Below are 72089 nucleotides of genomic sequence, written 5' to 3' on the forward strand. Positions count from 1 at the left end.
CCGCACCCACACCCACCTCAGAAGCGTCCACCTCAACAATAAAAGGTAGAGAGACATCAGGTTGTACCAAAATGGGAGCGGAAGCAAAACTCTCTTTGATACTAGAAAAGGCTTTAAGCGCATCTACCGACCACGAAGAAAAATCTACCCCCTTTTTAGTCATATCAGTGAGTGGCTTAACAACAGAGGAATAATTCAAAATGAACTTTCTGTGATAATTGTCAAAACCCAAAAACCGCATCAGCGCCTTCGGATTCTCAGGAAGCTACCAATCAAGCACAGCGCGGACCTTCTCAGGGTCCATGCGAAAACCAGAAGCGGAGAGAAAAAAACCAAGAAATTGAATCTCCGGAGCCGCAAACACACATTTTTACAGTTTAACATACAATTTATTATCCCGCAGAATCAGCAAGACCTGACGTAGGTGGTCTCGATTAGTCTTGAAATCAGGAGAAAAAATCTAAATGTCGTCCAGATACACCAGTACAAATTTCCCCATTAAATGATGAAAAATGCTGTTCACAAAATGTTGGAAGCATTCATCAAACCAAAGGGCATAACCAAATTCTCGAAATGACCCTCAGGGGTATTGAAGGCCGTCTTCCATTCGTCCCCTTCCCTGACCCTGACTAGGTTGTATGCCCCTCTTAAATCCAACTTAGAAAAAACCTTAGCCCCAACAATCTGGTTAAACAGATCCGGGATCAGAGGAAGCGGATATGGGTCATGAACCGTGATACGGTACAGCTCCCTGAAATCCAGACAAGGTTTAAAGAATCATCTTTTTTCTTAACAAAAAAAAAAAAACAGCGGCAACAGGTGACTTCGAGGGTTGGATGTGTCCCTTTCTCAGGCTCTCAGAGATATAAGTACGCATAGCGACTCTTTCAGGTTGGGAGAGATTGTATAAACGTGATTTTGGCAGTTTGGCGCCTGGGATGAGATTAATAGGGCAGTTGTACTCCCGGTGCGAAGGCAACTCCTGGACACCACTCTCGGAAAACACATCCGAAAATTCAGAGAGAAAAGATGGCACAGTCTTGGTAGAAATCTCTGAATGAGACGCCGTGAGGCAATTCTCTGTGCAAAACTCACTCCAACCATTTATTTGCCTTGCTTGCCAATCAATGGTGGGGTTATGTTTAGTGAGCCAGGGTAGCCCCAACACTAGTGGAGTAGGTAATCCGCTTAAGACGAAACATGACATATCCTCAACATGAGCAACACCCACAATTAAACGGAAATTGTGAACTATACCCTTTAACGATCTTTGAGAAAGTGGAGCGGAATAGATAGCAAAAACAGGTATATCGTTTTCCAAAGTGCATACCTGGAAACCATGCGTTATTGCAAATTGATTATCAATGAGATTGACAGCTGCTCCACTATCTACAAAAATTTCACAAACAATGTTCTTGCTGTCTAGCGCCACCCTGGCAGGTAGGAGAAAACGGGAACTACAAGTAAATGGCAAACCTTCAATTTCCGCATCAACCTTGCCAATAGTAGCAAATGGAAAGTTTTTAGAGGGTTTTTTCTTTTTGTTTTTGTTTTTATTACCCTCAGAAAACTCCATGAATCTCCTAGAGGGATAAACAGAGCCAAATGATTTATACCACCACAACAGAAACAAACCCTCCTCTGAAAGCTGAATCCTCTGACACAGCTATGACAGCTACCAGTTACTTTAAAAAAATAAAATAATTAAGACTTCTACTGTAGGTAACTTTGATACCTAGTGTACATACACATGACAGCTGCCCCAGCACACTCTGTATGGATGTAGCAGAGCTGGGTGTGTTGGGGCAACTGTCATGTGTATGGTTGTACACTAGGTATCAAAGTTATCTACAGTAGAAGTCTCATATATATATTTTTTTAAGTAACTAGCTGTATAGCTGTCATAGCTGTGTGGTTAGGTGTTTTGCTTCTGATAGTGAAGGTCATGGGTTCGAATCCCATCTTAAACTTTTCTGAAAGACAGGCTAAATAGGAACACGAGCACCAAATCTTCAACGCTAGAGGCTGCTGGGAATACAGGAAGAGGAAGAGGCCTGCATCACATCGCTGACATGGAGGTAAGTAGAAAAGTGTTTTTTTTTTTTTTTTTTTTAAATACCGGACTGTTACTTTACTGCCACGGGGGAGGGGGAGTTATTGGCGCCATGATACTGGCACATGGAGGGGGGAGGAGAGAAGCACTTGATACTGGCACATTAGGGGGCAGGGGGAGAGGATGGCACTATGATTACTGGTACATGGAGGGGGGGGGAGAGGGGCACTTGATACTGGCACATTAGGGGCAGGGGGAGAGGATGGCACTATGATACTGGCACATGGAGGGGGAGAGGAGAGGGGCTATGTATGTAAAATGTGCAACACAGTGATATATAATGTGCCACTCAGAGCTGTGTGTGTAGCAGAACTGTGTATGTAAAATGTGCAACACAGTGATATATAATGTGCCACTCAGAGCTGTGTGTGTAGCAGAGCTGTGTATGTAAAATGTGCAACACAGTGATATATAATGTGCCACTCAGAGCTGTGTGTGTAGTAGAGCTGTGTATGTAAAATGTGCAACACAGTGATATATAATGTGCCACACAGAGCTGTGTATGTAAAATGTGTAACACAGTGATATATAATGTGCCACTCAGAGCTGTGTGTGTAGCAGAGCTGTGTATGTAAAATGTGCAACACAGTGATATACAGTTGCAAGAAAAAGTATGTGAACCCTTTGGAATGATATGGATTTCTGCACAAATTGGTCATAAAATGTGATCTGATCTTCATCTAAGTTGCAACAATAGACAATCACAGTCTGCTTAAACTAATAACACAAAGAATTAAATGTTACCATGTTTCTATTGAACACACCATATAAACATTCACAGTGCAGATGGAAAAAGTATGTGAACCCTTGGATTTAATAACTGGTTGAACCTCCTTTGACAGCAATAACTTCAACCAAACGTTTCCTGTAGTTGCAGATCAGACGCGCACAACAGTTTTCTTGAGGTCATGCCACAGCATCTCAATGAGGTCAGAACTGACTGGGCCACTCCAGAAGGCGTATTTTCTTCTGTTTAAGCCATTCTGTTGTTGATTTACTTCTATTCACTTGTCCTGTTGCAACACCCATCTTCTGTTGAGCTTCAACTGGTGGACAGATGGCCTTAAGTTCTCCTGTAAAATGTCTTGATAAACTCGGGAATTCATTTTTTCTTCGATGATAGCAATCCGTCCAGGCCCTGACGTCCAGGCCCTGATGCAGCAAAGCAGACCCAGACCATGATGCCCCCACCACCATACTTCACAGTTGGGATGAGGTTTTGATGTTGGTGTGCTGTGCCTCTTTTTCTCCACACATAGTGTTGTGTGTTTCTTCCAAACAACTGAACTTTGGTTTCATCTGTCCACAGAATATTTTACCAGTACTGCTGTGGAACATCCAGGTGCTCTTGTGCCAACTGTAAACGTGCAGCAATGTTTTTTTTGGACAGCAGTGGCTTCTTCTGTGGTATCCTCCCATGAAATCCGTTCTTGTTTAGTGTTTTACGTATCGTAGATTCGCTAACAGGGATGTTAGCATATGCCAGAGACTTTTGTAAGTCTTTAGCTGACACTCTAGGATTCTTCTTCACCTCATTGAGCAGTCTGCGCTGTGCTCTTGCAGTCATCTCTACAGGATGGCCCCTCCTAGGGAGAGTAGCAGCAGAGCTGAACTTTCTCCATTTATAGACAATTTGTCTTACCGTGGACTGATGAACAGCAAGGCTTTTGGAGATACTTTTATAACCCTTTCCAGCTTTATGCAAGTCAACAATTCTTAATCGTAGGTCTTCTGAGAACTCTTTTGTGCAAGGCATCATTCACATCAGGCAATGTGACCGCACTGCTCATATTTAATACTGGGGAGGGAGGGAGGGGGAGACCGCACTGCTCATATTTAATACTGGGGAGGGAGGGAGGGGGAGACCGCACTGCTCATATTTAATACTGGGGAGGGAGGAAGGGGGAGACCGCACTGCTTATATTTAATATCTGCACTGGCCACCGATGAATATAGAGGGAGGGGGGCCGCACTGCTTACAATTAATACTGGGGAGGGAGGGGGGGCCCCACTGGCCACCAATAAGTTAAATACAGGAGGGGGGGGGGTCTGCCCCCTGCTGCCTGGCAGCACCTGCCAGGCAGCAGGGGGCAGTCATGTACACAGTTCTCATTATATTCTAACTTGAAGCGTCCCCATCACCATGGGAACGCCTCTGTGTTAGAATATACTGTCGGATTTGAGTTTCACGATGTAACTCAAATCCGATGGTATATTCTAACATAGAGGCGTTCCCATGGTGATGGGGACGCTTCAAGTTAAAATATACCATCGGATTGGAGAAAACTCCGATCTGATGGTATAATCCTGACTTTACATTGAAAGTCAATGGGGGACGGATCCGTTTGAAATTGCACCATATTGTGTCAATGTCAATATTGTGGATCCGTCCCCATTGACTTGCATTGTAAGTCTGGACGGATCCGTTTGGCTCCGCACGGCCAGGCGGACACGAAAACGCTGCAAGCTGCGTTCGGGTGTCCGCCTGCTGAGCGGAGCGGAGGCCAAACGGTGCCAGACTGATGCATTCTGAGCGGATCCGCATCCACTCAGAATGCATTGGGGCAGTACGGATCCGTTCGGGGCCGCTTGTGAGAGCCTTCAAACGGAACTCACAAGCGGAGCCCCGAACGCTAGTGTGAAAGTAGCCTTAAATGTCGCCACTTAATTTACCATGTCTTGTATCAGAAAGCAGGAAAAAAAAAAATTCTTTGTGGGTTAAAAAAATAAAACAAAAAACACACACAATTCCGCCAAGGTTTATGAGGTTTTGACATCATGGCGTTCACTAAAAATGACGTCTTTATTCTGCGGCTCAATACGATACAAAACTTGTATCGTTTTTATTTGGTTTATTTACTTTAAAAAATTACTTTTCTATATTTTGGTCTATGTGAGGGCTTGTTTTTCTGTGGGGCCCAGTCACTTATAGTTACGCCCCTGAGACAGCCCCACTGTCCTTGGACTGAATATGACAGGAAGGAGTAGTCTTCTCTCTCTCTCTAAGACGCCTGTCAATGCGAACAGCTAGACATGGCTGACTCTAATGAGGCTGGTCTCTCATGAAAAGCAAATGCATCTTTCAATCTTTCCGAAAGATCATGGCAACATTGACTTCGGAGTGCAGCATCATTCCAACCAGTATCAGCTGCCCATCTCCGAAATTCTGAACAATATATCTCTGTGGACTGTTTACCCTGGCATAAAAGACGCAGTTTAGATTCAGCCAGAGCAATACGATCTGTGTCACCATATATCTGTCCCAGGGCTACAAAAAATTCATCCACCGATCGGAGGGGCCGTGCCCCGACCGGCATCGAAAAGGCCCAAGGCTGAGCGTTATCCCTGAGCAGCGAGATCATGATCCCCACCCTCTGCTCCTCATCACCAGAGGAATGGGGAAGTAGGCGAAAATGGAGTTTGCAAGCCTCTCTAAAGCGAACAAAATTCTCACTACCCCCGGAGAACGTATCCGGAAGCGAGATCTTAGGCTCGGAACAAACTCCATGAAGGCAAGCAGAACCGGTCACCTGAAACTGAGACACAGTTTTACAGACATCTGCTACCTCCAGTGAAAGTCCTTGCATGCGGTCAATTAAGGCTGAAACTGGATCCATGCTTAAGATGGTTATGGCGGTTTATAATGTCACGGATGGTGTTGCAGAAAGCTAGAACTTATAAATAAACATCCGACTGGCTTGATCCCAAACTAAGGAGCATATGGGTGAGCCCTATAAAACCCCTAGAGCTCTCCCTGACTGCTATGCCCATGCAAACATCTTTATGGTAGACGATTGCATGCCCTCGTACCTTATACTATGTGACACCTGAAAACCCTATAATAGTGAGGGGACACGACCACCGGCTCCCTGCACTTAATACGGATGGAGTGAGGGTCACCTACAATCAAGCCAGCAAGAAACACAAATAAAGGAAACAGACTTATCCAAGGAATCAGGAGAAGCAGCCTACAGCAGTGATCACAATCCAGGAAGAAGTATTAACCGCAAAGTGAGGCAGTATGGGAGGGAATATAAAGGGAGACAATCAGTGCAAATAGGTGACAGCTGGGAGAAGGAAAGGAGATGAGAAAGTGAAACCAAAACAAAGAACATCATACAACAGGTAGAGAAGAACATCTGCCAGATCTTCTCACAGAGCTGGCGGTGACAGGTACTGATTGACCTCCAATGCCATTTGTGGTAGTAGGGGACGAGGCTTTCCAAATGTACGAGACCTCATCAATCCATACTCTAGCCGTGACTTGAACACTGCTAAGTGCGTGTTTAACTACAGACTGACATGAGCTAGACGACTGGTGGAGTGCGCCTTTGGCATTTTAGTTGCCAAATGGCGTATTCTCACCAAAGCCATAAATCTTAAGGTTGAAACCATAGATGATATAGTCAAAGCTTGTGTAGTTCTACAAAACTATCGTTTATCAGAGGAACCACTGCGCCTGGACCCGCAAGAGGTTGATTGCACACTCACCAAGCTGGAACATCTGGGATATCGTTTAACCCTTGCCGTGGCCTGAATGAGGGACAGTTTTGCCGATTACTTTGTTTCTAAAGCGGGCACAGTGAGTTGGAAGGATACTGTTGTTTAATATTGTAGGTAAGAAATACAATAGTAACACCCACACTGGTTTGAGAGATAGAATGAGAATCTTGGTAAGAGTACTGTGTATATCGGTTCAAAAATGCTGTTGTTAAATGTAATGTTTATAAGAACATGATTTCTACCTGTCCAAAAGATGAGGGGTAAGGTAGTGTTCTTGCTACAGTCTTCTCCAGTGAAGCGATGCAATTCTTACCGAAGCGCTTCTGGCTCAACTTCTTGTGCGCGCGTGCCGCTCCAGCCGGTAGCTGACGCGCGCGTGGAGGAGGCGGCAGGTAGAAGGTTTGGAAACATGTTTGTGTGATGTCACAACACTGCTACAGATGCTACCAGGGGACAAAATTTACCAACGCGTTTCAGAACCACCAGGTTCCTTCGTCAGGGATGGAATAAGTTAGTTATCCTATGGGTAAAATAGGCGTCCAGTTTCCATAGCAACACCTGCACATTCCACCGGAGTTTTCGTACATATTACTTCCACTTTGGTGGGCAGTCATGCTCCTGTCACCAAATTTCAATCAATATATATATATATATAAAACGCCCACTAATGTATGGAATATAATATGGTCTGTCACTAAAAGGCAAACAGTTCAATCTCCTGGTTCAGACCTCTTGGCGCTAGGCTATTCAGTCTGAATATCCACTTACTTTCGCTGCGAGACTTTTGTTTAATGCAATCTCCCCCCCATCTTATATTTGCTTTAACCCTATCAATGCCCCCAAATTAAGTATCAGCAAAATTACCTGCATGATATTCTGCATAGTGTCGTGACAGTGGATGTCCGTTGAATTTTTTATGTATATTGTTCCCCAATTCTGTTTTTCATCATCCTTTTGGTTCTACCTATATACATTTTCTGACAGGGGCATTTAATATAGAAAATCACTCCATTTGTGTTGCAGGTAATGTTGTGGTCATTTTTATACACATACTAGACATTAGGCCCATTACAATAACGGGCGCTAGAACAGTAGTGCTGGCACTGTGATGGGGGATCTGTGGATCACACTGTTATGGGGGTATCTGTGAATGGTACTGTTATGGGAGGATCTGTGGATGGCACCTTTATGGGGGATCTGTGGATGGCACTGTTATGGGGGATCTGTGGATGACACTGTTATGGGGGATCTGTGGATGGCACACTGTTATGGGGGTATCTGTGAATGGTACTGTTATGGGGGATCTGTGGATGGCACTGTTATGGGGGGGATCTGTGGATGGCACTGTTATGGGGGGATCTTTGGATGACACTGTTATGGGGGATCTGTGAATGGTACTGTTATGGGGGGATCTGTGGATTGCACTGTTATGGGGGATCTGTGGATGGCACTGTTATGGGGTGATCTGTGGATGGCACTGTTATGGGGCGATCTGTGGATGGCACTGTTATGGGGGATCTGTGGATGACACTGTTATGAGGGTATCTGTGAATGGTACTGTTATGGGGGATCTGTGGATGGCACTGTTATGGGGGGAACTGTGGATGACCGTGTTATAGGGGATCTGTGGATGACACTGTTATGGGGGTATATGTGAATGGTACTGTTATGGGGGGATCTGTGGATGGCACTGTTATGGGGGGATCTGTGGATGGCACTGTTATGGGGGATCTGTGGATGACACTGTTATGGGGGATCTGTGAATGTTACTGTTATGGGGGGATCTGTGGATGGCACTGTTATGGGGGGAACTGTGGATGACAGTGTTATAGGGGATCTGTGGATGACACTGTTATGGGGGATCTGTGGATGACACTGTTATGGGGGATCTGTGGATGGCACTGGTATGGGAGGATCTGTGGATTGCACTGTTATGGGGGATCTGTGGATGACACTGTGATGGGGGATCTGTGGATGACACTGTTAGGGGGATCTGTGGAATGCACTCTTATGGGGGCGCTGTGGCTGACACTGTTATGGGGCTGGTCTGTGGCTGACACTTATTGGGGTCTGTGGCTGACACTTATTGGGGTCTGTGGCTGACACTGTTATGGGGGATCTGTGGATGGCACTGTTATGGGGGATCTGTGGATGACACTGTTATGGGGGATCTGTGGATGGCACTGGTATGGGGGGATCTGTGGATGGCACTGTTATGGGGGATCTGTGGATGACACTGTTATGGGGGATCTGTGGATGGCACTGTTATGGGGGATCTGTGGATGGCACTGTTATGGGGTGATCTGTTTGATGGCACTGTTATGGGGGGATCTGTGGATGGCACTGTTATGGGGGATCTGTGGATGACACTGTTATGGGGGATCTGTGAATGGTACTGTTATGGGGGATCTGTGGATGGCACTGTTATGGGGGGATCTGTGGATGGCACTGTTATGGGGGGAACTGTGGATGACAGTGTTATAGGGGATCTGTGGATGACACTGTTATGGGGATCTGTGGATGACACTGTTATGGGGGATCTGTGGATGACACTGTTATGGGGGATCTGTGGATGACAGTGTTATAGGGGATCTGTGGATTGCACTGGTATGGGGGGATCTGTGGATGACACTGTTATGGGGGATCTGTGGATGGCACTCTTATGGGGGCGCTGTGGCTGACACTGTTATGAGGCTGGTCTGTGGCTGACACTTATGGGGGTCTGTGGCTGACACTTATGGGGGTCTGTGGCTGACACTTATTGGGGTCTGTGGCTGGCACTGTTATGGGGGTATCTGTGGATGACACTGTTATGGGGCTGGTCTGTGGCTGACACTTATTGCGGTCTGTGGCTGACACTTATTGGGGTCTGTGGCTGACACTGTTATGGGGCTGGTCTGTGGCTGACACTTATTAGGGTCTGTGGGTGACACTTATTGGGGTCTGTGGCTGACACTGTTAAGGGGGTATCTGTGGATGACACATAGCATCTTATGCTATGTATCATCCACAGATCTTCCCATAACAGTGTCGCTGTTTAGTGTGAATGTAATGGCATCGGGGCCCGGTGCAGTCACTGTATTGCACCGGCCCCGCTCAGAGTAGTAATACTTTGAATAACTGTAATAATAATAATGATCTTCACTTCTTCACTTACTACATGGTGAGGCAGGAGGCCAGGCACTGGCAGCGTAACTCACTACCGTACATCATGCGCCTGCGCCGCCTGCTTCATTCATGCAGTGGGCCGAGCAGGGGCGTCACTTAGTGAGTTACGCTACCAGTGCCTGGCCGCCCGCCCGGCCTCCTGCCTCACCATGTAGTAAGTGAGGGGGGCCGGTGCAATACAGTGACTGCCCCCCGCTGCCATTACAATAGGATGCTGCACATGTAGTGTCCGTGGAGTGTGTGCCGATGGAGCGGCGTCTGGCCGCACTGCGCGTGTGGGGAAGCAGGCGCATGCGCAGTGCGGCATAATGAGTAAGATAGCCGGCTCTCAGTGTGGATGGCTCCCCGGGATCTGTGACGGCTGCGCTGTCCCATGTGCTCCGGGCAGAGTATAACTCTGAAAGCCGCTGTGCCAGGCTACCGGTGTCCTCCTCCCTGAGCGCTGCTGTCCCGCCGCTGTCCCGCCGCTGTGCCCCCGAGCCCAGCTCTGCAACCTGGATTGGCCTGTGTGTGTGTCCGTCCGCTGCGCATGCGCACTTCTATAATCTGCACACACGCACGGACACCAGCCCAGAGCACGTACACAGGGCTTTTAGTAGTATAGATGGATCATCCCTTATTTCAAGGATAGGTTTTTTAGTCTGTTTATTGACAAGTCTACAATTCCGACATATTTTACAGGAAAAAAAAACTTTTCTGCAACTATTCATGTTAGTGGATCTTCCTTTCTGGATAGATGTTATAGAAGGAGCTACTAAGTGGGCGAAATTTTCCTAAACGTAAAAATTGGACGTGCAGGGATCTTATCTCCTATCACCTTATCCTGTCTCAGAATGTCCGAGTGACGTCCCACAATCTTTTTAAGGGCTCGTTGTCCTTCACTATATCTTGTTATTATGGGGACCTTTATGTAGTTTGTTTTGTTACTACCTTCATCATTTGTTTCCTTTATGGGTTTCTCTTGTAAAAGTTCATTCCGGTCAAAGTCTCTCACTTGCTTTATAATTGGTTCTAGTTTGTCTATTTTATATTCCTTTTCTGTAAACTTTCTATTTAATTCATTGGTTTCTTCTTCAAAATGCACAATACTGCTGCAATTCCTGTGAGTCCTAATATACTGGCTGTAGGGAATATTGGTCAGGCAGGCATGTAAATGGTAGCTATCAAAAGGTATAAAACTGTTACTATCAGTAGGTTTATGGTAAGTCTTGCTCTGTACTTGACCATTTTCAATAAAAATCGTAAGGTCCAGGAAGTTGATGTGTTGTCTACTCCACTGAGGTGTAAAGTGCAAGTAAAAATCATTTTTATTGAGATTGTTTAAAAATTGATTCAATAAAAGTTCTCCTTCTCTCCAGATAAAAACAATGTCATCAATAATCCGTTTCCAGAGGACCAGATTCACACCAAGCAGGCCACGTGTGTAGATGGTGAGGTCCTCCCATCTACCCATACAGGTTAGCGAAACTCTGTGCCAATCTGGTCCCCATCGCTGTCTCCCGGGGTCTGCAAATAAATTTCATGCTCGTATTATTAAATAAAATTATTATGGGTAAGTATAAAAGTGATGCATTCCCCTACAAAGTCTATCTGTTCTTCAGGCATGCATCCGTCCTTTCTTAAAAAGTATTCCGTTGCTTCTCTTCCCTTTGTATTTTCAATAATAGTGTACAAAGAGGTGACATCTAGGGTACCTAAAATATAGCCATCTTGCCATTCTTTCTCTTTTAATAATTGTAACATATGCTTTGTATGCTGGCAGTTTCTGTACATACTTCTGTAGTAAGACATCAACATATTTGGATAAATTTGAGGTTAAGCCCTCAATCCCTGAAATTATGGGTCCACCCAGGGGGTCAATTTGGCATTTGTGGACTTTTGGCAAATAATAGAACATTGGAATCCTGGGATTTTGATTATTTATAAAAATTGCTTCATCTATGGACAAGATTCCTCTTGATTTCCCTTTCTTTACTAATGAGTTAAGTTTCTTTTTATACACTTCAGTAGGATTAATACATAGTTTCTTATGTTTTCTCATCCATAAGTCCCGTAGTACTAGTGTTTGAAAGGTTCTAAAAGCATCTGACTATTCTCCTAAGGGGTTAAGGTGGGATTTAGGTTTCAATTCAGTATGGGTAAAATTGCCTCCCTCTTTATTTATAGTTATATCTTTATTAGGGTTTGTTCTCTTTGTTTCAGCTAGTCTACTATTTTTCATTATTATTGCATCCTTCTTCATAAAATGTTTCTTGAGGGCCAGATTACATGAGAATTTTTTTTATTCCTATAAGGGTCCATTCACACGTCCGTGTGTGTGGATCTGCAAAACACGGACATCGCCGGCACTTAATAGAAAATGCCTATTCTTGTCCACAATTGAAGACAGGAATATGACATGTTCTATATTTTTCGGGATTGGAATTGCGGACCCGGAAGTGCGGAGCCTCAATTCCGGATACGGGCAGCATGTCGTGCTGCCCCATAGAAATGAGTGGGTCCGCAATTCCGTTCCGCAAAATGCGGAAGAAATTGCGGATGTGTGAATGGACCCTAAAGGCGTCAAAAGGGCAAAATTTAGACGTGGGGGCAAATTTGAGACCTTGACTGGAATGTACTTTTAAAGGAGAAACCCATAAATGAAACAAATGATGAAGGTAGTAACAAAGCAAACTACATAAAGGTCCCCATAACAATAAGATATAGTGAAGGACAACGAGCCGTTAAAAAGATTGTGGGACGTCACTGGGACATTCTGAGACAGGATAAGGTGATAGGAGATAAGATCCCTGTACGTCCAATTTTTTTGTTCTAGGAAAGCGCCAAATTTGGCCCACTTAGTAGCTCCTTCTATAACATCTGTCCAGAATGGAAAATCCACTAACATGAATAGTTGCAGAAAAGGTTTTTTTCCCTGTAAAATATGTAGGAATTGTAGACTTGTCAATAAAAAGACAAAAAATCCTATCCTTGAAATAAGGGATGATCTATATGTGTATAAAATCGACCACCACATTACCTGCAAGTGATTTACTATATTAGATGCCCCTGTCAGAAAATGTATATAGTTAGAACCAAAAGGATGATGAAAAACAGTATTGGGGAACATATTAAAAATATACATAAAAAATTCAACAGACATCCACTGTCACGACACTATGCAGGTAATTTTACAGATTCTTCATTTGGGGGCATTGATAGGGTTAAAGCAAATATAAGGGGGGGGGGGAGATTTCATTAAACAAAAATCTCGCAGTGAAAGTAAGTGAATATTAAGACTGAATAGCCTAGCGCCAAGAGGTCTGAACCAGGAGATTGAACTGTTTGCCTTTTAGTGACAGACCATATTATATACCATACATTAGTTGGCGTTTTATATATAAATGTTGATTGAAATTTGGTGACAGGAGCATGACTGCCCACCAAAGTGGAAGTAATATGTACGAAAACTCCGGTGGAATGTGCAGGTGTTGCTATGGAAAGTGGATGCCTATTTTACCCATAGGATAAGTAACTTACACCATCCCTGACGAAGGAACCTGGTGGTTCTGAAATGCTTTGGATGAATGTTGTCCCCTGGAAGCCTCCGTAGCAGTGTTGTGACGTCACACAACACGTTTCCAAACCTTTTACCTGCCGCCTCCTCCACGTGCGCGTCAGCTACCGGCCTGAGCGTCACGCGCATAGGAAGTTGAGCCAGAAGCTCTCCGGTAAGAATTGCATTGCTTCACTGGAGGCAACTGTAGCAAGAACACTACCTTACCCCTCATCTTCTGGACAGGTAGAAATCATGTTCTTATAAACATTACATTTAACAACAGCATTTTTGAACCGATATACACAGTACTCTTACCAACATTCTCATTCTCTCTCTCAAACCAGTGTGGGTGTTACTATTGTATTTCTTACCTACAATATTAAACAACAGTATCCTTCCAACTCACTCTGTCCGCTTCAGAAACAAAGTAATCGGCAAAACTGTCCCTCATTCGGGCCACAGCAAGGGTTAAACGATATCCCAGATGTTACAGCCTGGTGAGTGTGCAATCAACCTCTTGTGGGTCCAGGCGCAGTGGTTCCTCTGATAAACGATAGTTATGTAGAACTACACAAGCTTTGACTATATCATCTATGGTTTCAACCTTAAGATTTATGGCTTTGGTGAGAATACGCCTATATAATCAGTACTCTTACCAACATTCTCATTCTATCTCTCAAACCAGCGCGGGTATTACTATTGTATTTCTTACCTACATATATGTTTTAACAGAATCAGGACCCCGGACTCTAGTTTACTTACCCAGCAGCGGTCCGCAGTTCCTACATCTGGGGAATGAGGGATTGATACAGCGGTAGCGCTCATGTCACTTTGTGTCTATTTAGCCATAATTAACCCGTTTAATATTGTTTAACCCCTTAAAGGTACTTTCACACTAGCGTTATTCTTTTCCGGCATAGAGTTCCGTCAAAAGGGCTCTATGCTGGTAAAGAACTGATTAGGCATATCCCAATGCATTCTGAATAGATAGAAATCTGTTCAGTTTGCATCACTATGCCTTCTGTTCAGTCACTGTCAGTCGTTTTGGCCGGACATAATACTACATGATGCTGCGGTATTATGTCCGTCCAAAATGCCTGATCAGTCGCCGGAATGCCGTATCTAGCATTAATTCCCATTGACTTGCATTAGTGCCGGATCCGGCATTGCAAAACAACTGAAGGACGGATCCGTCCTTCCGGTCTGCAGGAAAACTGGGAAAAAGACTGCAAGACAGATCCATCCATCCGCAAGTGGAGAGACGGATCCGCTCTTGCAATGCATTTGTAGACGGATCCGTCTACAAATGCTGTGGGTTGTCATACTGATCTGCGAATCCGGCAGGCAGCTCTGACGACGGAACTGCCTGCCGGATCACACTAACGCTAGTGTGAAAGTACCCTAAGGGCCCTACCATGTTTTCTCGTCATATATTGTACTTCATGACAGTGGTAAAATTGAGTAAAAATATTCATTTTATTTATCAAAAAATGCAAAATTTACCAAAAATTTGGAAAAATTTGCAAATTTCTATTTCTCTACTTTTAGAATAGATAGTAATAACTCTGAATATAGTTATTACTTTACATTTCCAATATGTCTACTTCATGTTTGGATCATTTTGTGAATGGCATTTTAATTTCTGGGGACGTTAGAAGGCTTTTCAAGGACCAGTTCAAGTCTGAAGTCACTTTGTGAGGCTTACATAATAGAAACCACCCAAAAATGACCCCATTTTAGAAACCACACCCCTCAAGGTATTCAAAACTGATTTTACAAACTTTGTTAACCCTTTAGGTGTTCCACAAGAATTAATGGACATGGAGATTAAATTTCAGAATTTGACTTTTTTGGCAGATATTCCATTTTAATCATGTTTTTTCCTCTAACAAAGCAAGGGTTAACAGCCAAACAAAACTCAATATTTATTGCCATGATTCTGTTGTTTACAGAAACACCCATATGTCATCGTAAACTGCTGTATGGGCACACGGCAGGGCGCAGAAGGAAAGGAATGCAGATTTCACTGGGATAATTTTAAGCTGCCATGTCACATTTGAAGACCCCCTGATGCGCCCCTAGAGTAGAAACTCCAAAAAAGTGACCCCGTTTTGGAAAATACACCCTCCAAGGTATTCAAAACAGATTTTTCAAACTTTGTTAACCTTTTAGGTGTATTTCAGAATTTCACATTTTTGGCAGATTTTCCATTTTAACCACTTCAGCCCCCTTAGCTTAAACACCCTTAATGACCAGGCCACTTTTTACACTTCTGCACTACACTACTTTCACCGTTTATTGCTCGGTCATGCAACTTACCACCCAAATGAATTTTACCTCCTTTTCTTCTCATTAATAGAGCTTTCATTTGGTGGTATTTCATTGCAGCTGACATTTTTACTTTTTTTGTTATTAATCGAAATTTAATGATTTTTTTGCAAAAAAATTACATTTTTCACTTTCAGTTGTAAAATTTTGCAAAAAAAACGACATCCATATATACATTTTTCTCTAAATTTATTGTTCTACATGTCTTTGATTAAAAAAAATGTTTGGGTAAAAAAAAAAAAAATGGTTTGGGTAAAAGTTATAGCGTTTACAAACTATGGTACAAAAATGTGAATTTCCGCTTTTTGAAGCAGCTCTGACTTTCTGAGCACCTGTCATGTTTCCTGAGGTTCTACAATGGCCAGACAGTACAAACACCCCACAAATGACCCCATTTCGGAAAGTAGACACCCTAAGGTATTCGCTGATGGGCATAGTGAGTTCATAGAACTTTTTATTTTTTGTCACAAGTTAGCGGAAAATGATGATTTTTTTTTTCTTACAAAGTCTCATATTCCACTAACTTGTGACAAAAAATAAAAACTTCCATGAACTCACTATGCCCATCACGAAATACCTTGGGGTGTCTTCTTTCCAAAATGGGGTCACTTGTGGGGTAGTTATACTGCCCTGGCATTTTAGGGGCCCAAATGCGTGCAAAGTAGTTTGAAATCAAAATCTGTAAAAAATGGCCGGTGAAATCCTAAAGGTGCTCTTTGGAATGTGGGCCCCTTTGCCCACCTAGGCTGCAAAAAAGTGTCACACATGTGGTATTGCCGTACTCAGGAAAAGTTGGGCAATGTGTTTTGGGGTGTCATTTTACATATACCCATGCTGGGTGAGAGAAATATTTTGGCAAAAGACAACTTTTCCCATTTTTTTTATACAAAGTTGGCATTTGACCAAGATATTTATCTCACCCAGCATGGGTATATGTAAAATGACACCCCAAAACACATTGCCCAACTTCTCCTGAGTACGGCAATACCACATGTGTGACACTTTTTTGCAGCCTAGGTGGGCAAAGGGGCCCACATTCCAAAGAGCACCTTTAGGATTTCACAGGTCATTTTTTACACATTTTGATTTCAAACTACTTACCACACATTAGGGCCCCTAGAATGCCAGGGCAGTATAACTACCCCACAAATGACCCCATTTTGGAAAGAAGACACCCCAGGGTATTCCGTGAGGGGCATGGCGAGTTCCTAGAATTTTTTATTTTTTGTCACAAGTTAGCGGAAAATGATGATTTTTTTTTTTCTTACTAGGTCTCATATTCCACTAACTTGTGACAAAAAATAAAAACTTCCATGAACTCACTATGCCCGTCACGAAATACCTTGGGGTGTCTTCTTTCCAAAATGGGGTCACTTGTGGGGTAGTTATACTGCCCTGGCATTTTAGGGGCCCAAATGCGTGCGAAGTAGTTTGAAATCAAAATCTGTAAAAAATGGCCGGTGAAAACGTAAGGTGTTCTTTGGAATGTGGGCCCCTTTGCCCACCTAGGCTGCAAAAAAGTGTCACACATGTGGTATTGCCATACTCAGGAGAAGTTGGGCAATGTGTTTTGGGGTGTCATTTTACATATACCCATGCTGGGTGAGAGAAATATCTTGGCAAAAGACAACTTTTCCCATTTTTTTATACAAAGTTGGCATTTGACCAAGATATTTATCTCACCCAGCATGGGTATATGTAAAATGACACCCCAAAACACATTGCCCAACTTCTCCTGAGTACGGCAATACCACATGTGTGACACTTTTTTTGCAGCCTAGGTGGGCAAAGGGGCCCACATTCCAAAGAGCACCTTTAGGATTTCACAGGTCATTTTTTACACATTTTGATTTCAAACTACTTACCACACATTAGGGCCCCTAGAATGCCAGGGCAGTATAACTACCCCACAAGTGACCCCATTTTGGAAAGAAGACACCCCAAGGTATTCCGTGAGGGGCATGGCGAGTTCCTAGAATTTTTTATTTTTTGTCACAAGTTAGCGGAAAATGATGATTTTTTTTTTTCTTACAAAGTCTCATATTCCACTAACTTGTGACAAAAAATAAAAACTTCCATGAACTCACTATGCCCATCACGAAATACCTTGGGGTGTCTTCTTTCCAAAATGGGGTCACTTGTGGGGTAGTTATACTGCCCTGGCAATTTAGGGGCCCAAATGCGTGGGAAAAGACAACTTTTCCCATTTTATTATACAAAGTTGGCATTTGACCAAGATATTTCTCTCACCCAGCATGGGTATATGTAAAATAACACCTCAAAACACATTTCCCAACTTCTCCTGAGTACGGCGATACCACATGTGTGACACTTTTTTGCAGCCTAGATGCGCAAAGGGGCCCACATTCCTTTTAGGAGGGCATTTTTAGACATTTGGATCCCAGAATTCTTCTCACACTTTAGGGCCCCTAAAATGCCAGGGCAGTATAAATACGCCACATGTGACCCCATTTTGTAAAGAAGACACCCCAAGGTATTCAATGAGGGGCATGGCGAGTTCATAGAAAAAAAAAAAATTTGCCACAAGTTAGCGGAAATAGATTTTTTTTTGTTTTTTCTCACAAAGTCTCCCTTTCCGCTAACTTGGGACAAAAATTTCAATCTTTCATGGACTCAATATGCCCCCTCAGTGAATACCTTGGGGTGTCTTCTTTCCAAAATGGGGTCATTTGTGGGGTGTTTGTACTGCCCTGGCATTTGAGGGACTCCGCAATCATTACATGTATGGCCAGCATTAGGAGTTTCTGCTATTCTCCTTATATTGAGCATACGGGTAATGAGATTTATTTTTTTCCGTTCAGCCTCTGGGCTGAAAGAAAAAATGAACGGCACATTTCTTCATTCGCATCGATCAATGTGGATGAAAAAATCTCTGCCAAAAAAAAAAAAGGAGGGGAAAGGCGTCTGCCAGGATATAGGAGCTCCGCCCAACATCCATACCCACTTAGCTCGTATGCCCTGGCAAACCCGATTTCTCCATTCACATCAATCGATGTGGATGAATAAATCATTGCCGGGATTTATTTATTTTTTAAATACAAAGTGTTTGCCAAAGTATATGAACACCGCCACCTCCTCAGCTCATATGCCTCGGCAAACGTATCTTTTACTGCAGAGGAGAAATCTCGTCTTGCAGCGCCGCATACACTGACTTTTGAGTAATCTGACAGCAGCGCAATGCTTCTGTCAGAATGCACATCAGTTCTGCAGCTGGTTCATCGGTTGGTCCACCTGAAAGGTAAAAAAAAAAAACTTTATAATAAAATTTGAACGGAACATATAAACTTTATTAAACTTTTTGAACTGAACGTTAACTTTTTTGCTTAGCGGTGTTTTTTTTTTTGTGTTTTTTTTACCTTTATAGGACAAACCTCTACTTCCCCATGGGACAATGTGCAAAGCGCAAATTGCCCAAAGATGTGGCGAAGTACATTATGCACTTTATCCCAGGTGAAAGGATAAGTTTGCAGCAGCTGTGAGTAAAAGGGCCCTAATAGCCCTCTGTGCCTGTCCTGTGAGATGCAATCCCTATGCTAAGTGTACCTGTGTGTGGTACTTCCGGAAACACTCTCCAAAGCATAGGGCAGGGTGGTCAGGGCAGTAAGGACAGAAATAGCGGGTGTCACGCCTTATTCCACTCCTGCTACAGACACGACATCTTTTTCGGGGTGACGGTTGGGTTGAGGTACCAGCAACGACACTGGGGAAATGTCGCTCGTGTAGACGGCTCACTACACTGGTGGATGGGGCCACGGAACCTCCTGGATACAGGAGGTTCGCGATGATCTCTTCCTTAAATTTGAGGAAGGATCGTGTTCTCCCAGCCTTACTGTAGAGAACAAAACTATTGTACATCGCCAATTGAATCAAATATACAGACACCTTCTTATACCAGCGTCTGGTGCGTCGGGAAACTAAATAGGGAGCCAACATCTGGTCATTGAAGTCCACCCCTCCCATGAGCGCATTATAGTCGTGGACTGAGAGGGGCTTTTCAATGACACGGGTTGCCCGTTCAATTTATATTGTCGTGTCTGCGTGAATGGAGGAGAGCATGTAAACGTCACGCTTGTCTCTCCATTTCACCGCGAGCAGTTCTTCGTTACACAAGGCAGCCCTCTCCCTCCTTGCAAGACGGGTGGTAACAAGCCGTTGGGGGAAGCCCCGGCGACTAGGTCGCACGGTGCCACAGCAGCCAATCTGTTCTAGGAACAAATGCCTAAAGAGGGGCACACTTGTGTAAAAATTGTATAAGGGACTCGTCTATGCAGATGTTTTGCTCAGGGGTATACACATCTGCAAATTTCTGGTTGAAGTGGTCTATGAGGGGCCAAATTTTGTGGAGCTGGTCAAAAGCTGGGTGGCATCTGGGATGAGAGGTGCAGTTGTTGCTAAAGTGCAGGAAACGAAGGATGGTCTCAAAACGTACCCTGGACATAGTAGCAGAGAACATGGGCATGTGATGAATCGGGAAATGTGGACCAATATGACCGCATTTCATGCTTTTTGGTTAGACCCATGTTCAGGAGAAGGCCCAGAAAAGTTTTTAATTCGGAAACTTGACTGGTTTCCACCGGAAAGGCTGGGCATAATAGCTTCCTGGGTTGGCGGCTATAAATTGAGTGGCAGCTCAAAAAATCCCAGTGCCAAACCGATCTGAGCTGTCTCAACCCGAACTCCAGACTGGGCGGTGAAAGGGGGAACTACAGGTGCGGCTGAAGTTGGGGACTGCCAATCAGGGTTTGCCAGCACCTCAGGGACTCTAGGGGCTCTACGGGCCTGTCTGTGCGGTGGCTGCGACGGGGTAACTACTGCACGTGCCACCGTACCAGCTTCAACTGCCCTTCTGGTGCTCGCCACTTCACCATGTTGTACGGCAGTGCTGGTAATAGGTCCAGGGAGGGCTGCGCTGCTGGTGTATGCCTCACCACGTAATCCGACAGCGCCAGCCCCACTCTGCTGCTCTTGAAGCGGATCCTGCGCAACCTGTGGTCTAGCGACACAGGGCCGGTACGCCTGGTGCTATCAGGGACCTCAACCTCCTCGTCCGAACTTTGGGTCAGACTGCCACTGCTTTCTACAGGTTCATATTCTGACTCGCTAGATTCGTCAGATGAGGGTTCCCATTCCTCATCCGACTGGGTCAGAAGCCTGTAGGCCTCTTCAGAAGAATACCCCCTGTTTGACATTTGGACTACTAAATTTAGGGGTATTCCCTGAGACTACCCAAGAAAAAAAGCAAGCCTGTCTTACAAATGGGAGGCTAGCGAAGTACCGGAGGCCGCTGCGATTGCTAAAAAATATCAAAACTGATTTTTTTTATCGTCGCAGCGCTTGTAAAGTGATTGTGCAGTGATAAAAAAAAAAAAAATTTTTTGTCACTGCGGCGGGGCGGGCGTGGGTGAACGCACGTGTGGGCGACCGATCAGGCCTGATCGGGTAAACACTGCGTTTTGGGTGGAGGGTGAACTAAGGTGACACTAATACAATTATAGATCTGACTGTGATCAGTTTTGATCACTTACAGATACTATAAAAGTACAAATGCTGATTAGCGATACGCTAATCAGCGAATCAGTGACTGCGGTGCGTTGGGCTGGGCGCTAACTGACACTAAACTACCTAACCAAGGGACCTAAACTATCCTAAACCTAACCGTCAATACTAGTGAAAAAAAAAGTGACAGTTTACACTGATCACTTTTTTCTCTTTCACTAGTGATTGACAGGGGCGATCAAGGGGTGATTAAGGGGTTAATTGGGGTGATGGGGGGTGATCTGGGGGCTAAGTGTGGTGTTGGGTGTACTCACTGTGATGTCTGCTCCTCTGCTGGAACCAACCGACCAAAAGGACCTGCAGAGGAGCAGAGAAGCCATTTAACACCTTATATTTACAAATATAAGATGTTAGATGGCTTCTGATTCAATTTTTTAAAAATCAGCAACCTGCCAGCAACGATCATTGGCTGGCAGGTTGCTGACTAAATACTTCTTAAACTTTTGCCGGCCCGCAATGCGCATGCGCGGGCTGGCTTTGAGCGAAATCTCGCGTCTCGCGAGATGACGCGTATATGCGTGACTCTGCGCAGAGCTGCCGCCTCCGGAACGCGATCCGCGATAGGCGGTCCGGAGGCGGTTAATCCATTTTTTCCAGGAACAAAGCAAGGGTTAACAGCCAAACAAAACTCAATATTTATTGCCATGATTCTGTAGGTTACAGAAACACCCCATATGTGGTCGTAAACTGCTGTACGGGCACACGGCAGGGGGCAGAAGGAAAGGAACGCCATATGGTTTTTGGAAGGCAGATTTCACTGGGATCATTTTAAGTTGCCATGTCACATTTGAAGACCCCCTGATGCACCCCTAGAGTAGAAACTCAAAAAAAATACCCCATTTTGGAAACTACGGGATAAGGTGGCAGTTTTGTTGGTACTATTTTAAGGTACATATGATTTTTGGTTGCTCTATATTACACTTTTTGTGAGGCAAGGTAACAAAAAATAGCCGTTTTGGCACCGTTTTTATTTTGTTATTTACAATGTTCATCTGAATGGTTAGATCATGTGGTATTTTATAGAGCAGGTTGTTACGGACGGGACAATACCAAAAATGACAAAAAAAATTGTTGTTTATTTCAGTTTTACATAATAAAGCATTTTTTTAAATAATAATTTTTTTGTGTCTCCATATTCTGAAAGCCATATTTTATTTTATTTTTTGGGCAACTGTCTTATGTAGGGGCTAATTTTTTTCGGTATGAGAAGGCGGTTTTATTTGTACAATTTTGGGGTGTGTATGACTTTTTGATCGCTTGGTTTTACACTTTTTGTGATGTAAGGTGACAAAAAATTGCTTTTTTGACACACTCTTTTTTTTTTACGGTGTTCGAATGAGGGGTTAGGTCATGTGATACTTTTATACAGCAGGTTCTTATGGATGCGACGATACCTAATATGTATACTTTTTTGAATTTATTAAAGTTTTTCAGAATGATATTTTTGAAACAAAAAAAATCATGTTTTAGTGACTCTGAAAGCCATAGTTTTTTTTTTTTGGGGGGCGATTGTCTAAGGTAGGTGTCACGAGTGGGAGGTCCCAGGAAAGACCTCTGCGTCATCAAGAAAAGACATACAGCAATACGGTACAGTCACAACAGAGTTTATTGCACAAACAGAATCCAAGAAGGGAAACACAGGGAAATTGAGAGCTCTATGTACCGTCCACACAGTGGGAGGAAAACCCCCACTGCGCCACTGTCTAGTAATACTCCAGAGGGGCGTGACTAAGCAACTCCTGGTATTCACTAGGGCCCCCGATGGTAGGGTTAGGCTTTGCCGCAGGGAGTTGCAGTTGGGTCCACTCTGGAGTGTGAACTAGACAGTGACAACAGGAGCAAATGGACAACAGGTACCAGAAGGTACCGACGGTACATAGGCAAACATAAACAAACAGGCAACTAAAAATACAAGCAGGAGTTCACGCAAGGGAACAGGAGTGGCAATGAGCAGAGAAGGACTAGCTCCACCAGTGGTATACTGCGTGGCCTTGCCCATAGCACTCTGCAGCAAGGCACGCTGCAGCAAGGGCTTGCTGAACAGAGACATATAACATAACAAACAGGCAAATACAAGCAGGCAACTAAAAACACAAGCAGGAGTTCACGCAAGGGAACAGGAGTGGCAATGAGCAGAGAAGGAATAGCTCCACCAGTGGTATACTGCGTGGCCTTGCCCATAGCACTCTGCAGCTAGGCGTGCTGCAGCAAGGGCTTGCTGAACAGAGACATACGAATACACACAAGGTAACTAAAACATAACTGGCAGAACAGATAACAGAAAGACAGGAAAGAGGACGGGAATGAACAAGTAGGAAACCCACAGAGCACATACAGACAGACAGACACGGATCCCATGGGTCAACAGCATGGGAGAGTGAGTACCAACAAGGAGCAGGACAAGACAACACACACCAGGAGAGCTGACCCAGAACTGAGGAAACCTCAGCCTAAGGCCTCATGCACACGACCGTTGTTGTGTTCCGTTCCGTAAAATGGGGTTCCGTTGTTCCGTGATCTGTTTCCGTTTTTGTTTCCGTGTGTCTAACTTTATTTTTGAAAGATCACCAGACATGAAGGAAAGTAAAAAAAAGTCTAAGTCAAGTTTGCCATGCAAATGATAGGAAAAAAACGCGCGGATGCGGATGACAAACTTGTGTGCCTCCGCGTTTTTTCACGGTCCCATTGACTTGAATGGGTCCGTGATCCGTTTTCCATGAAAAAAATAGGACAGGTTATATTTTATTGACGTATCCACGGCACTCTCCAAATTATGCTCAAGAATATATGTATTTTATTTTGTTAATATTTGCCAATATTTGCCAATACCAACTTTGATCATCACATAGAAAAATCAGGGCCAACGTTTCGGTCCACCCGGGACCTTGATCACGGCCTATAGAAATACAAGTAAATATATGGTATAAGTAAAATATTGGGTCACAATAAACAATAAATAACATAATGATAATAATAATATGTCTCATAGAAATCAATGTAGATAGTACCAATATTGTATACTTCATAGGGTACGTCTAGAATAAGTACTGGCTTTAGGTAATAAGTCCCAAATCAATGAGTGCACAGTTTAGTCAAAAAATAAAGGGTTAATACCAAACTTAATGGATTATATATGAAGGATATCCATAGAATTCTCAAAGCACTGCACATAATATACTGATATAACAGAATAACCTAGTGGAAATCTCCATATGAATAACAAGACAATTAGAGAACCTTTGAAAAATCGAATGCAGAGCCATGAAAAAATAATGATATCCGCCATTACACCCAAACAAACAATATCTTCTTCTTAAAACAAGCTCATGATAATAATACATAAACATACCTTATCCTGAGTAAGTAGTGTACGCTCGTTGGTGGCATAGAGGAAACTGACTGCAAGACGCCAGTTATATCGCGTCTGCCTCGTGTCTTCCGGCGTCTGACGTCATTGACATGCGCCTGGTTAACTGTGGAACGCAAACTGTTCCATTGAGAGAAATGCGCCTGCGCACCGAATTTCTGTCGTCATTGCCTCTAAATACTTAGAATAAGAGCAGCGTTTATTAGGGATGTCCCGATACCATTTTTTTAAGACTGAGTACGAGTACCGATACTTTTATTTAAGTACTCACCGATACCAATTACCGATACTAATTTTAACAATAAAATACACACACATGTATTTTCTGACCACTGACCAACCAAAAGGCCCAAAAACAGAACTATAACATTCCAAGGAGACGTTACACTGTATGGGGGGCAGCCACAAGGAGACGTTATACTGTATGGGGGGCAGCCACAAGGAGACGTTACACTGTATGGGGGCAGCCACAAGGAGACGTTATACTGTATGGGGACAGCCACAAGGAGACGTTATACTGTATGGGGGCAGCCACAAGGAGACGTTATACTGTATGGGGGCAGCCACAAGGAGACGTTACACTGTATGGGGGGCAGCCACAAGGAGACGTTACACTGTATGGGGGGCAGCCACAAGGAGACGTTACACTGTATGGGGGGCAGCCACGAGGAGACGTTATACTGTATGGGGGCAGCCACAAGGAGACATTACACTGTATGGGGGGCAGCCACAAGGAGACGTTATACTGTATGGGGGCAGCCACAAGGAGACATTACACTGTATGGGGGGCAGCCACAAGGAGACGTTACACTGTATGGGGGAAGCCACAAGGAGACGTTATACTGTATGGGGCAGCCACAAGGAGACGTTATACTGTATGGGACGGCCACAAGGAGACGTTACACTGTATGGGGGCAGCTACAAGGAGACGTTATACTGTATGGGGCGGCCACAAGGAGACGTTACACTGTATGGGGGCAGCTACAAGGAGACATTATACTGTATGGGGGCAGCCACAAGGAGAGGTTATACTGTATGGGACGGCCACAAGGAGACGTTATACTGTATGGGGGCAGCCACAAGGAGACCTTATACTGTATGGGGGCAGCCACAAGGAGAGGTTATACTGTATGGGACGGCCACAAGGAGATGTTATACTGTGTGGGGGCAGCCACAAGGAGACGTTATACTGTATGGGGGCAGCCACAAGGAGACGTTATACTGTATGGGACGGCCACAAGGAGACGCTACTGTAAGGAGTCAGGACAACAATTTTTGAAGCCCCTCCTCAGTATAATAGTCTTGTGGCCATCATACAGTAATGTATATTTCTTCTTGCCCTTATGCCTGCTTTTAGAGATCAATGTGCAGCTTGCAGGCAGGAAGGGAAGGACCAGGGCCATAGAAGACAGACACATCACCTTTAGAGGGACTCGCTCCTGGCAAACACAGTACTGCTGCAGTGAATGCAGTGGAGCAGACTGTGATGTAATTACAATGTATAGTTATCGCAGGGACTCAGAGAATCGTCTGAGAGTTTATTAGTTAAAAGAATCGAATGAGTCAGAGACTGTGTCATCGAGTCCCTGCCAGACTTCCTGCTCTGCTACATGCACCCTGTACACACCCAGCTTCACTACATGCTATACTAATAATGCCCCCCCTTCCCCCCGGACGGACTTACAGGAGCCGCAGAGCAGGAAGCCTGGCAGGGACTCGGTGACAGTCTGTGACTCATTCCATTCTTTTAACTAATAAACTGTCAGACGATTCTCTGAGTCCCTGCACTACGCTCCCTGTGCTGTGAGTCAGTGCTGGTTGCCTCTGGTTGGAGGGCGGGGAGGGGCGGGGCGGAGCTAGCTTCCACTGTAGGCTCCTATTACGCTGCCTCTGAAGCTGTTAGCTGTGCGAGATGCAGGGGCAGGCTGCGGACGGACACCGACAAATAGAAGCGGCGCACAGGTATCGGCAGTGGTATCGGGGACATTTGCACGAGTACATGTACTCGTGCAAATGCCCGGTATCGGTCCCGATACCGATACTGGTATCGGTATCGGGACATCCCTAGCGTTTATCTCTATGCCCACATGGAGCTTTAGTAGTCACCATCCCAATAAAATAAAGAAAATATATATCGATAAGGTATGAAACTGAGGGGTCTGGCTCAAATATATATCTATGGAATATATTAACAAATAGCCCAAAGGGCATCGCCACATAGTCCATAGAATTATTTTATATGTCATAGTGTATAAATAATAGCTGGCCCTCTATATATTAGTATATTAATTACAAAATTGAAAAAATCCAATTAGTAAGGTTATAATGTTAATAGTAAAAAAAATATTATTGAATCATACCTATACCAGTAAATCAGCGTGTCTAGATAAGAGAAAAATAGAGATAAAGAGTCAGAAAAGGTAAGATTCAAATATAACAGTTATCTGATGTGACATCTGATTTCGCAGAGAAAATATATGAACAATACAACATAAATATATAGGTGACCAATTAATATAGTCTGACTATAGTGACAATTCCAATCACAATAATAATTCGAATTCGCGATTTAGTCCGTGTGGGAATAATGTTTTGAGCTCATAGATCCAGAAGGACTCCTTTTTTTGTAATAAATGTTTACGGTTGCCACCTCTCCTGGGCATAGGGACATGATCTATGACCTGAAATTGCAACTGGCTAATATTATGTTGCAACTGGAGGAAATTATATGGTATTGGAAGTTCTGCTTTTTTACATCTAATGTCGGATTTATGCTTCGAAATCCTGTCACGAATACATTGTGAGGTTTCACCTATATATGCCAGGCCACAAGGGCATTTAATCATGTAGACTACATATGATGATGCACACGTATAATAGCCCCTAATACTATAGGTTTTCCCTGAATGAGGATGTGTAAACATATTACCTTTTTTGACATGGGTACATTGGGCACAATTTAAACATGGAAATGTGCCATTTTTTTGGGGAGCTAATTTAGTCTGAATGAATCTAGGTCTATACGAACCTACATCGGCACGTACTAGGGAATCCCTCAAATTTTGAGGACGTTTGTAACACATTCTCATGGGACGTGAAAATTCAGAAATATCTGGATAAAATTTGTTCAATAAAGGCCAGTGCTTCCGGATGATTTGATGTATCCTGGGAATAAATGGATGGTAAGTAGTAATAAAAGGTACGCGAGGGGGGGAAAGAGACTTAGTGGATATTGTAGTGGTCTCTACTGTCTTCTTCAGTTCCATATTAAGAAGCGATTGAGGATATCCCTGCTCTTTAAATCTTTGAGACATTTCCTGTAGGCGAATCTTCCTGATGTCGGGGTCACTCACGATTCTGTTGACCCTGGTAAATTGTGATTTTGGTAAAGAATTTTTTGTATTATGAGGATGGTTACTAGAAAAAAGAAGAAGAGTGTTTCTATCCGTCGGTTTTGTGTAAAGATCTACTGTTAGTCTACCATCAACATTTTTGATTATTGAAGTATCCAAAAAATGAATAGTGGATTCACTGATAGTGACGGTAAAGTGTAGATCTGATATAGTATTATTCAAAATTTGGAAGAATTGGTCAAAAGAATCGCGAGTGCCCTCCCAAATCAGGAAGATATCATCAATGAATCGACGCCAAATTTTGCAGTGCTGTTGAAACAGTGGGTTGGAATATACATATAATGTCTCAAAGTTTGCCATATAGGCATTAGCATAAGGAGGGGCTACGTTAGCCCCCACTGCTGTACCTTTACGCTGGATGTAGTAATTATCTCCAAACATGAAATAATTACAATGCAGTACCAACTTGAGTAGATCAATACAAAAAGCCTGTTGTTGCCCGGACAGTGAAGAGGACTTCAGGATGTTCAATACTGCCTGGACACCTCCATCATGAGATATGGAGGTGTACAGGCTGCATACATCCAGTGTCACCAAAAAAGCATCATCCGAAACAGGATCCAACTTGGAGATGATGTCTAAACAATGACTGGTATCGAGCAGAAAGGAATCAGTTTTCTTAATTAGTGGAGTAAGAATCTTTTCAAGGTAAATAGAAAGAGGTGATAGTAAAGAATCCGTGGAGGCCACTATTGGCCGGCCCGGAGGTTTTTGCAAATTTTTATGTATTTTTGGCAGTATATACAATACAGGCATCATGGGATATTCATTATGTAAAAAATTGTATGTAGCTTTGTCAATAATGCCCTGATATAGTGCAGAGTTTAATAATGTATTAATTTCCTGTTGTATTCTATAAGTCGGATTGGATGAAATTAACTCATAAGTTTCTCTATCTGCAAGTTGGGTTTCTATTTCCTGAATATAATATTTGGTGTCCATGACAACAATTGCTCCGCCTTTGTCGGCGGGTTTAATTGTGATGCTGGTATCCTGCATAAGTGTTTTAAGGGCTGTGGTCTCTATGTTTGATAAATTGCCAGATATAGGATATTTACCATGTTTTTGACCATCTAATGTCATCCGGATTTCCTTGTCTACTAGATCAATAAACGCCTCGATGCTATGATAATGTTTTGGGGGCATGAAGTTACTTCTGGATCTAAGGCCCAAATGAGTAATAGACAATTTATCACTAGTGATTAGTCTATCAATAGTGTCAGACGATGAGAAATGGGCCTTTAGTCGTAATGAGCGGTAAAACTTATGTAGATCTTGCGTCAAGTTATAATGATGAAGAGGTGACACTGGGCAATAAGACAGTCCTTTCGAAAGAACCATAATCTCCGCTGGTGACAATGTTCTAGAAGAAATATTAATCACTAAATCCCTACCTGGGATCTGGTTTGCATAGGAATAGTCTCTTGTCCGGTTTGCATGTCGTCCCCTGCGTATCCTCTTTGTTTTCGTCTGGAGCGATTGCCTCGCCGATTGAAAAAACGTTGCGGTCTGCGATATGCTGATCTCTCGCTCCCAGATGAAGAAGACGCATAGTCCACATAAGAATACTGGCCATAAGTATTTGGTTCTTGCCATTGACACCTATATACCCTTTTAAGTTGATAGTCTTCAGTATCTCGAATATATTTGGATCTTTTTGTCTGTTCTATATATTTTCAGTGATCCTCCAGAATTTTGTCAGTTTTATTTTTAAGGTCAATCAAATCCTGGGGAGAAATAGTAGCTGTAAGTTGAGTTTCTATTGCCAATATCTTTTCCTTGGATTCAAAAATAGACTTCTGCAAAAAATCAATACTAAGGACCATAATGTCCATAGAACACTTGTTCAGTATCGTTTCAAACTTGTCGCAGTATTCTTTATTCGTAGAAAAGAGATTTGGCCGTAGATGAACTCTCAATCCACGAGGGATAAGTCCATTTTTATAGTACTCGGCTAAAGTGGCACAGTGTAGTTCTGAGCCTATCAATTTTTTAGATTCTCGCTCCAGGTCCCTGGATTTGACTTCACTGTGCGAAATATGCAAAAAATCACTGGAAGCTGTAACTTGAGAGACGATCCCGTCTGCAGTAGTGGTATCATAGGAAAAAGTCGAAATGGACATGAAGGCGGGTGCACAAATTCACCAACAGGTATAATAATCAAAATTATTGAACGGCACACCGCTTTTGAAAATAGGGGAATTTAAATCCCAAAGGGAGGTGCTCAATGGAGGGGCTGTCAGGCCAATCACTTATAGAACAAAAATATCCACGGCACTCTCCAAATTATGCTCAAGAATATATGTATTTTATTTTGTTAATATTTGCCAATATTTGCCAATACCAACTTTGATCATCACATAGAAAAATCAGGGCCAAAGTTTCGGTCCACCCGGGACCTTGATCACGGCCTATAGAAATACAAGTAAATATATGGTATAAGTGGCTGGAGGAGCCGATTTCACTTGAAGAACTGGAAGCTGCGCTTGGGGATATGGCGAATGGTAAGGCGCCTGGAGCTGATGGCCTCCCAGTAGAGGTATATAAAAAGCTGCAGGGGATATTACTTCCTGAATTACTTAAGGTGCTTGAGCACTCATTGGAGGCAGGTTCGCTACCACATTTGATGCAGGAAGCTATAATTGTGGTTATACCTAAACCTGGGAAGGATCCTAAAATACCGGATTCCTACAGACCAATTTCGCTTCTCACGGCCGATGTTAAGCTCCTGGCGAAGGTGTTGGCGAACAGGCTGTCCAAGGTGATTCTGACCATTGTGCACCCGGACCAGACGGGTTTTATGCCTGGGAAATCGACGGCTATTAATCTCCATAGGCTATATGCTAGTTTGAATATTCCAGCGGATAATCGTGGAGACAGGGCCTTGCTTGCTCTCGACGCCGCCAAGGCGTTTGATAGTGTGGAGTGGAGCTACTTGTGGGGGGTCTTGAGAACCATGGGCTTTGGAGCGCGGTTCATTCAGTGGCTAAAGGTCCTGTACTCTAGTCCGAGGCGAGAATTAGAGCTAATGGAGGGTTGTCAGATTGTTTCGCCCTTGCCAGGGGCACCAGACAGGGATGCCCATTGTCGCCCTTATTGTTTGCTCTTGCAATAGAGCCGCTTGCGGCGTATATCCGCTTATCAACAAATATAGAGGGGTTTAGATACGGTGGACTGCACAATAAAGTGGCTATGTACGCTGATGACACTCTGCTTTTTATGGGCAATACTGGTGCGTCCCTGGATGCGGCCATGGCATTGATTGACAGATAAATTGGCAAAAATCCTCTTTGATGCCAATCGATGGGCAGGCCCTGTCAGGCAGACGAGTAGATAGTCTGGTTCCCTGGGTGGATAAATTTAAATACTTGGGATTGTATATAACACCTAGATTGTCGGAATTTGAGGACCTTAATTTGTTTCCGTTGCTGGCTACTTTCAGGCTAAAGGTGAGGTCATGGTGTAGGCTCTTTCTTTCGGTGGTAGGTAGAGTGAACCTTTTAAAAATGGTTATGATGCCCCAGTTGCTCTATGTATTGAACAATGCTCCCGTATGGATCCCCCTGGATAGATTTAAGAAAATTCACTCTATATTTAGGGATCTTATTTGGAAATATGGTCAGGCTAGGATTAAACTGGAGACATTGCAGTACCCTAAGTCGGAAGGTGGCCTGGCTGTTCCTAATGCATGGATTTACTTTTTGGCTTCCCAATGTCAACATTTCAAGGGGTGGATTGGCTTCCAAGTGCCGGATATGACTGGGCAGATATTGCAGCATTGGTTGGGCAGTCGTGATCTCATGGGTATTCTGGAAGGGTCAGGTATGCATGCTGGGAGGGAAAAACTCCCTCTTATTGAACTTATGAAAAAAGTTTGGGCAAAGGTGAAGCAGCTAAGAGGTGTAGGTGGAATCAGTGAGCTTTCCCCTATTAGAAATAATCACCTATTGCCTGAATTTTTTGCCATGTCAGGACTTCGGAACTGGGAAACTCATGGAGTGATGAGAATTGGCCAATTAATTGAGGGCAAGATATGTAAGTCATTTCAGAACCTGCAGCAGGAATTTAATATCCCTAGGGGATGGTTCTATAAATATCTTCAAATAAGGCATGCCCTTGAGGTCACGCTGCTGAAAGGATGTGTGATAGCCCAAATGGAGGTGGTTCATAAGCTTGTTCTCCCGACAGGGGGGGGGGGAAAGAGGGCTGATATCACAGGTGTACGCTCTTCTACTTGATAAATTCTTAGAGGGGTTTCCGCTCTCAAGAATGAAGAAATGGGAGACTGACTTGGGGGATATGTCTAAGGATAAATGGGAGGATATATTGGAAGGAGTCCCCAAGGTGTCCTTGAGTGAACAGGGCAAACTGTCCCAACTATTTATTATACATAGAGTGTACAAAACACCGGTGTTCCTAAAAAAGGTTGGAGTAAGAATTGATGACAAGTGTCCAAAGTGTATGGAAGATGGTGCGGATTTGTTACATATGCTGTGGTCTTGTCCAGTAATTGGTAATTATTGGGAGGATGTAAGGAATATGATTAATAGTAAATTGACGTTGAAAATTCAAAAAGACCCCAAGGTGTGTGTATTGGGGTATGTGTCTGAGATTGGAGGGACTGAATCGGTTAAGGTTGCAGTGGGAAGGTTGTTGTATGTGGCCAGGAAGCTGGTGGCTATGAGGTGGATCCAGGGAAGTCCGCCTACACTGGGTGAGTTTGAACGGAAGGTGCATGACATGCTGATATTGGAAAAAGGGGTGTATGTGAAGAGAGGGTGTCCTCAGAAGTTTGATAAAATGTGGAGTGATTGGTTATCTCATACTCACGTGGTTATATAGGCTCGGGAAGGTTCATGGCTAGTTAACAGGGTGGGGAGGTGGTAGGGGAGGTGGTAGGGAAGGGTGGGGGGGGGGGAGGGGAGGGGATTTGAGATTGTTAGGACATATACAATTCTTTGTCTCAATATTTGTTTCTACATGTGTACACGTTATATATAGATACATGATATAACTGTGTGTTGGTATTTCTACGGATACTGCTGTACACTGATTGCACAAGGTGGATAAAGTAAGAAAAGACAATGTGTTGTTTTTGTAATATCCTGTATTTATTGATTCAATAAAAACGATTTGATTTAAAAAAAATATATGGTATAAGTAAAATATTGGGTCACAATAAACAATAAATAACATAATGATAATAATAATATGTCTCATAGAAATCAATGTAGATAGTACCAATATTGTATACTTCATAGGGTACGTCTAGAATAAGTACTGGCTTTAGGTAATAAGTCCCAAATCAATGAGTGCACAGTTTAGTCAAAAAATATTGTTTGTTTGGGTGTAATGGCGGATATCATAATTTTTTCATGGCTCTGCATTCGATTTTTCAAAGGTTCTCTAATTGTCTTGTTATTCATATGGAGATTTCCACTAGGTTTTTCTGTTATATCAGTATATTATGTGCAGTGCTTTGAGAATTCTATGGATATCCTTCATATATAATCCATTAAGTTTGGTATTAACCCTTTATTTTTTGACTAAACTGTGCACTTATTGATTTGGGACTTATTACCTAAAGCCAGTACTTATTCTAGACGTACCCTATGAAGTATACAATATTGGTACTATCAACATTGATTTTTATGAGACATATTATTATTATCATTATATTTATTTATTGTTTATTGTGACCCAATATTTTACTTATACCATATATTTACTTGTATTTCTATAGGCCGTGATCAAGGTCCCGGGTGGACCGAAACTTTGGCCCTGATTTTTCTATGTGATGATCAAAGTTGGTATTGGCAAATATTGGCAAATATTAACAAAATAAAATACATATATTCTTGAGCATAATTTGGAGAGTGCCACGGATATTTTTGTTCTATAAGTGATTGGCCTGACAGCCCCTCCATTGAGCACCTCCCTTTGGGATTTAAATTCCCCTATTTTCAAAAGCGGTGTGCCGTTCAATAATTTTGATTATTATACCTGTTGGTGAATTTGTGCACCCGCCTTCATGTCCATTTCGACTTTTTCCTATGATACCACTACTGCAGACGGGATCGTCTCTCAAGTTACAGCTTCCAGTGATTTTTTGCATATTTCGCACAGTGAAGTCAAATCCAGGGACCTGGAGCGAGAATCTAAAAAATTGATAGGCTCAGAACTACACTGTGCCACTTTAGCCGAGTACTATAAAAATGGACTTATCCCTCGTGGATTGAGAGTTCATCTACGGCCAAATCTCTTTTCTACGAATAAAGAATACTGCGACAAGTTTGAAACGATACTGAACAAGTGTTCTATGGACATTATGGTCCTTAGTATTGATTTTTTGCAGAAGTCTATTTTTGAATCCAAGGAAAAGATATTGGCAATAGAAACTCAACTTACAGCTACTATTTCTCCCCAGGATTTGATTGACCTTAAAAATAAAACTGACAAAATTCTGGAGGATCACCGAAAATATATAGAACAGACAAAAAGATCCAAATATATTCGAGATACTGAAGACTATCAACTTAAAAGGGTATATAGGTGTCAATGGCAAGAACCAAATACTTATGGCCAGTATTCTTATGTGGATTATGCGTCTTCTTCATCTGGGAGCGAGAGATCAGCATATCGCAGACCGCAACGTTTTTTCAATCGGCGAGGCAATCACTCCAGACGAAAACAAAGAGGATACGCAGGGGACGACATGCAAACCGGACAAGAGACTATTCCTATGCAAACCAGATCCCAGGTAGGGATTTAGTGATTAATACACTGCGTGCAGAATTATTAGGCAAATGAGTATTTTGACCACATCATCCTCTTTATGCATGTTGTCTTACACCAAGCTGTATAGGCTCGAAAGCCTACTACCAATTAAGCATATTAGGTGATGTGCATCTCTGTAATGAGAAGGGGTGTGGTCTAATGACATCAACACCCTATATTAGGTGTGCATAATTATTAGGCAACTTCCTTTCCTTTGGCAAAATGGGTCAAAAGAAGGACTTGACAGGCTCAGAAAAGTCAAAAATAGTGAGATATCTTGCAGAGGGATGCAGCACTCTTAAAATTGCAAAGCTTCTGAAGCGTGATCATCGAACAATCAAGCGTTTCATTCAAAATAGTCAACAGGGTCGCAAGAAGCGTGTGGAAAAACCAAGGCGCAAAATAACTGCCCATGAACTGAGAAAAGTCAAGCGTGCAGCTGCCAAGATGCCACTTGCCACCAGTTTGGCCATATTTCAGAACTGCAACATCACTGGAGTGCCCAAAAGCACAAGGTGTGCAATACTCAGAGACATGGCCAAAGTAAGAAAGGCTGAAAGACGACCACCACTGAACAAGACACACAAGCTGAAACGTCAAGACTGGGCCAAGAAATATCTCAAGACTGATTTTTCTAAGGTTTTATGGACTGATGAAATGAGAGTGAGTCTTGATGGGCCAGATGGATGGGCCCGTGGCTGGATTGGTAAAGGGCAGAGAGCTCCAGTCCGACTCAGACGCCAGCAAGATGGAGGTGGAGTACTGGTTTGGGCTGGTATCATCAAAGATGAGCTTGTGGGGCCTTTTCGGGTTGAGGATGGAGTCAAGCTCAACTCCCAGTCCTACTGCCAGTTTCTGGAAGACACCTTCTTCAAGCAGTGGTACAGGAAGAAGTCTGAATCCTTCAAGAAAAACATGATTTTCATGCAGGACAATGCTCCATCACTCGCGTCCAAGTACTCCACAGCGTGGCTGGCAAGAAAGGGTATAAAAGAAGAAAATCTAATGACATGGCCTCCTTGTTCACCTGATCTGAACCCCATTGAGAACCTGTGGTCCATCATCAAATGTGAGATTTACAAGGAGGGAAAACAGTACACCTCTCTGAACAGTGTCTGGGAGGCTGTGGTTGCTGCTGCACGCAATGTTGATGGTGAACAGATCAAAACACTGACAGAATCCATGGATGGCAGGCTTTTGAGTGTCCTTGCAAAGAAAGGTGGCTATATTGGTCACTGATTTGTTTTTGTTTTGTTTTTGAATGTCAGAAATGTATATTTGTGAATGTTGAGATGTTATATTGGTTTCACTGGTAAAAATAAATTATTGAAATGGGTATATATTTGTTTTTTGTTAAGTTGCCTAATAATTATGCACAGTAATAGTCACCTGCACACACAGATATCCCCCTAAAATAGCTAAAACTAAAAACAAACTAAAAACTACTTCCAAAAATATTCAGCTTTGATATTAATTAGTTTTTTGGGTTCATTGAGAACATGGTTGTTGTTCAATAATAAAATTAATCCTCAAAAATACAACTTGCCTAATAATTCTGCACTCCCTGTATTTCTTCTAGAACATTGTCACCAGCGGAGATTATGGTTCTTTCGAAAGGACTGTCTTATTGCCCAGTGTCACCTCTTCATCATTATAACTTGACGCAAGATCTACATAAGTTTTACCGCTCATTACGACTAAAGGCCCATTTCTCATCGTCTGACACTATTGATAGACTAATCACTAGTGATAAATTGTCTATTACTCATTTGGGCCTTAGATCCAGAAGTAACTTCATGCCCCCAAAACATTATCATAGCATCGAGGCGTTTATAGATCTAGTAGACAAGGAAATCCGGATGACATTAGATGGTCAAAAACATGGTAAATATCCTATATCTGGCAATTTATCAAACATAGAGACCACAGCCCTTAAAACACTTATGCAGGATACCAGCATCACAATTAAACCCGCCGACAAAGGCGGAGCAATTGTTGTCATGGACACCAAATATTATATTCAGGAAATAGAAACCCAACTTGCAGATAGAGAAACTTATGAGTTAATTTCATCCAATCCGACTTATAGAATACAACAGGAAATTAATACATTATTAGACTCTGCACTATATCAGGGGATTATTGACAAAGCTACATACAATTTTTTACATAATGAATATCCCATGATGCCTGTATTGTATATACTGCCAAAAATACATAAAAATTTGCAAAAACCTCCGGGCCGGCCAATAGTGGCCTCCACGGATTCTTTACTATCACCTCTTTCTATTTACCTTGAAAAGATTCTTACTCCACTAATTAAGAAAACTGATTCCTTTCTGCTCGATACCAGTCATTTTTTAGACATCATCTCCAAGTTGGATCCTGTTTCGGATGATGCTTTTTTGGTGACACTGGATGTATGCAGCCTGTACACCTCCATATCTCATGATGGAGGTGTCCAGGCAGTATTGAACATCCTGAAGTCCTCTTCACTGTCCGGGCAACAGCAGGCTTTTTGTATTGATCTACTTAAGTTGGTACTGCATTGTAATTATTTCATGTTTGGAGATAATTACTACATCCAGCGTAAAGGTACAGCAATGGGGGCTAATGTAGCCCCTCCTTATGCTAATGCCTATATGGCAAACTTTGAGACATTATATGTATATTCCAACCCACTGTTTCAACAGCACTGCAAAATTTGGCGTCGATTCATTGACGATATCTTCCTGATTTGGGAGGGCACTCGCGATTCTTTTGACCAATTCTTCCAAATTTTAAATAATACTATATCAGATCTACACTTTACCGTCACTATCAGTGAATCCACTATTCATTTTTTGGATACTTCAATAATCAAAAATGTTGATGGTAGACTAACAGTAGATCTTTACACAAAACTGACGGATAGAAACACTCTTCTTCTTTTTTCTAGCAACCATCCTCGTAATAAAAAAATTCTTTACCAAAATCACAATTTACCAGGGTCAACAGAATCGTGAGTGACCCCGACATCAGGAAGATTCGCCTACAGAAAATGTCTCAAAGATTTAAAGAGCGGGGATATCCTCAATCGCTTCTTAATATGGAACTGAAGAAGACAGTAGAGACCACTACAATATCCACTAAGTCTCTTTCCCCCCCTCGCGTACCTTTTATTACTACTTACCATCCATTTATTCCCAGGATACATCAAATCATCCGGAAGCACTGGCCTTTATTGAACAAATTTTATCCAGATATTTCTGAATTTTCACATCCCATGAGAATGTGTTACAAACGTCCTCGAAATTTGAGGGATTCCCTAGTACGTGCAGATGTAGGTTCGTATAGACCTAGATTCATTCAGACTAAGTTAGTTCCCCAAAAAAATGGCACATTTCCATGTTTAAATTGTGCCCAATGTACCCATGTCAAAAAAGATAATATGTTTACACATCCTCATTCAGGGAAAACCTATAGTATTAGGGGCTATTATACGTGTGCATCATCATATGTAGTCTACATGATTAAATGCCCTTGTGGCCTGGCATATATAGGTGAAACCTCACAATGTATTCGTGACAGGATTTCGAAGCATAAATCCGACATTAGATGTAAAAAAGCAGAACTTCCAATACCATATCATTTCCTCCAGTTGCAACATAATATTAGCCAGTTGCAATTTCAGGTCATAGATCATGTCCCTATGCCCAGGAGAGGTGGCAACCGTAAACATTTATTACAAAAAAAGGAGTCCTTCTGGATCTATGAGCTCAAAACATTATTCCCACACGGACTAAATCGCGAATTCGAATTATTATTGTGATTGGAATTGTCACTATAGTCAGACTATATTAACCTCCTCAGGACCGCCGTACGCAGGATTGCGTCTTTGCGGCGGCCCTGCTCTTCTGGGTGGACGCGCCGGTGCGTCCTCTCGCGAGACGCGAGATTTCCTATGAACGTGCGCACACAGGCGCGCGCGTTCACAGGCATGGAAGGTAAGCGAGTGGATCTCCAGCCTGCCAGCGGCGATCGTTCGCTGGCAGGCTGGAGATGTGATTTTTTTTTAACCCCTAACAGGTATATTAGACGCTGTTTTGATAACAGCATCTAATATACCTGCTACCTGGTCCTCTGGTGGTCCCTTTTGTTTGGATCGACCACCAGAGGACACAGATAGCTCAGCAATATGTAGCACCAAGCACCACACTACACTACACCCCCCCTGTCACTTATTAACCCCTTATTAGCCCCTGATCACCCCTGATCACCCCATATAGACTCCGTGATCACCCCCCTGTCATTGATTACCCCCCTGTCATTGATCACCCCCCTGTAAAGCTCCATTCAGACGTCCGCATAATTTTTACGGATCCACTGATAGATGGATCGGATCCGCAAAACGCATACGGACATCTGAATGGAGCCTTACAGGGGCATGATCAATGACTGTGGTGATCACCCCATATAGACTCCCTGATCACCCCCCTGTCATTGATTACCCCCCTGTCATTGATCACCTCCCTGTAAAGCTCCATTCAGACGTCCGCATGATTTTTACGGATCCACTGATAGATGGATCGGATCTGCAAAACGCATACGGACGTCTGAATGGAGCCTTACAGGGGCGTGATCAATGACTGTGGTGATCACCCCATATAGACTCCCTGATCACCCCCCATCATTGATTACCCCCCTGTCATTGATCACCTCCCTGTAAAGCTCCATTCAGATGTCCGCATGATTTTTACGGATCCACTGATAGATGGATCGGATCCGCAAAACGCATACGGACATCTGAATGGAGCCTTACAGGGGCGTGATCAATGACTGTGGTGATCACCCCATATAGACTCCCTGATCACCCCCCGTCATTGATTACCCCCTTGTCATTGATCACCTCCCTGAAAAGCTCCATTCAGACGTCCGCATGATTTTTACGGATCCACTGATAGATGGATCGGATCCGCAAAACGCATACGGACGTCTGAATGGAGCCTTACAGGGGCATGATCAATGACTGTGGTGATCACCCCATATAGACTCCCTGATCACCCCCCTGTCATTGATTACCCCCCTGTCATTGATCACCTCCCTGGAAAGCTCCATTCAGACGTCCGCATGATTTTTACGGATCCACTGATAGATGGATCGGATCTGCAAAACGCATACGGACGTCTGAATGGAGCCTTACAGGGGCGTGATCAATGACTGTGGTGATCACCCCATATAGACTCCCTGATCACCCCCCATCATTGATTACCCCCCTGTCATTGATCACCTCCCTGTAAAGCTCCATTCAGATGTCCGCATGATTTTTACGGATCCACTGATAGATGGATCGGATCCGCAAAACGCATACGGACATCTGAATGGAGCCTTACAGGGGCGTGATCAATGACTGTGGTGATCACCCCATATAGACTCCCTGATCACCCCCCGTCATTGATTACCCCCTTGTCATTGATCACCTCCCTGAAAAGCTCCATTCAGACGTCCGCATGATTTTTACGGATCCACTGATAGATGGAACGGATCCGCAAAACGCATACGGACGTCTGAATGGAGCCTTACAGGGGCGTAATCAATGACTGTGGTGATCACCCCATATAGACTCCCTGATCACCCCCCTGTCATTGATTACCCCCCTGTCATTGATCACCCCCCTGTAAAGCTCCATTCAGACGTCCGCATGATTTTTACGGATCCACTGATAGATGGATTGGATCCGCAAAACGCATACGGACGTCTCCCTGGAGCCTTCCAGGGGGGGTGATCACCCCATATAGACTCCCTGATCACCCCCCCTGTCATTGATCACCCCCCCTGTCATTGATCACCCCCCCTGTCAGGCTGCATTCAGATGTCCGTATGATTTTTACGGATCCACGGATACATGGATCGGATCCGCAAAACACATACGGACATCTGAATGGAGCCTTATAGGGGGGTGATCAATATAGACTCCCTGATCACCCCCCTGTCATTGATCACCCCCCTGTCATTGATCACCCCTCTGTAAGGCTCCATTCAGACATTTTTTTGGCCCAAGTTAGCGGAAATTATAATTTTTTTCTTACAAAGTCTCATATTCCACTAACTTGTGTCAAAAAATAAAATCTCACATGAACTCACCATACCCCTCACGGAATCCAAATGCGTAAAAATTTTTAGACATTTATATTCCAGACTTCTTCTCACGCTTTAGGGCCCCTAGAATGTCAGGGCAGTATAAATACCCCACATGTGACCCCATTTCGGAAAGAAGACACCCCCAGGTATTCCGTGAGGGGCATATTGAGTCCATGAAAGATTGAAATTTTTGTCCCAAGTTAGCGGAAAGGGAGACTTTGTGAGAAAAAAAAAATAAAATCAATTTCCGCTAACTTGTGCCAAAAATTTTTTTTTTATATGAACTCGCCATGCCCCTCATTGAATACCTTGGGGTGTCTTCTTTCCAGAATGGGGTCACATGTGGGGTATTTATACTGCCCTGGCATTTTAGGGGCCCTAAAGTTTGAGAAGAAGTCTGGGATCCAAATGTCTAAAAATGCCCTCATAAAAGGAATGTGGGCCCCTTTGCGCATCTAGGCTGCAAAAAAGTGTCACACATCTGGTATCGCCGTACTCAGGAGAAGTTGGGCAATGTGTTTTGGGGTGTCATTTTACATATACCCATGCTGGGTGAGATAAATATCTTGGTCAAATGCCAACTTTGTATAAAAAAATGGGAAAAGTTGTCTTTTGCCGAGATATTTCTCTCACCCAGCATGAGTATATGTAAAAAGACACCCCAAAACACATTGCCCAACTTCTCCTGAATACGGCGATACCACATGTGTGACACTTTTTTGCAGCCTAGGTGGGCAAAGGGGCCCACATTCCAAAGAGCACCTTTAGGATTTCACAGGTCATTTACCTACTTACCACACATTAGGGCCCCTGGAAAATGCCAGGGCAGTATAACTACCCCACAAGTGACCCCATTTTGGAAGGAAGACACCCCAAGGTATTCCGTGAGGGGCATGGCGAGTTCCTAGAATTTTATATTTTTTGTCACAAGTTAGCGGAAAATGATGATTATTATTATATATTTTTTTTCCCTCACAAAGTCTCATATTCCACTAACTTGTGACAAAAAATAAAAACTTCCATGAACTCACTATGCCCATCACGAAATACCTGGGGGTGTCTTCTTTCCAAAATGGGGTCACTTGTGGGGTAGTTATACTGCCCTGGCATTCTAGGGGCCCAAATGTGTGGTAAGGAGTTTGAAATCAAATTCTGTAAAAAATGGCCAGTGAAATGCGAAAGGTGCTCTTTGGAATGTGGGCCCCTGTGCCCACCAAAGCTGCAAAAAAGTGTCACACATGTGGTATCTCCGTATTCAGGAGAAGTTGGGGAATGTGTTTTGGGGTGTCATTTTACATATACCCATGCTGGGTGAGAGAAATATCTTGGCAAAAGACAACTTTTCCCATTTTTTTTATACAAAGTTGTCTTTTGCCAAGATATTTCTCTCACCCAGCATGGGTATATGTAAAATGACACCCCAAAACACATTCCCCAACGTCTCCTGAATACAGAGATACCAGATGTGTGACACTTTTTTGCAGCCTAGGTGGGCAAAGGGGCCCACATTCCAAAGAGCACCTTTCGGATTTCACCGGCCATTTTTTACAGAATTTGATTTCAAACTCCTTACCACACATTTGGGCCCCTAGAATGCCAGGGCAGTATAACTACCCCACAAGGGACCCCATTTTGGAAAGAAGACACCCCAAGGTATTCCGTGAGGGGCATGGCGAGTTCCTAGAATTTTTTATTTTTTGTCACAAGTTAGTGGAAAATGATGATTTTTTTTTCTTACAAAGTCTCATATTCCACTAACTTGTGACAAAAAATAAAAACTTCCATGAACTCACTATGCCCATCAGCGAATACCTTGGGGTGTCTTCTTTCCAAAATGGGGTCACTTGTGGGGTAGTTATACTGCCCTGGCATTCTAGGGGCCCAAATGTGGGGTAAGGAAAATGATGAATTTTTTATTTTTTGTCACAAGTTAGTGGAAAATGATGATTTTTTTTTCTTACAAAGTCTCATATTCCACTAACTTGTGACAAAAAATAAAAACTTCCATGAACTCACTATGCCCCTCACGGAATACCTTGGGGTGTCTTCTTTCCAAAATGGGGTCATTTGTGGGGTACTTATACTGCCCTGGCATTCTAGGGGCCCTAATGTGTGGTAAGTAGTTTGAAATCAAAATGTGTAAAAAATGACCTGTGAAATCCTAAAGGTGCTCTTTGGAATGTGGGCCCCTTTGCCCACCTAGGCTGCAAAAAAGTGTCACACATGTGGTATTGCCGTACTCAGGAGAAGTTGGGCAATGTGTTTTGGGGTGTCATTTTACATATACCCATGGGTGAGATAAATATCTTGGTGAAATGCCAACTTTGTATAAAAAAATGGGAAAAGTTGTCTTTTGCCAAGATATTTCTCTCACCCAGCATGGGTATATGTAAAATGACACCCCAAAACACATTGCCCAACTTTTCCTGAGTACGGCAATACCACATGTGTGACACTTTTTTGCAGCCTAGGTGGGCAAAGGGGCCCACATTCCAAAGAGCACCTTTAGGATTTCACCGGCCATTTTTTACAGATTTTGATTTCAAACTACTTTGCACGCATTTGGACCCCTAAAATGCCAGGGCAGTATAACTACCCCACAAGTGACCCCATTTTGGAAAGAAGACACCCCAAGGTATTTCGTGATGGGCATAGTGAGTTCATGGAAGTTTTTATTTTTTGTCACAAGTTAGTGGAATATGAGACTTTGTAAGAAAAAAAAAATCATCATTTTCCGCTAACTTGTGACAAAAAATAAAAAGTTCTATGAACTCACTATGCCCATCAGCGAATACCTTAGGGTGTCTACTTTCCGAAATGGGGTCATTTGTGGGGTATTTGTACTGTCTGGCCATTGTAGAACCTCAGGAAACATGACAGGTGCTCAGAAAGTCAGAGCTGCTTCAAAAAGCGGAAATTCATATTTTTGTACCATAGTTTGTAAACGCTATAACTTATACCCAAACCATTTTTTTTTTACCCAAACATTTTTTTTTTATCAAAGACATGTAGAACAATAAATTTAGAGCAAAATTTATATATGGATGTCGTTTTTTTTGCAAAATTTTACAACTGAAAGTGAAAAATGTCATTTTTTTGCAAAAAAATCGTTAAATTTCGATTAATAACAAAAAAAGTAAAAATGTCAGCAGCAATGAAATACCACCAAATGAAAGCTCTATTAGTGAGAAGAAAAGGAGGTAAAATTCATTTGGGTGGTAAGTTGCATGACCGAGCAATAAACCGCTAAAGTTGTGGAGTGCCGATTTGTAAAAAAGGGCCTGGTCTTTAGGGGGGTATAAACCTGTGGTCCTTAAGTGGTTAAGAAGAAGATATTGTTTGTTTGGGTGTAATGGCGGATATCATCATTTTTTCATGGCTCTGCATTCGATTTTTCAAAGGTTCTCTAATTGTCTTGTTATTCATATGGAGATTTCCACTAGGTTATTCTGTTATATCAGTATATTATGTGCAGTACTTTGAGAATTCTATGGATATCCTTCATATATAATCCATTAAGTTTAGTATTAACCCTTTATTTTTTGACTAAACTGTACACTCATTGATTTGGGACTTATTACCTAAAGCCAGTACTTATTCTAGACGTACCCTATGAAGTATACAATATTGGTACTATCTACATTGATTTCTATGAGACATATTATTATTATCATTATGTTATTTATTGTTTATTGTGACCCAATATTTTACTTATACCATATATTTACTTGTATTTCTATAGGCCGTGATCAAGGTCCCGGGTGGACCGAAACTTTGGCCCTGATTTTTCTATGTGATGATCAAAGTTGGTATTGGCAAATATTGGCAAATATTAACAAAATAAAATACATATATTCTTGAGCATAATTTGGAGAGTGCCGCGGATATTTTTGTTCTATAAGTGATTGGCCTGACAGCCCCTCCATTGAGCACCTCCCTTTGGGATTTAAATTCCCCTATTTTCAAAAGCGGTGTGCCGTTCAATAATTTTGATTATTATACCTGTTGGTGAATTTGTGCACCCGCCTTCATGTCCATTTCGACTTTTTCCTATGATACCACTACTGCAGACGGGATCGTCTCTCAAGTTACAGCTTCCAGTGATTTTTTGCATATTTCGCACAGTGAAGTCAAATCCAGGGACCTGGAGCGAGAATCTAAAAAATTGATAGGCTCAGAACTACACTGTGCCACTTTAGCCGAGTACTATAAAAATGGACTTATCCCTCGTGGATTGAGAGTTCATCTACGGCCAAATCTCTTTTCTACGAATAAAGAATACTGCGACAAGTTTGAAACGATACTGAACAAGTGTTTCTATGGACATTATGGTCCTTAGTATTGATTTTTTGCAGAAGTCTATTTTTGAATCCAAGGAAAAGATATTGGCAATAGAAACTCAACTTACAGCTACTATTTCTCCCCAGGATTTGATTGACCTTAAAAATAAAACAGACAAAATTCTGGAGGATCACCGAAAATATATAGAACAGACAAAAAGATCCAAATATATTCGAGATACTGAAGACTATCAACTTAAAAGGGTATATAGGTGTCAATGGCAAGAACCAAATACTTATGGCCAGTATTCTTATGTGGACTATGCGTCTTCTTCATCTGGGAGCGAGAGATCAGCATATCGCAGACCGCAACGTTTTTTCAATTGGCGAGGCAATCGCTCCAGACGAAAACAAAGAGGATACGCAGGGGACGACATGCAAACCGGACAAGAGACTATTCCTATGCAAACCAGATCCCAGGTAGTGATTTAGTGATTAATATTTCTTCTAGAACATTGTCACCAGCGGAGATTATGGTTCTTTCGAAAGGACTGTCTTATTGCCCAGTGTCACCTCTTCATCATTATAACTTGACGCAAGATCTACATAAGTTTTACCGCTCATTACGACTAAAGGCCCATTTCTCATCGTCTGACACTATTGATAGACTAATCACTAGTGATAAATTGTCTATTACTCATTTGGGCCTTAGATCCAGAAGTAACTTCATGCCCCCAAAACATTATCATAGCATCGAGGCGTTTATAGATCTAGTAGACAAGGAAATCCGGATGACATTAGATGGTCAAAAACATGGTAAATATCCTATATCTGGCAATTTATCAAACATAGAGACCACAGCCCTTAAAACACTTATGCAGGATACCAGCATCACAATTAAACCCGCCGACAAAGGCGGAGCAATTGTTGTCATGGACACCAAATATTATATTCAGGAAATAGAAACCCAACTTGCAGATAGAGAAACTTATGAGTTAATTTCATCCAATCCGACTTATAGAATACAACAGGAAATTATTACATTATTAGACTTTGCACTATATCAGGGGATTATTGACAAAGCTACATACAATTTTTTACATAATGAATATCCCATGATGCCTGTATTGTATATACTGCCAAAAATACATAAAAATTTGCAAAAACCTCCGGGCCGGCCAATAGTGGCCTCCACGGATTCTTTACTATCACCTCTTTCTATTTACCTTGAAAAGATTCTTACTCCACTAATTAAGAAAACTGATTCCTTTCTGCTCGATACCAGTCATTTTTTAGACATCATCTCCAAGTTGGATCCTGTTTCGGATGATGCTTTTTTGGTGACACTGGATGTATGCAGCCTGTACACCTCCATATCTCATGATGGAGGTGTCCAGGCAGTATTGAACATCCTGAAGTCCTCTTCACTGTCCGGGCAACAGCAGGCTTTTTGTATTGATCTACTTAAGTTGGTACTGCATTGTAATTATTTCATGTTTGGAGATAATTACTACATCCAGCGTAAAGGTACAGCAATGGGGGCTAACGTAGCCCCTCCTTATGCTAATGCCTATATGGCAAACTTTGAGACATTATATGTATATTCCAATCCACTGTTTCAACAGCACTGCAAAATTTGGCGTCGATTCATTGACGATATCTTCCTGATTTGGGAGGGCACTCGCGATTCTTTTGACCAATTCTTCCAAATTTTAAATAATACTATATCAGATCTACACTTTACCGTCACTATCAGTGAATCCACTATTCATTTTTTGGATACTTCAATAATCAAAAATGTTGATGGTAGACTAACAGTAGATCTTTACACAAAACTGACGGATAGAAACACTCTTCTTCTTTTTTCTAGCAACCATCCTCGTAATAAAAAAAATTCTTTACCAAAATCACAATTTACCAGGGTCAACAGAATCGTGAGTGACCCCGACATCAGGAAGATTCGCCTACAGAAAATGTCTCAAAGATTTAAAGAGCGGGGATATCCTCAATCGCTTCTTAATATGGAACTGAAGAAGACAGTAGAGACCACTACAATATCCACTAAGTCTCTTTCCCCCCCTCGCGTACCTTTTATTACTACTTACCATCCATTTATTCCCAGGATACATCAAATCATCCGGAAGCACTGGCCTTTATTGAACAAATTTTATCCAGATATTTCTGAATTTTCACATCCCATGAGAATGTGTTACAAACGTCCTCGAAATTTGAGGGATTCCCTAGTACGTGCAGATGTAGGTTCGTATAGACCTAGATTCATTCAGACTAAGTTAGTTCCCCAAAAAAATGGCACATTTCCATGTTTAAATTGTGCCCAATGTACCCATGTCAAAAAAGATAATATGTTTACACATCCTCATTCAGGGAAAACCTATAGTATTAGGGGCTATTATACGTGTGCATCATCATATGTAGTCTACATGATTAAATGCCCTTGTGGCCTGGCATATATAGGTGAAACCTCACAATGTATTCGTGACAGGATTTCGAAGCATAAATCCGACATTAGATGTAAAAAAGCAGAACTTCCAATACCATATCATTTCCTCCAGTTGCAACATAATATTAGCCAGTTGCAATTTCAGGTCATAGATCATGTCCCTATGCCCAGGAGAGGTGGCAACCGTAAACATTTATTACAAAAAAAGGAGTCCTTCTGGATCTATGAGCTCAAAACATTATTCCCACACGGACTAAATCGCGAATTCGAATTATTATTGTGATTGGAATTGTCACTATAGTCAGACTATATTAACCTCCTCAGGACCGCCGTACGCAGGATTGCGTCTTTGCGGCGGCCCTGCTCTTCTGGGTGGACGCGCCGGTGCGTCCTCTCGCGAGACGCGAGATTTCCTATGAACGCGCGCACACAGGCGCGCGCGTTCACAGGCATGGAAGGTAAGCGAGTGGATCTCCAGCCTGCCAGCGGCGATCGTTCGCTGGCAGGCTGGAGATGTAATTTTTTTTAACCCCTAACAGGTATATTAGACGCTGTTTTGATAACAGCATCTAATATACCTGCTACCTGGTCCTCTGGTGGTCCCTTTTGTTTGGATCGACCACCAGAGGACACAGATAGCTCAGCAATATGTAGCACCAAGCACCACACTACACTACACCCCCCCCTGTCACTTATTAACCCCTTATTAGCCCCTGATCACCCCTGATCACCCCATATAGACTCCGTGATCACCCCCCTGTCATTGATTACCCCCCTGTCATTGATCACCCCCCTGTAAAGCTCCATTCAGACGTCCGCATAATTTTTACGGATCCACTGATAGATGGATCGGATCCGCAAAACGCATACGGACATCTGAATGGAGCCTTACAGGGGCATGATCAATGACTGTGGTGATCACCCCATATAGACTCCCTGATCACCCCCCTGTCATTGATTACCCCCCTGTCATTGATCACCTCCCTGTAAAGCTCCATTCAGACGTCCGCATGATTTTTACGGATCCACTGATAGATGGATCGGATCTGCAAAACGCATACGGACGTCTGAATGGAGCCTTACAGGGGCGTGATCAATGACTGTGGTGATCACCCCATATAGACTCCCTGATCACCCCCCATCATTGATTACCCCCCTGTCATTGATCACCTCCCTGTAAAGCTCCATTCAGATGTCCGCATGATTTTTACGGATCCACTGATAGATGGATCGGATCCGCAAAACGCATACGGACATCTGAATGGAGCCTTACAGGGGCGTGATCAATGACTGTGGTGATCACCCCATATAGACTCCCTGATCACCCCCCGTCATTGATTACCCCCTTGTCATTGATCACCTCCCTGAAAAGCTCCATTCAGACGTCCGCATGATTTTTACGGATCCACTGATAGATGGATCGGATCCGCAAAACGCATACGGACGTCTGAATGGAGCATATAGACTCCCTGATCACCCCCCTGTCATTGATTACCCCCCTGTCATTGATCACCCCCCTGTAAAGCTCCATTCAGACGTCCGCATGATTTTTACGGATCCACTGATAGATGGATCGGATCCGCAAAACGCATACGGACGTCTCCCTGGAGCCTTCCAGGGGGGGTGATCACCCCATATAGACTCCCTGATCACCCCCCCTGTCATTGATCACCCCCCCTGTCAGGCTGCATTCAGATGTCCGTATGATTTTTACGGATCCACGGATACATGGATCGGATCCGCAAAACACATACGGACATCTGAATGGAGCCTTATAGGGGGGTGATCAATGAAAGGGGGTGATCATCCCATATAGACTCCCTGATCACCCCCCTGTCATTGATCACCCCCCTGTCATTGATCACCCCTCTGTAAGGCTCCATTCAGACATTTTTTTGGCCCAAGTTAGCGGAAATTATAATTTTTTTCTTACAAAGTCTCATATTCCACTAACTTGTGTCAAAAAATAAAATCTCACATGAACTCACCATACCCCTCACGGAATCCAAATGCGTCAAATTTTTTAGACATTTATATTCCAGACTTCTTCTCACGCTTTAGGGCCCCTAGAATGTCAGGGCAGTATAAATACCCCACATGTGACCCCATTTCGGAAAGAAGACACCCCCAGGTATTCCGTGAGGGGCATATTGAGTCCATGAAAGATTGAAATTTTTGTCCCAAGTTAGCGGAAAGGGAGACTTTGTGAGAAAAAAATAAATAAAATCAATTTCCGCTAACTTGTGCCAAAAAATTTTTTTTTCTATGAACTCGCCATGCCCCTCATTGAATACCTTGGGGTGTCTTCTTTCCAGAATGGGGTCACATGTGGGGTATTTATACTGCCCTGGCATTTTAGGGGCCCTGAAGTTTGAGAAGAAGTCTGGGATCCAAATGTCTAAAAATGCCCTCATAAAAGGAATGTGGGCCCCTTTGCGCATCTAGGCTGCAAAAAAGTGTCACACATCTGGTATCGCCGTACTCAGGAGAAGTTGGGCAATGTGTTTTGGGGTGTCATTTTACATATACCCATGCTGGGTGAGATAAATATCTTGGTCAAATGCCAACTTTGTATAAAAAAATGGGAAAAGTTGTCTTTTGCCGAGATATTTCTCTCACCCAGCATGAGTATATGTAAAAAGACACCCCAAAACACATTGCCCAACTTCTCCTGAATACGGCGATACCACATGTGTGACACTTTTTTGCAGCCTAGGTGGGCAAAGGGGCCCACATTCCAAAGAGCACCTTTAGGATTTCACAGGTCATTTACCTACTTACCACACATTAGGGCCCCTGGAAAATGCCAGGGCAGTATAACTACCCCACAAGTGACCCCATTTTGGAAGGAAGACACCCCAAGGTATTCCGTGAGGGGCATGGCGAGTTCCTAGAATTTTACATTTTTTGTCACAAGTTAGCGGAAAATGATGATTTTTTTTTTTTTTTCTTACAAAGTCTCATATTCCACTAACTTGTGACAAAAAATAAAAACTTCCATGAACTCACTATGCCCATCACGAAATACCTGGGGGTGTCTTCTTTCCAAAATGGGGTCACTTGTGGGGTAGTTATACTGCCCTGGCATTCTAGGGGCCCAAATGTGTGGTAAGGAGTTTGAAATCAAATTCTGTAAAAAATGGCCAGTGAAATCCGAAAGGTGCTCTTTGGAATGTGGGCCCCTGTGCCCACCAAGGCTGCAAAAAAGTGTCACACATGTGGTATCTCCGTATTCAGGAGAAGTTGGGGAATGTGTTTTGGGGTGTCATTTTACATATACCCATGCTGGGTGAGAGAAATATCTTGGCAAAAGACAACTTTTCCCATTTTTTTATACAAAGTTGTCTTTTGCCAAGATATTTCTCTCACCCAGCATGGGTATATGTAAAATGACACCCCAAAACACATTCCCCAACGTCTCCTGAATACGGAGATACCAGATGTGTGACACTTTTTTGCAGCCTAGGTGGGCAAAGGGGCCCACATTCCAAAAAGCACCTTTCGGATTTCACCGGCCATTTTTTACAGAATTTGATTTCAAACTCCTTACCACACATTTGGGCCCCTAGAATGCCAGGGCAGTATAACTACCCCACAAGGGACCCCATTTTGGAAAGAAGACACCCCAAGGTATTCCGTGAGGGGCATGGCGAGTTCCTAGAATTTTTTATTTTTTGTCACAAGTTAGTGGAAAATGATGATTTTTTTTTCTTACAAAGTCTCATATTCCACTAACTTGTGACAAAAAATAAAAACTTCCATGAACTCACTATGCCCATCAGCGAATACCTTGGGGTGTCTTCTTTCCAAAATGGGGTCACTTGTGGGGTAGTTATACTGCCCTGGCATTCTAGGGGCCCAAATGTGTGGTAAGGAGTTTGAAATCAAATTCTGTAAAAAATGGTCGGTGAAAGCCGAAAGGTGCTCTTTGGAATGTGGGCCCCTTTGCCCACCTAGGCTGCAAAAAAGTGTCACACATCTGGTATCTCCGTATTCAGGAGAAGTTGGGGAATGTGTTTTGGGGTGTCATTTTACATATACCCATGCTGGGTGAGAGAAATATCTTGGCAAAAGACAACTTTTCCCATTTTTTTATACAAAGTTGTCTTTTGCCAAGATATTTCTCTCACCCAGCATGGGTATATGTAAAATGACACCCCAAAACACATTCCCCAACTTCTCCTGAATACGGAGATACCACATGTGTGACACTTTTTTGCAGCCTAGGTGGGCAAAGGGGCTCAAATTCCAAAGAGCAACTTTCGGATTTCACTGGTCATTTTTTACAGAATTTGATTTCAAACTCCTTACCACGCATTTGGGCCCCTAGAATGCCAGGGCAGTATAACTACCCCACAAGTGACCCCATTTTGGAAAGAAGACACCCCAAGGTATTCGCTGATGGGAATAGTGAGTTCATGAAAGTTTTTATTTTTTGTCACAAGTTAGTGGAATATGAGACTTTGTAAGAAAAAAATAAAAATCATCATTTTCCGCTAACTTGTGACAAAAAATGAAAAGTTCTATGAACTCACTATGCCCATCAGCGAATACCTTAGGGTGTCTACTTTCCGAAAGTGTGAGAAGAATTCTGGGATCCAAATGTCTAAAAATGCCCTCCTAAAAGGAATGTGGGCCCCTTTGCGCATCTAGGCTGCAAAAAAGTGTCACACATGTGGTATCGCCGTACTCAGGAGAAGTTGGGAAATGTGTTTTGAGGTGTTATTTTACATATACCCATGCTGGGTGAGAGAAATATCTTGGTCAAATGCCAACTTTGTATAATAAAATGGGAAAAGTTGTCTTTTCCCACGCATTTGGGCCCCTAAAATGCCAGGGCAGTATAACTACCCCACAAGTGACCCCATTTTGGAAAGAAGACACCCCAAGGTATTTCGTGACGGGCATAGTGAGTTCATGGAAGTTTTTATTTTTTGTCACAAGTTAGTTGAATATGAGACTTTGTAAGAAAAAAAAAAATCATCATTTTCCGCTAACTTGTGACAAAAAATAAAAAATTCTAGGAACTCGCCATGCCCCTCACGGAATACCTTGGGGTGTCTTCTTTCCAAAATGGGGTCATTTGTGGGGTAGTTATACTGCCCTGGCATTCTAGGGGCCCTAATGTGTGGTAAGTAGTTTGAAATCAAAATGTGTAAAAAATGACCTGTGAAATCCTAAAGGTGCTCTTTGGAATGTGGGCCCCTTTGCCCACCTAGGCTGCAAAAAAGTGTCACACATGTGGTATTGCCGTACTCAGGAGAAGTTGGGCAATGTGTTTTGGGGTGTCATTTTACATATACCCATGCTGGGTGAGATAAATATCTTGGTGAAATGCCAACTTTGAATAAAAAAAATGGGAAAAGTTGTCTTTTGCCAAGATATTTCTCTCACCCAGCATGGGTATATGTAAAATGACACCCCAAAACACATTGCCCAACTTTTCCTGAGTACGGCAATACCACATGTGTGACACTTTTTTGCAGCCTAGGTGGGCAAAGGGGCCCACATTCCAAAAAACACCTTTAGGATTTCACCGGCCATTTTTTACAGATTTTGATTTCAAACTACTTTGCACGCATTTGGACCCCTAAAATGCCAGGGCAGTATAACTACCCCACAAGTGACCCCATTTTGGAAAGAAGACACCCCAAGGTATTTCGTGATGGGCATAGTGAGTTCATGGAAGTTTTTATTTTTTGTCACAAGTTAGTGGAATATAAGACTTTGTAAGAAAAAAAAAATCATCATTTTCCGCTAACTTGTGACAAAAAATAAAAAGTTCTATGAACTCACTATGCCCATCAGCGAATACCTTAGGGTGTCTACTTTCCGAAATAGGGTCATTTGTGGGGTGTTTGTACTGTCTGGCCATTGTAGAACCTCAGGAAACATGACAGGTGCTCAGAAAGTCAGAGCTGCTTCAAAAAGCGGAAATTCATATTTTTGTACCATAGTTTGTAAACGCTATAACTTATACCCAAACCATTTTTTTTTTACCCAAACATTTTTTTTTTATCAAAGACATGTAGAACAATAAATTTAGAGCAAAATTTATATATGGATGTCGTTTTTTTTGCAAAATTTTACAACTGAAAGTGAAAAATGTCATTTTTTTGCAAAAAAATCGTTAAATTTCAATTAATAACAAAAAAAGTAAAAATGTCAGCAGCAATGAAATACCACCAAATGAAAGCTCTATTAGTGAGAAGAAAAGGAGGTAAAATTCATTTGGGTGGTAAGTTGCATGACCGAGCAATAAACCGCTAAAGTTGTGGAGTGCCGATTTGTAAAAAAGGGCCTGGTCTTTAGGGGGGTATAAACCTGTGGTCCTTAAGTGGTTAAGAAGAAGATATTGTTTGTTTGGGTGTAATGGCGGATATCATAATTTTTTCATGGCTCTGCATTCGATTTTTCAAAGGTTCTCTAATTGTCTTGTTATTCATATGGAGATTTCCACTAGGTTTTTCTGTTATATCAGTATATTATGTGCAGTACTTTGAGAATTCTATGGATATCCTTCATATATAATCCATTAAGTTTGGTATTAACCCTTTATTTTTTGACTAAACTGTACACTCATTGATTTGGGACTTATTACCTAAAGCCAGTACTTATTCTAGACGTACCCTATGAAGTATACAATATTGGTACTATCTACATTGATTTCTATGAGACATATTATTATTATCATTATGTTATTTATTGTTTATTGTGACCCAATATTTTACTTATACCATATATTTACTTGTATTTCTATAGGCCGTGATCAAGGTCCCGGGTGGACCGAAACGTTGGCCCTGATTTTTCTATGTGATGATCAAAGTTGGTATTGGCAAATATTGGCAAATATTAACAAAATAAAATACATATATTCTTGAGCATAATTTGGAGAGTGCCGTGGATATTTTTGTTCTATAAGTGATTGGCCTGACAGCCCCTCCATTGAGCACCTCCCTTTGGGATTTAAATTTCCCTATTTTCAAAAGTGGTGTGCCGTTCAATAATTCTGAATATTTTATTGACGGACTGGAACCACGGATCACGGACGCGGATCACAAACTGTGCATTAGCCGAGTTTTAAACGGACCCATTGAAAGTCAATGGGTCCGCAGAAAATCACGAAAACTGAACAACGGACACAGAATAAAACAACGGTCGTGTGCATGAGGCCTTATATACAGGTTCCCTGGGTGCAGCAGAGAGGCCACGCCCATGGAGCAGACAGAGAGGATTAACTCCTAATAGGCACACAGGGGAGTTAACCCACAAAGAACCACAAATAACACACAGGAACGGAGCTGCAGCGAGAGCATAGACAGAAGGTCACAGCCAGAGGTAACGACTGTGACAGTAGGGTATCATTTTTTGGGATGAGATGCCGGTTTGATTGGCACTATTTTGGGGTGCATATGACTTTTTGATCGCTTGCTATTACACTTTTTGTGATGTAAGGTGACAAAAAATTGCTTTTTTAACACCGTTTTTATTTTTATTTTTTACGGTGTTCAGCTGAGGGGTTAAGTCATGTGGTATTTTTATAGAGAAGGTTGTTACAGATGCGGCGATACCTAATATGTCAACTTTTTTTTTACATTTAACACAATAAAAGCATTTTTGAAACAAAACTAATCATGTTTTAATGTCTCTATAGTCTGAAAGCCATAGTTTATTTAATTTTTTGGGCAATTGTCTTAGGTAGGGGCTCACTTTTGGCGGGATATGGTGATGGTTAGATTGGTACTATTTTGGGGGCATACGCCTTTTTGATCACTTGGCGTTGCACTTTTAGTGATGTAAGGTGACAAAAAAAGCACAGTTTTAGCACAGTTTTTATTTTATTTTTTGACTGTGTTCACCTGAGGGGTTAGGTCATGTGATATTTTTATAGAGTTGGTCGATACGGAAGCGGCAATACCTAATATGTCTTCCCTATTTTTTACAATTTTACAACTTTATTTTGGGAAAAAGACGCTTTTTTTAGCGTGACCGTGGCATACAGTGGGTTAATCCGCCGGCATCAGTGTTTTCACCGATGCTGGCAATTACAGCAGGGGCCCTGCTGCTGATCGCGGCAGCGCTTGTGGGACAGCGCGTTTACCCTAGGACGAGAATGCTCGTCCTAGGGCTTAAAGTACCTGCAAGTTAGAACAAGCATTCTCGTCCAAGGTCCTCTGTTTGATCTATTAAAGTTTTTTTTTGTATACTCCTTGTGTCTTCTTCTTTTGTACTCAGCACTAGTGATATATATATATATTTTTTTTTCACACAAGCTAATGCCACCCCATGCCATAGTTCACGTTGCTGCATCACTCTTGTAAACATGCACATGGTCCTGATCCTCATGGGTGGCATTAACTTTTGTAAAACAAACGTGAAGGGTAGTAGGCACACATATGGTTATTAAAGGGGTTGTCTCATCTTAGACAATTGGTGCATATTGCTAATATATGCCCCTTTTATAGGTGCGTTGGAACCCGCACCTATATTGGTAACTGTGAGGAATATGGATTAATATTTACTGTCAGCCATGTCCTCCCCCCCCCCCCCCATTTGCTGACAGATAGCAGATGTAGTGATCTCCACAGGAAGGCACTGCTTCAAAGCCCCAGCCATATGGCAGAGAACTCCTAGCAGGCCACATTTATTTACATTTCACACCTCCGGTCAGACAGCCTGGATCCTGCAGGAAAACCCCCAGCAGAAGGTATCAGCCCTTGCCAGGATCAATTATACCTTCCAGACATATTGGCACCTACATTTCATAAGGAATTATGAATCGCCCGGCCATCGCAGGCGCAAACCGGATACATATTTGTCTCCCGGTGGCCACGATGATCGTGACCATGGTCTTTGCTTGAAGGCTAGGGTGCCAGGAAAGGGAGACATACATATCTCCCCACAGAAACCCAATAGCAACACCATGTTTGGACTCTAGTTGTAGCCGGAACCCAGGCGGATCCGTTGGTCCCAGAACCATTTCCCTGTGACCTTCTGGACTGGAGCTATAAACCCTAAAGGGTTTTGTGGGTCATTTGCAGCCAGTCCAGCAGAAGGGGGGGTGGACCAGTCCCAAAGGCCGGGAGGGGAGGGGCCGGCTACAGGTTAAAAGGCTTGTGCCAGCAAGCGGGCGTGTCTTTTCTCTGAAGAAGGGTCACATCTTGTAATGTGTTTAGGGAGACCCAGGAACTAGCTGAGATCACTGCCCTTCATGTGACTACAGCAAAGAACACGCCACAACCGAAAGGAATTTTCATCTTACCCAGTAACTGACTTTTGCTCTGCTTAACCCTGTTGTACCCATATAACCTGTATCTATAACCTCAGACCACTGTATATATTCTCTGTGTATATTGTGTTATATCTAGTATGTCCTTAGGGCGATTAAATATATAATTTAATCTTGTGCTATCTTGTATCTCGATCACGAATCCCACATCCGTGTTTTGGCCTAGTTATAAACTACCCCGGGTTGGTTTCTCACCCTATATAATCCCGTTAGCGGACCGGGCTTATATCAAACGAGAAGCCGGTGGCAGATACCCGGGCTGAAACAGCGCTGTTTTCACTGCAGTAGTGAAAAGGCTCTCTCAGCTTGTTGCCTCTCTGTGCCCGCATGGACAGGAGGTGTTTGTGTAAACTGTACCAAGCTGACCTTACCTGCTCCTCTGAAGGGTGTAACGTCACGTTTTTGGTAACCCGTGACGTCAAGCGGGGACGAGGTGTGGTAGCCTCACAAGGTGTTGTCTGTTGGACTCCGGTTCGGCCACAACCCTGCGCTCTCTCCATAGAAGTCAATGAGAGTGCACCGCACATGACCGCCCATTGCTCCCATTCACTTCTATGGGCCTGGCTAGTTTTAGAGGACCCATAGAAAAAGAATGTAGGGAGGATGTGCGCTCACCAGCACTTTCATGTTCACGATATAGGTGCGTGCACAAGTGCTGGGATACGCAACTATTTGCTGGCATATTCTAGTGATATGGCCCCATCATCTGTGTTGAGTCAACCCCTTTAAGCTATTGGCCCTTCCTCAATATTGAATGGCACCATTGTGTTTCTGTCGTTTGACAACATCACACTATCTACCTAGTCACGAACAATAATGCTAGTTAAAGGGGTTGTCAGGGTTAACAGCTGAACCCAGACATAATACCCATATTTTCACCCAGGCTGCCCCAAAGATAAGCTGAATCGCGTTGGACAAAGTCATTTTATGGCGATTTGATGACGTCCCGGGCTCTCCATTGGACTGCCAGGCGGATGCTTGGCCCATCAGTGGCCCGGTGATGTCACCAGCACTGATGGGTGGGCTTTAGTGCTGCTTTAGCCTTTAAAACGGCTATTGCAACACTGAAGCAGGGCCATCAGAAAAGGTGATGTCACCCATCACACTGCTTGGCAGAAGCCTCTGCCTAGCAGTGTGTTATTGTAAAGAAAAAAGGAATTGTTCTGCCCAATCCTACTCAGGGCAAGGGATAGCATTGGAGCTTGAAATGTTCTGTTACTAACATCAAGGCGGCTGCCCGGGTGAAATTCAGGGTATGTCCGGGTTCAGCTCTGAACCCGGACAACACCTTTAACAGTGTATCCCTTGTGCTAATCATGCTACTTATGTGAGAGCGTCACTAACTATAGAACGAAATTGAAATTCAGTGCTCTGTAGCTAATGAATTTGGGATGATGCTGATTCACATGTACCGCGACTCCCACAAGGGCTCATGTGAAAAGGCACAAGATTGACTGATGAACAAGCATTTGCTTGTTCATATGCCAATCATAGGAAATATGATCAATAAGAAGCTAAAGGAGCTAAAAGATTTTTTTTTTATTACAGAAAAATATAACAATGTATAGATAGATATATATAAATCACAAAACAAAAAAAAATTATACTTGGAATCCCCTTCCTTAGACCGTCAAGGTGTGGACTCTCGGGCTGGCAATGCTAGACCCCCTGTCCTCCATGTAGGCTGAATAAAAATGACGGGCCCAAGGAAAGGTTGCAGGACGAATTTGTGGGGTGTGGAGAGAGGAATGGTCAGAACTGGAGGAGAGAGTTTGGAAAGAAGTGGGAGGAAGATAGTGTGGAGGAGAAGGAGAAGAAGAAAATGAGGCACAAGGGAACATATGCTCGGGGGGGGGGGGGGGGGCGGGGGATGGGATAGTGGTCGGGAATGGGAAGGTTACCGTGAATGGGAAGGTTGTCGGAAAGGGGATGGGGGTAGGTTTGGGATGGGGGGCAGGTGTGGGACTGTGCAAGATTTCCCACAACCCGTTCTCAACCATGTTTTTGAACTCATGCACCTGCTCATGCACCTGACATTTGGTCCATCACAGGGATTAAGGTTAGCACATAAAGGTGGTAAGGGCTGAGTTGACGCTCCTCTGTCTCAGACAGCCCCTTGCACTCAGAGGGAGAGGAAAGTAGACGCTTTTTCAAGTCCTTAAAAAATTATAATAATAATTACCCTAAGGCCGTATGATACATATATGGCGGTCTTGAAGTTGCTGCGGATCCACTCGAGGACTGCCACGGAATGAGAACCTTTTGAACTGTGAAAAAAATAAAAATACATTTGTATGCTGTTAGGTTAACAACAATATGAATTAAAAATACATATTTCTGTACTTACCACATTGCCTCTGAGCCGCCCTGGTGAGATCCCCACAGGTGGTGAATAAGGCCTTACCGATCTCCCTCCAGAGACGCTGGGTCCGCTGATGGTCGTCATGGTCATGGTCGGTGTGGTCCCATAAAGCGGGACGCGCCTCCACCAGTTGGATGAGGAGTTCATTATCGATGTGAGGGACAACAAACTCCTCATCTTCCCTGGTGGAGACTCTGGAACCCTGGAAGAAAAACAAAATCCAAAAACCAAATGCGAATTAGAACTAGGTACTCGATACTTACACGTCCCCGACCGCCACGGGCTGTCCCACGAACTCTGGAGGAGACTGGGGGATTCTGCCTGGCGGCTCTAGGTGCAGGTTCCTAACAAAAATAAATAAAAAAAATGCTAAACCATAATTATATATTTTTTTAAAGAGAATAATTATAAATATACTTATTTCTTGCCGGCCCTGGTCCCTGCTTGGTTCACCTCCCCTTGATGCGGCTGACGTCCCATTGGAGGAGCGATGATCCTCCTCTGCAGATTATGAAGAAGACTACAATAAAGTACATATCGATTAATGTAAATAATACAACTGTATTTCAAACTCCAAGCTTTGCTTGTTATACTTACTGGCTGTGCAATTCACCTTCTCCTTCTGGGTGGGCTTAGATCCTCGCATCCAGATGGTGAAGACATCTGTACGAGACATAATACAAGACCAAATGCAGATTAAAAATGGTATATGAACATGTTTAGAGCACCATTGACAGAGATATCACATTTATAAAAGATTTATTTCAAGAACTTACTTTAAAGTGGATAAGCTCGTGCTTGCCCACCACAGAAAATCCTTCTTATCATCTTTTTTTTTTAATGGGTTTTTGAAGATGCTAAAAAAAAAAATTATTCCCATGATCATGTTTTGGAAGTAGAAAAAAAAAGGGTGTGTGGGTGTGAGGCACGGTGGAAAAAGTGAGGCACGGCGGCTGAGGAGAGGCATATGGCGGCTGATGAGAAGCATTGGGCTCAAAAATGAGATCTGAATAGGAGTCATTCACATTAGGGTCTGAGCAGAGGTCTGACTGTGGGTCTGATCCGAGGTCTTGTTGGGCTCCAGCAGAAGTCTGATTCTGGGGCAGGGCAAGATATAGGTTGTATAGCTATCTATATTAGGGCAGCAGCTATCGATTATTTTAGTAATCAAGTAATCTATCGATTAATGCAACGATTAATCGAGTACTCTAATAAGAAAGAACTAATAAAAAAGAACATTTTCTTTTATAAAATGTCTTTAGACCCCTGTGCAATAAGTCCTCTGTGCCATCACCCCCCAATGCCCATTAGTCCTCAGTGCCATCAGCTCCCCCATGCCATTATCCCCCCTCAGTGCCATCAGCTCCCCCATGCCATCAGCCCCCCCCCCCTCATTGCCCTCAACTCCCCCCAGTGACATTAGCATGCACAGTTCAACATACACAAGAAAAACCGACATAAATGTTGTGTTGGGCAAAATTGTCTGACCCTAAAGAAGCCAGCTCAGCATCAAGAAGTAATCCGAAAAAAGCAAACTGAGACTAAACAGGCTAAAATAATCAGTAATTTTATTAAATACATAAATATGACAAAAGACACAAAAGCACATCAAAAGATGTGGTACGAATCACTCCTGAGGAATAGTATAACACAGATGTATATAAATGGCGGCTTGTAATAAAATGCTAAAACGTCCCTGGAGGTGGAAGGGAAGATAAGTGATCAGGTGGGCTGCCATAAAAAAATAAAATAAAAAAAAAGTCTTGTTAGTGTTAAATCGCAAGGTAGCAATACTAAGGCCTCTTTCAGACGGGCGTTGCGGAAAAAGGTGCTGTGGCGAAACCAACCTCGCCACTGGGTTTTGGAGAGGCCTGTTTATCAGCCTCTTGCCTCAGGATTATGGCCCATACTAACTTTAAAGGAGCAGACAGACCGGCCGCACAGCTTAAATCTGTCTTTGCAATTGTATTTTGTTATGTGAGGGTACCCAGATAGCTAATTGTATTGTATTTGTGTATTCTGAGTGCCATTCACCTAATGATATGCACTCAGACTTGAGCTATCTGGGAATATGTTAAATGTCTGTGTTTGCTGTGGGGGGGTGACATTGTGTGTTTGGGTGGTGATTTCTGTCCGGTTGTCCCCACATGTGTATTGGCGATTTCCCTTTGTCTTGAGAGATAATTGGATTACTCCTCGGGTGTCTCCAGGGCAGAGAGGAGGAAACCATGATGCATTGTAGGGGTTGTGTTGTGTCTGTGTATCCTGAGTTGCTACATATCTGTCCTGTGTCGCAGTCTTCCTTCTGGTCCACTAGGGGCGTGTCCACCAGATGGGGACCTGCATAAATACGGGCGGGTAGCCCTCAATAAAGGAGTTCCTGTTTTATACCTTCATGAAGTCTTGGCTCATGTTTGGGGGATGGAATAACTACACTCTCGGGGATTGCTATATTACAATACTCCCCTGAGTATAAGCTCTTGTAAGAGCTTGCTCCTGGTTCCTGTCTCTGGATTTAGGAGAGGTTCACCCACTGGAGCCTGAAGCCTTGTCGTAGGTCCAGGGAGGGTAGGAGACGGCGAGACCTCCACCAAGCTTCGGCTGTTCGTGGGGTCTGCAGTGCTGACGGTGTCAAGTGGAGTGCTTGGAGTCCTCTGGAAGCACTAGGAGCATCTATCGACGGAGGTACCCGGTCGGGGTGCTCGGCGTTCCGTTACAGGTGCGGGTGCGTTGTGGGAACATGCACGATTTTTCAGCGCGAGTGCAAAACATTGTAATGCGTTTTGAAGGTGTTCTGTAGATTGTATTATTTTCCCTTATAAAATAGCATTCTGAATACAGAGTGCTAAGTAAAATAGTGCGGGAGGGGTTAAAAAAAAAATTAAAAAAATGTAACTCACCTTAATCCACTTGGTCGCGCAGCCGGCATCTCTTCTGACTTCTTTCTTTGCTCTGTGCAGGAACAGGACCTGTGGTGATGTCACTCCAGTCATCACATGGTCCATCACATGATCCATCACCATGGTAAAAGATCATGTGATGGATCATGTGATGACCGGAGTGACATCACCACAGGTCCTGTTCCTGCACAGAGCAAAGAAAGAAGTCAGAAGAGATGCCGGCTGCGCGATCAAGTGGATTAAGGCAGTGATTCTCAAATAGTGGGGCGCGCCCCCCAGGGGGGGCGCCAAGCTCCACAAAGGGGGGCTCGTTCAGGGCCGGCCTTTGGGGTGTGCGAATTTCTTCTGTATAATGCCGGCAGGCAGGCCGGGCGGCCGGCGTGTCCCTCAGTGATGTCACGTGCCTGCGCCGCCTGCTTTATGAATGAAGCAAGCGGCGCAGACAAGTGACGTCACTGAGGGACGCGCCGGCCGCCTGGCCCGCCTGCTGGCATTATACAGAAGAAATTCGGATATACGGTACTATTAGGAGTAAGGGGGGCATGTTTAATAACTTTAAACGGCGGCGGCGGGCACACGGAATCTGTGGATGGCACAGTTAAGGGTTGGGGGTCTGTGGATGGCACTGTTATGGGCTGGGGGGGCACTGCGGATGGCACTGTTATGGGGTGGGGGGTCTGTGGATGGCACATATATAACAGTGCCAGCCACAGATCCCCCTGTAACAGTGCCAGCCACAGATCCCCCCCATAAGTGTCCATCATCCACAGATCCCCCCATAAGTGTCCGTCATCCACAGATCCCCCCATAAGTGTCCGTCATCCACAGATCCCCCCATAAGTGTCTGTCATTCACAGATCCCCCCATAAGTGTCCTTCATCCACAGATCCCCCCATAAGTGTCCGTCATCCACAGATCCCCCCATAAGTGTCCGTCATCCACAGATCCCCCCCATAAGTGTCCGTCATCCACAGATCCCCCCATAAGTGTCCGTCATCCACAGATCCCCCCATAAGTGTCCTTCATCCACAGATCCCCCCATAAGTGTCCGTCATCCACAGATCCCCCCATAAGTGTCCGTCATCCACAGATCCCCCCATAAGTGTCCGTCATCCACAGATCCCCCCATAAGTGTCCGTCATCCACAGATCCCCCCATAAGTGTGTGTCCGATCCACATTTCTTTCTTTTTTTATTCTCTTATACGTTAATAAGGATACAGTGTTATGCAGAGGTGTACTTATAACAATTTTATAGACAAATGATACTATTTACAGTCGCGCGGGGGGCGCAAAATATTTTCTTCTTCCTAGGGGGGGCATGACAGAAAATAATTGAGAAGCACTGGATTAAGGTGAGTTAAATAATTTATTTTTATTTTTTTAACCCTTAACCCCTCCAGCGGTATTGTACTATGCATTCTGTATTCAGAATGCTATTATTTTCCCTTATAACCATGTTATAAGGGAAAATAATAAAGATCGGGTCCCCATCCCGATCGTCTCCTAGCAACCATGCGTGAAAATCGCAACGCATCTGCACTTGCTTGCGGATGCTTGCGATTTTCACGCAGCCCCATTCACTTCTATGGGGCCTGCGTTGTGTGAAAAATGCACAAAATAGAGCTTGCTGTGATCTTCACGCAACGCACAAGTGAAACACAGAAATGAATGGGTCGGGATTCAGTGCGGGTGCAATGCGTTCAACTCACGCATCGCATCCGCGCGGAATACTCGCCCGTGTGAAAAGGGCCTAAGAGGTAGTGCAACACAAAGGTAAGATATACACTCACCTAAAGAATTATTAGGAACACCATACTAATACGGTGTTGGACCCCCTTTTGCCTTCAGAACTGCCTTAATTCTACGTGGCATTGATTCAACAAGGTGCTGATAGCATTCTTTAGAAATGTTGGCCCATATTGATAGGATAGCATCTTGCAGTTGATGGAGATTTGAGGGATTCACATCCAGGGCACGAAGCTCCCGTTCCACCACATCCCAAAGATGCTCTATTGGGTTGAGATCTGGTGACTGTGGGGGCCATTTTAGTACAGTGAACTCATTGTCATGCTCAAGAAACCAATTTGAAATGATTCGAGCTTTGTGACATGGTGCATTATCCTGCTGGAAGTAGCCATCAGAGGATGGATACATGTTCTCATTCTGTTTACGCTAAATTCGGACTCTACCATTTGAATGTCTCAACAGAAATCGAGACTCATCAGACCAGGCAACATTTTTCCAGTCTTCAACAGTCCAATTTTGGTGAGCTCGTGCAAATTGTAGCCTCTTTTTCCTATTTGTAGTGGAGATGAGTGGTACCCGGTGGGGTCTTCTGCTGTTGTAGCCCATCCGCCTCAAGGTTGTGCGTGTTGTGGCTTCACAAATGCTTTGCTGCATACCTCGGTTGTAACGAGTGGTTATTTCAGTCAACGTTGCTCTTCTATCAGCTTGAATCAGTCAGCCCATTCTCCTCTGACCTCTAGCATCCACAAGGCATTTTTGCCCACAGGAATGCTGCATACTGGATGTTTTTCCCTTTTCAAACCATTCTTTGTAAACCCTAGAAATGGTTGTGCGTGAAAATCCCAGTAACTGAGCAGATTGTGAAATACTCAGACCGGCCCGTCTGGCACCAACAACCATGCCACGCTCAAAATTGCTTAAATCACCTTTCTTTCCCATTCTGACATTCAGTTTGGAGTTCAGGAGATTGTCTTGACCAGGACCATACCCCTAAATGCATTGAAGCAACTGCCATGTGATTGGTTGACTAGATAATTGCATTAATGAGAAATAGAACAGGTGTTCCTAATAATTCTTTAGGTGACTGTATATTGAATCCTAAAATAAGGGAAAATGTCAAAAAGTATATGTAACTACCTAAATTGTATATGAATGTAAAAAACGACAAACAATGAACTGGCAGTCACAGTGAATCACTCTCAATGTATGCTTCTCAAACCTCCTAACAGAGATAAAGTGCAAAAGCAAACACAATGCCCTCATATTACTGACAATAGAATCCCATGAACCTACCCATAAAGTTAGGGGGAGATGATTCCTCAGGAGAGCCGTACACCCCAACGCACGTTTCGGCATCTGCCGTCTTCCGGGGGCGCACTACCTCTTTGTATTGCTACCTTTGCGATTTAACACTAACAAGACAACTTCTTTTTTTTTTTTTTTTTTTTTTTATGGCAGCCCAACCTGATAACTTATCTTCCCTTCCACCGCCACATACGCTTTAGCATTTTATTACAAGCCTCCATTTATATACATCTGTGTTATACTATTCCTCAGGAGTGATTCGTACCACATATTTTGATGTGCTTTTGTGTCTTTTGGCATATTTATGTATTTAATAAAATTACTGATTATTTTAGCCTGTTTAGTCTCAGTTTGCTTTTTTAGGATTCCCCCAGTGACATCAGCTCCCCACATGCCATCAGTCCCCCCTCAGTGCCATCATCTGCCCTAGTTCCATGAGCTCCCCCATGCCATCAGCCCCCCTCAGTGCCATCAGCTCCTCCCAGTGCCATCAGCTCCCCCATGCCATAAGCCCCCCTCAGTGCCATCAGCCCCCCTCAGTGCAATCAGCTCCCCCCAGTTCCATCATCTCCCCCATGCCATCAGCCCCCCTCAATGCCATCAGCTCCTCCCAGTGCCATCAGCTCCCCCATGCCATAAGCCCCCCTCAGTGCCATCAGCCCCCCTCAGTGCAATCAGCTCCCCCCAGTTCCATCAGTTTCCCCATGCTATCAGCCCCCCTCAGTGCCATCAGCCCCCCCTCAGTGCCATCAGCCCCACCTCAGTGCCATCATCTCCCCCAGTGCCATCAGCTATACTTACCAGTTTGTTTGCCAAGTTGGTCTTCCAAGATGGCCAATCCTATTATGACTGCTGGGGGAGGGGACTATTCTTGAGCATGCTCAGTGAGCAAAACGTTTTGAAATGGATCCGCCTCAAACGGATCCGTCACCCATATTATATTGGATGGTGGATCAGTTTGGCTTCAGCAAAACGCTGCAGGCAGCCTCCAGAGTGGAATGCTGACTGAACGGAGGTAAACTGATGTATTCTGAGCGGATCCTTTTCCATTCAGAATGCATTAGGGCAAAACTGATCCGTTTGGTTGTGTAAATTGTATATTTCCCCTTATAACATGGTTATAAGGGAAAATAATAGCATTCTGAATAAAGAATGCATAGTACAATAGGGCTGGAGGGGTTAAAAAAAACTCACCTTAATCCACTTGTTCGCGCAGCCGGCATCTCTTCTGTCTTCTTCTTTGAGGAATAGGACCTTTAGCGAGTTAATTCCCTTTATGTATTTAAACGTTTCTATCATATCCCCTCTGTCTCCTCTTTCTTCCAAGCTATACATGTTAAGGTCCATTAATCTTTCCTGGTAAGTTTTATCCTGCAATCCATGTATTAGTTTAGTAGCTCTTCTCTGAACTTGTCATAAATTAGGCATAGCCTCCTGCAGTCTGTGCGCCTAGACTCAAATCTTTGGCAGCTTCAAGCTACTGTAGATTTCAGTCTTCTTTTATGCCAGAAAACTGGAGTAAAAGAAAATAAACGTGCTAAGGGAGCCGAATCACAAACACACCACGCCAAGAACTCAAAACCAGGAAGTCACATTAGGTCAAAATCGTCAAAGGGCTAGTATACGAAACACACAGAGGTCCAAGGAATCCATAGGACAAAATCACAATAAGGGCTCATGCACACGAACGTGTCTTCCTTCGGCCTATTGCACACGACCGTATGGCTTTTTCAGTGTTTTGCAGTCCGTTTTTCACGGATCCGTTGTTCCGTTTTTTGTTTCCGTTTTTGTTCCGTTTTTCCGTATGGCATATACAGTATACAGTAATTACATAGATAAAAATGGGCTGGGCATAACATTTTCAATAGATGGTTCAGCAAAAAATGGAATGGAAACGGAAGACATACGGATGCATTTCTGTATGTGTTCCGTTTTTTTTGCGGACCCATTGACTTGAATGGAGCCACGGAACGTGATTTGAGGGCAAAAATAGGACATGTTCTATGTTAGAACAGAAAAACGGAAATACGGAAACGGAATGCATACAGAGTACATTCAGTTTTTTTTGCGGAACCATTGAAATGAATGGTTCCGTATACGGACCGTATATGGAACGCAAAAAACGGCCAGTAAACGGAAAAAAAAACGGCCGTGTGCAGGAGGCCTTCTGCACCCATTCCGTTTTTTTTGCGGACCATATGCGGAACCATTCATTTCAATGGATCCGCAAAAAGAACCTGAAGGTTCTCCGTGTGCATTCCATTTCCGTATATCCATTCCGCAAAAGAATAGAACATGTGCTATTGTCCACATTACGGACAAGGATAGGATTGTTCTATTAGAGGCCAGCTGTTCCGTTCCGCAAAATATGGAATGCACACGGATGTCATGCACATTTTTAGGATTTCAGGTGCTGCACATCTCATATCTTCACAGCATAGATGATTGCCTTCAGATGATACGAGATGTGCAGCACCTGAAACTACGGATACTGGAAGCCTGTGCTAGCATTTCTCCTGCGGTGTTGCTATCCGTGTGTGAAGAGTGGGAGAAGAGGGTTGCATTGACAATCCAACACAATGGGCAGCACATTGAACACATTTTATAAGTGGTCAGAAACTTGTAAATAACTCATGAAAGAATAAAGTTACGTTAAAACCAATTTTTTTTCTTGTGAAATTCCCAATAAGTTTGATGTGTCACATGACCCTCTTCCTATTGAAAAAACAAAAGTTGGATTCAAAATGGCCGACTTCAAAATGGCCACCATGGTCACCACCCATCTTGAAAAGTTTCCCCCCTCACATATACTAATGTGCCACAAACAGGAAGTTAATATCACCAACCATTCCCATTTTATTAAGGTGTATCCATATAAATGGCCCACCCTGTACATGGCCAATCATGCAGAAAGTCTTTAGGTGTACACTTGCATATCTCTGCTTATATGTAATGAAACTGTTTCCTGGAATGTACATAGACTGAACATGACCTGGTAGATACCAAACAGGGTGGACATTTTAACGTAGGATGTTTTTGAATGCTGCTTTTAAGTAATGTTTCTTTAAAATATTTTTAGTTTACAACATAGGCCATAATGAAAGGGTTTTCTGCAATTTACTACCAATCCAGAAAAGCTCTGTTGCATTAAATTATCTGACATCTCACGGTAAATGGCTGTAATAATTTTGGCTCAAATGTCAACTATGTCAAGCCTGAAGTAAATGTGCTGCACAACTACAACCTTTTGTTTCCTGTGGTTGTCATTTTAGGTAGATGATTGTACTGCCCTTTAAAAAAAGATTCCTACTAATACAGTACCGAATAGGGTGGTTGTCACAGATGAGACACCAGCAGATAGACAACCGGAGGTAACACATGTTGGCTTGGAAAAATACATTTAAATGACATGCAAATGATCGCTTGAATTTTCCTAAAGAACTGGATTCTTAGATCAATTTTGTGTTTGAAGATATCTATCTATCTATCTATCTATCTATCTATCTATCTATCTACAGTGCCTTGCAAAAGTATACACCCCCTTGACTTTTTTCGTGTTTTGGTGCCTCAGAACCTGGAATTAACATGGATTGTTTGAGGATTTACATAATTTAATTTACAGAACATGCCCATAACTTTGAAGATGTTTTTTTTATTTTTTATTGTGAAGCAAACAACAAATAGGACAAAATAACAGAAAAAGTCAATGTGCATAACTATTCACCCTCTAAAGTCAATACTTTGTAGAGACACCTTTTGCGGCAATCACAGCTCCAAGTTGCTTTGGATAAGTCTCTATGAGCTTGTCACATCTTACCACTGGGATTTTTGCCCATTCCTCCTTGCCAAACTGCTTCAGCTCCTTCAAGTTGGATGGTTTGCGCTTGTGAACAGCAATCTTTAAGTCTGACCACAGATTTTCTATTGGATTGAGATCTGGGCTTTGACTAGGCCATTCCAACACATTTACATGTTTCCCCTTAAACCACTCAAGTGTTGCTTTAGCAGTGTATTTGGGGTCATTGTCCTGCTGGAAGGTGAACCTCCGTCCTAGCCTCAAATCACGCACAGTGGTACAGGTTTTGCAGAAAGATATCCCTGTATTTAGCACCATCCATCTTTCCCTCAACTGCTGCCACCACCATGTTTCACTGTGGGGATGGTGTTCTTTGAGTGATGTGATGTGTTGGGTTTGCGCCAGACATAGCATAGTGAAAAGTTCCATTTTAGTCTCATCAGACCAGTGCACCTTCCTACATTTTGGGCGTCTCCCACATGCCTTTTCGCAAACTCACAACATGCCTTTTTGTTTTTTGCTGAAAGTAATTGCTTTCTTCTGGCCACTCTGCCATAAAGCCCAACTCTATGGAGCGTACGGCTTATTGTCGTCCTATGTATAGATACTCCAGTCTCTGCTGTGGAACTCTGCAGATCCTCCAGGGTTACCTTAGTTCTCTGTGCTGCCTCTCTGATTAATGCCATCCTTGCCCGGTCCGTGAGTTTTGGTGAGCGGCCGTCTCTTGGCAGGTTTGCTGATGTGCCATGTTCTTTCCATTTGGTTATGATAGATTTGATGGTGCTCCTGGCGATCATCAAAGATTTAGATATTTTTTAATAATCTAACCATGACTTGTACTTCTCAACAACATTGTCCCTTACTTGTTTGGAGAATTCCTTGGTCTTCATGGCAGTGTTTGGTTGGTGATTAGGGTTGAGCAAACCCGAACTGTAAAGTTTGGGTTCGTACCGAACTTTAGGATTTTTGGACCCCGAACCCGAACATTTCAGTAAAGGTTCGGGTTCGGTGTTCGGCGCTTTCTCTGCGCTTTTTGAAAGGCTGCAGACCTTAGAAGCCATCACAGCCATGCCTACTAATGTCATGGCTGTGATTGGCCAGTGCAGCATGTGACCCAGGCTCTATATAAGCTTGAGTCACGTAGCGCTGCACGTCACTCTGCTGTTACAAGTGTAGGGAGAGGATGCTGCTGGACTGGTGATTTCAGGGAGAGAATAGGAGAGAATCGAACTCAGCGATCTACATACAATTAGTTGTGTGGGTGCAGGGCACAATCTTTTTACCCTGCTCTGAGCCCATTGACTGAAAAAAAAAAACTTTTATCCGTCTGTTAGTTAGGTGTGCGGCGGCGGCCATTTTATGCAAGCTCAGTGCACCAGCACTGCATCTGAGCTTTTGTGACAATCTAATCCAAGCTTGAAAAACTGCACTAATAATTTGGTTGTAAAAAATCACCCTTTTTTGGCAATATACAACATCTGATGCATTTGCAGGATTAGTCAGTGTGCAATTTTAGCTAGAAATAAAGGCATAATTTTCAGTTTTTTTTTAAAACACCCTTTTTGTGCAACTTTCATATTCTGTTAGTAAAAAAAAACCACTTTTTTGGCAATATACAACATCTGGATTAATCAGTGTGCAATTTAAGCTAGAAATACAGCCATAATTTTCTGGGTTTTTAAAAACACACTTTTTGGCCAAAATACACCATTTTACAGCCCTTGCAGCATCAGCACGTGTGAAATTCCAGGGTTATATACTTCTGTCATATTCAGTTATTAAACAAAAAGTTTATTTGGCAGCCTTTGCTGCAGATGTCATTGTGAGATACACCCTTTAAATACAGGGGTTCTATTCATGTATTTGAAATACAGGCATTTTATGCACAAATCTTTAATTGCGGCCTAGTGTGGGTCAAGGCGTGTGAGATACACCCTGTATATACAAGGCTTATATTCTTCTATTAATAAAACACCCTTTTTGAGGCAAAATACACAATTGTTGCCCCCTTACATCATCAAGACGTTTGAAATTCCAGGGTTATATACTGCTGTCATATTCAGTTATTAAACTAACATCCGTTTGGGAAAAAAAAAAAATTTGGTAGCCTTTGCTGCAGATGTCATTGTGAGATACACCCTTTAAATACAGGGGTTCTATTCAGATATTTGAAATACCGCCATTTTGTGCACAAATCTTTAATTGTGGCCTAGTGTGGGTCAGGGCATGTGAGCTACACCCTGTATATACAGTGCTTATATTCTATTAATAAAACACCCTTTTTGGGGCAAAATACACAATTGTTGCGACCTTACATCATCAAGACTTTTGAAATTCCCTTTAAATACAGGGCTTTTATTCAGGTATTTGAAATACAGCCATTTTGGGCAAACATAGAAACATAGAAACATAGAATGTGTCGGCAGATAAGAACCATTTGGCCCATCTAGTCTGCCCAATATACTGAGTACTATGGATAGCCCCTGGCCCTATCTTATATGAAGGATAGCCTTATGCCTATCCCATGCATGCTTAAACCCCTTCACTGTATTTGCAGCTGCCACTTCTGCAGGAAGGCTATTCCATGCATCCACTACTCTCTCAGTAAAGTAATACTTCCTTATATTACTTTTAAACCTTTGCCCCTTTAATTTAAAACTTGTGTCCTCTTGTGGTAGTTTTTCTTCTTTTAAATATGCTCTCCTCCTTTACCGAGTTGATTCCCTTTATGTATTTAAAAGTTTCTATCATATCCCCTCTGTCTCTTCTTTCTTCCAAGCTATACATATTAAGGTCCTTTAACCTTTCCTGGTAAGTTTTATCCTGCAATACATGTACTAGTTTAGTAGCTCTTCTCTGAACTCTCTCTAGAGTATCTATATCCTTCTGGAGATATGGCCTCCAGTACTGCGCACAATACTCCAAGTGAGGTCTCACCAGTGTTCTGTACAGCGGCATAAGCACTTCACTCTTTCTACTGCTTATACCTCTCCCTATACATCCAAGCATTCTGCTGGCATTTCGTGCTGCTCTATTACATTGTCT

This window comes from Bufo bufo, chromosome 1, assembly GCF_905171765.1.
Source record: "Bufo bufo chromosome 1, aBufBuf1.1, whole genome shotgun sequence".
NCBI lineage: Eukaryota > Metazoa > Chordata > Amphibia > Anura > Bufonidae > Bufo > Bufo bufo.